Source organism: Protopterus annectens, chromosome 6.part0, assembly GCF_019279795.1.
Source record: "Protopterus annectens isolate FY-2018-M chromosome 6.part0, PAN1.0, whole genome shotgun sequence".
In the NCBI taxonomy this organism is placed as follows: Eukaryota; Metazoa; Chordata; order Ceratodontiformes; family Protopteridae; genus Protopterus; species Protopterus annectens.
Window position 1 is genome coordinate 1,890,024,918 of NC_056737.1, and position 72,089 is coordinate 1,890,097,006.

The window sequence follows — 72,089 nt, forward strand, 5'->3', positions numbered from 1 at the left end:
GATCCTTTGAACAACACTACAGATGTGTGACAGAGCAGGTTTACTCACCAATATTAGGGTATGTAGGACAATACAGACATCCACACACATATTTGTGTATATAACAGGGATGTAAATATAAATGTAGCTGTGTGTGTGTGTGTGTGTGTGTGTGTGTGTGTGTGTGTGTGTGTGTGTGTGTGTGTGTGTGTGTATGAAATGTATATCTGTTATGTAGATATATGGTGAGAGACTGAAATGTATGTTTTTATATATGTATATAACTATATATATATATATCTATTTAAAAAAATATATATATATATATACACACACACACACACACACACACACACACACACACACACACACAAATGCACTATGTATGCAAGAGAGAGAGAAAGATAGTGACAGATGGATATGTATCCATATAGGTATGTATGTATGTATAAACATATCTATACATAACAGGTCATTTTGATCAAGGGGCAACAGGATTGCGCTCAGTTTAAGTAAGTATATGGGCATGCCCAATGAGACTGCCAGTAATTATAAAGTGACTCCAGGCCACACCTACCTGCACTCCCGTCTGGAATTTTGTACGTTACGGACACTGACATCTGTCCCTATTTCTGTAGTACTGTACTTCTCTCAAAATGTCCATGGCATTTTCCAGCTGTCTGATATAATTAATATGTGACAGAGGTTCATAATGTTACCCCACACACAGACTAAGAGTCTGTGAAAACACCAACATCATAATACCTCACATGCAAAAGATGTGGATACCTCCAGATTTGGGCCATCAATGGCATCACCCATGCTAACCTCCCTAGTACATGAGGTACAGAAGCTGCCAGTCAGAAAGTAGTCATTCATCACACAATCAGCAGCATACATATGTACATTATTATTCCTGCTTTAAGTGTGACATACGATGTGTGCTCAATTTCTACATTACTGCCCTGGGTTTGCCTGGACTGCTGATATACCACTGCTAAAGTTATTATATGGGGAAACTGCAGTGTTGGGTGTGGGGGAACAACATCACATGTTCTGATTGAATAAACAGGAGTCCAACTATCATGTGACCTCACTGTTTAATATCTCCCTTGACTGATGTAGTGCATATTCCAACCATGAGACCTAGTGAATATTAAGGAACACATACTAGTGGACTGGGTAACTATAGTCCAATGTGGATGTTACTTGTGTCCAAATAGCCCACTTTATTTACTTGCATAAATGCAGCAAATCCATACATACAATGCCATATTAGAATAATCCTTACAAGTAGTGTGTAGGTTAGGGACTTACCTAGCAAATGCAGCTATTGACAGAACTGTAGTTTAGGGCTGACTCTGTTTGATGCAAGCAGTACACAGCCAATACATGATAAGGTATATGTTTTGTGGGTTGCCTGGCATTAATTTTACTATATGTATATGAGTAGGAGTAAGGTGTCAGTCCAGAGGGCCCCAGGTTGTCAGTGAATGTGCTATGTGTTGTCTCTTAGCCAAAGCCAGGGTGTACTGGCCATGTCTACATCTGCCTACAGGGACATCATCAGGGGGTTCCTCCTCCGAGTCCTCCTGCGACTGTGGGTGTGGTGACCTAGGCACTGGTGGGGGGCTGTTTATCCCTTCCTTTTACTGATCCTGCTGCAGCTGTTCCCAGAGGATCATATTGTGTAGCATAGCACATACTGTGAACATATGTTTACATGTGGCTGGAGAGTACTGCAGGGCGCCACCAGATATATCGAGGTACCAGAACCATGACTTCAGAAGCCCAAACACACACTCTATGATGTTCCTAGTTTGTGCGTGTGGTTCATTATGGCATTTTGGGGTGGGTGGGTGTGAATTTCTGATGGGTGTCATCATCCACAGTTCCAGTGCATAGCCAGAATCTCCAATAAATGGCTGTGTGGGATGTCCTCCCTAGCAGACATCTGGTACAACTGTGATGTGTGCCAGATGTGGGTGTTGTGATAACCGCCAGAGCTGCCAGCACACACATTCAAGATAATCCCCTGAGCATTGCACGGACCTGGTAGTTGATGGAGTGGTACCCCTGGCAGTTGACGTAGATTCTACCCTCTTCACCAGGTGGTGCCTTGATGTGTACATGAGTCAGTCTATGGCACCCAGTACTTTAGGGTAGTGTGCTACATGGTAGAAGTGTTGCATATTGCTGGCCCTCAACATTGAGGGGAAAAGAAATATGCTCACTGGCATGTGATAGCATGGCATCCAGGAACTGTTAGAGTACCCTGGATGCTGATGCCTGTGAGACCCCCATCATGTCCCCAGTTGGTCTTTGGAAAGTACCTGTAGCTAGTATCCTAAGGGCTACACATACCTTTGTTTCCACTGGGATGGGTTACTCTCTGTTGGCTCTCGGTTTGAGTTGAGGGAGGCAGGGCTCAGTGAGTTCTTATGTTCCTGTCCACCCTGTATCACTCTACAATCTCCAGCTCATGTAGCTCCTGGAAGATTCCCCTGGGCCTGAACATTCTTCTCCTTCTCTGTTTAGGCCTTTTGTCAGCAGCAGCAGCACTGACTTCAGCATCTAGCACATACAGGTGTAGCAGACCTGCAGCAGACCCTCACAGCTAAAATTCCCAAGTCTGTACTGCAATGATCCAGAGTACTGGGGGAAAAACAGAATGTAGAGTGCATGCATACTTTATAAAGCTCGACTGTAGGTGCAGAATGTGTGATTGGCTAAGTATGATGCATTCCACCTGCCTACAATATAATTAACACCATTTATTGGCCCTATTTTAGCTTAAACAAGGGTCAAAACTAATTAAATACATTTTTAAGACACACTCAGAGCAGCAGCACTCTGCACAAACAGCCTCACTGCAGAAAAGCTTAAAAGTGAGTAGACACCCCCCCCCCCCCTGAAAGGACAAACAGCCAGATAGAGCACCACAAAAACAGGTGCACCTAAGCTGAAATGAGCTTAGTAGTCAGTAGACATACCCTCCTGGTCTCAGCTATATCCTGTGTAAACATCAACATGGGTCTAAGCCTACACAAAGGGGATATGTAGATGTGATTACTCCTTTCTGCTATTCGATAACTCCACCTCATTTGCATAGATATCCGTGTTCACAGCCTGGAAACTACACACTTCATAGCCCAACTACGTTAGCAACAGAACCAATGCACCATTGTACTCCACGCACAGTCCTGTAATACATTTTTGTCACATAATATTAATATTTCTTTTCAATTCTTTTTATTTTCTGTAAAGCATGTTTGTGCACTACATGCCCAGGTTATTAAAAAAATTATTTTAACTTACTTCCTCTAATTCTTCTGACATACATGATAATACCTTCGTGCATATGTGTATGTGGTATGACATTTCTGTCCATATATCTCCATTTTTACAACCCCTTTTGCCTGTCTACACTCCTATACATGGAATTTTTCCACATACACTAAATACACTGACATGGGGTCTAAACAGATGCCTATCTGCTTGCTGGATTACTCTGCCTGCCTTATTTGCATGGGATCCACCTGCTTATGAGGTGATTTGAATGCCACTGAAGTTTTCATGTTAGAGATGCATGTGTGCTGCTCAGCAGTATTTACTGAATCTAAAATGTTTGTGCCCATGTAAGCAGTGCTGCACTATGCTTACATGGGAAAAAAAACATGTAGGCTTTATTAAATTCCCCCCAGATAGGTAGAGTAATCGATTGATAGATAGCTAGATATGCAAGCCATGAGCACATTAAATAAAAGAAATGGCTTTATTAAATATTTTGATGAAAAAAATAATAATCTGATCATCTGGTCACATAATGTCCAATGATAAAATATGCTTTCCTTGATGGATTTTAAAACCTCTGTGCATTACATTTTCAGTAGGGCAAATTTCTTACAACTTTTTCAGAGGAACAACTATCCTTTACAATCAAATGTATCTAGTGGGGGATAGGTGACCTATACATTTGCATCTCAAGATCTTCAAATCTGGTCTGTAAACTACATGTTATTGGGGTACCTGAATTGGGAAGCTTGGCTAAACCATGGGGACGGATATCTGCTTGGAAGCACTCAAACTAACACTGTTCATCTTGCAGTGATAGGCTACCATTTGGATGTCCAATGTTTATAACAATCACTAAACTGTTACCAATAGTAAGTTCAGAAGCAGTTACTTATTTTGGAAAACAACAACAGTATAGAGACAAGATTACATGAAAAACATAATCTTCATTGTATTAAGAAAATAATGTTAATAATAGTAATAATAGACCATATGACAGTTAGAATGGAGGATTAAGGCTAAGAGCTGTTAATATATTGCCTCCTATAGTGCTGAGTTGATGGCCTCAGCCTCCATTTTCCTATTGTGCAACTGTAGGAAGTATGCGGGGGCAGTTGGAAATTAGACTAGGATCCTTACTGGTTTCCTGCAGTTCTTGTCCAGTAACTGTTTAAGAACATATAAGCCTCAGAAAATCAGTTTTTGGGTTCATAGGTAAGTGTTAGGCAATTAGTTTACAGACCATTACAAGCCTAGTCAAAAAACACCCTATACAGAAGTTCTCTCTGGCCTCAAGGATTGCAAGACCAGACAGACCTGGGAGAATTTGAGACTGTCTATCCAATTATCCAGGTTTCTTTAAAGGTGATAAGGGTGTTATTCTGTTTGACATGTAGTTGAAGTTTGTTCAGGAGGTGGGGCATAAACTGGAATATGAATTTATCAGACCAACATGATTTTTGCATATGTTGGTGAAGGTTCTTCAACTGGGCATTTGGGGAATTATTTGTGATGTGAAAGAGGGTTGGATATTTCAAAAAGATAGACATAGATCATCATGGAAAGGTCTACAAGAGATTGAAAACAGACAAAGTGTAACCAGTTAATCTGGATAAATGAGGGACTTAAAACCACTGTTTTTTATTAGCTAGGTGTCTCTCAGGTTTCTCAAGCTTAGTGATATGCTTAAATGCACACATGCCAATAAGGATACTATATTCAATAATGGGTCTGATGAGAGATGAGTAAAGGGGAATAAATCATTAGAATAAAAACTTGTTTGGATCAAGTGTAGATGACTTTGGAAAATAAAAAGAAACAGATACAGTAGTTTACAAACTGCTATGGAGAAGTGATTGTCAGAAGATTAAGATTCATTATCATAACTACCAAGATCCCTTATGAAAGTGTTTGACTGGATGTGTGTCATCTGCACAGGATGATGTAGAAATGTTTTATTCAGCAAAATGAATTATAATGCACTTTTTGCATTAAGCTTGAGATCTATGTTGAAGCAATTCAAAGACAATGGAGGAGCAACAAACAGCACCTGCAGCTTAGATGACTACAGACTATGAGTGCTGGCTTCAAGGTCTGAGAATAGGTAGAAATTTCCATAGCCAAACAAGGTCATAAACTAGAAATCATAAGTATAAAGGAGGCCTAAACACCTGGTTCACAGTACTATGCACTAAGTGAAACTACACAGTACACCTGTGATCTAGGGATATTGAAAGTCAGTAACAGGTAAAATTTGTCTGTTTGTGTACAGGAACATATCAAAGTTTTGAATAGGAGATGTTTTAGCAAGGATTTGAAAGTATGTTTACTATTTAGACATCTAATGTCGGGGGGTAGAGAGTTCTAGGCCTTAGCAACTGCATAGGAATAAAGAGATTGGTATGTGCTATGTAAGGAATTGGTAACAGTCAGTAGGGCTGTATTGGAAGATCTTAATTGATGCCCAGTATTATGGAAGGTGAGCAGACCAGAGAGAGCAGGTATTTTGTTTGGCTGGTATAGCAGTTGATGGGTCAGGAGAAGCTGATTGTATTTTAGTATGTTAAGGAGTTCTAAACATCCTAATTGCCTTAGGGATAGGCAATGGTGAGAACGAAACTTAGCACTGGTTGCAAATTTTGAGATTTTATTGTAGCAGGTAGATAGTTTCAGAAGGTCAGATTTGTTTAGGTTAGTTAGAACTGGAGTTCTAAACATCCTAATTACCTTAAGGAGAGGCAATGGTGAGAACGAAACTTAGCATTGGTTGCAAATTTTGAGATTTTATTGTAGCAGGTAGATAGTTTCAGAAGGTCAGATTTATTTAGGTTAGATAGAACTGGTGAAGCATATAGTAAGGTGGAGAGTAGATGGGTACGAGAGATAGTGATTCAGGATTCCTGTGTGAGGAAGCTTTTGCAGTGGTAGAGTGAACCTAGCTTTTTATGAACTTTGGCAATTGTTAGTGCTATATGTTTGTCGAATTTTAGGTTTTGGTCAATAGTTACACCTAGTAGCTTGGCTTGAGTTACTGGTGTGATAAGGGTATTGTTAGAGGATGTTATTGAAAATGGGGAGGTGGGGTGATAGTTTTGGATGGGTAGAAGATCATGAGTTGGGTCTTAGATGGGTTTAGTATGAGTTGGAAGGAATTTAGCCATTTTTCTATAGTAGTGAAGGATTCCTGGATTCTATCTTGGAGTAATTGTAAAGAGGAGGCTGAGACAATAAGGGTGGTGTTATCAGCATACTGTACTATATTAGTTTGTTGGGTAGCCGAAGGGAGGTTATTGCTAAAGATGGAAAATAGTAAGGGACCAAGAATGGATACTTCCAGAACACCATGTTCAACTGGGAGGACAGCGGAGAGAGAGTCATGCCATTTAACAGCTTGTTGCTGGAGGGACAGATATTTTTTTAAACCACAGTAAAGAGAAGTTATCCAGACTGAGCTCAGAGAGAGTTGATAGTAATTTGCAATGGGATACCATGTTAAATGCCTTTGACAGGTCTAGGAAGACAACAAGTACTAAGTTACCAATATTTCTTTGTTGGCTGATGTGGGTAGTAAAGGATATAAGGGCAGAGGTGGCACTATGGTTTGACCGAAATCCATACTGGGAATTTGCTAGCACGTTATATGGAAGAAGATGATTTGGTAATTGGGTATATACACATTTTTCTAAGATTTTTGATAAGGGAGATAGTATAGCTATGGTGCGATAATTACTATGTTCTGTCAAGGAACAACCTTTGTGTAGGGGAACAGCATCATTAATTTTCCAGAGAGAGGGGATCTAATGATGAGTATGAAAGTAGGATAGGCAATGGCAGAGGCGGCAATCATGAGGTAATCAGCATGGAGTTTATCAGCAGCTTGAGAGGTGGGTTTCAGTTTGGCAAGGTGTTTACGAAGTAGGTCAGTTGGAACTGGTTTAAGAGAGATTTGGGTGTTGGTCTTATGGTGATAATTTTATATTTTGGGGGTATTTTTAATAGATGTGGGGAAATTGTTGAATAACTTTTGGATGGAGGAAGTGAAATAGCCATTAAACTGGGTGGCAATATCATTGTTAGCACCTTCAATGTTAGGGTTTGGGGAGGTGATTTTGCCTGGTTGGAGAATGTGCTTGATTGTGGACCAGAATTTTTGTGGATTGTTGTAGTGAGCTTTTTGTAGCTGGGTATAATAACTTTTTTTTGTCATTACATATTTGTTTTTTGTTTTTTGCTTTGTTTTTGAGCTCTAGGAAGTATTGTCGATTTGTACTTGTTTTGTTGGTACGCCAGGTAGCCCAAGCTATGTCTCATTGTTTGAGTAGGGATCTTGTGTCTTTTGAGATCCAGGGGGCTGGGTTGGTTTTAATGAGTTAAATGTTGTGGGGTCATAAGATTAAGGATACCTAAGAAGGTAGTATTACAGTACTCCATGGCTTCATCTAATGGTAGAGTTTTAAGAGGTGACCAATTTATTTTTTTTAAGGTGTTGATGAATTGGTCTGGTAGAAAAATTTTGGAACTACAGATAGAAAGTAGGATGGGGGGTTTTATGGGTTTTCTGTGCTGTCTTAGTATGAATGTGGGTAGGGGATCACTGAGGGAGTCGGGTAACGTATCAGATATATTGGCAAATGAAGGCTTCTTGGTTAGGATCCAGTCTAATATGGATTCCTTTTTGGTGGATTTATCTATACGGGTGGGGGTTTGGATAAGCTGTGTGAAGTTAAATTAGTTTAAGTGGTCCCTGGGAGGGGGCTGTGATACAGCACCAATCAATGTTGAAGTCCCCCAGGATAAGTGTCTTTTGAGGGAGGGCAGTGGAAGACCAATATCAAATGGACTCTAGAGTGGCAATATTGTTGCCTGGTGGTAAGTAGACACATATAATGTTGAGTTGCTTCTGCTGGTTTAATTTTATATTTGCAAACAGGGTTTCTGCATAGCCAAAAGTGGGGGTATATTTATATATTTGTTGGAGAGTAAGGTTGTGCCTGTAAAGTAGGGCAATGCCCCTGCCTCTTTTAGCTATTCGATCACATCTAAGGATGTTGTAGTCAGGAGGGGCTATGGTGGTATGTTTGATGTGGGGCTTGAGTCAATTCTCAATTAGGAGCACAATGTCAGGGTTATAGAAGGGTGTAGAGGCATGTAGTTCTTCAATTATATTCATGATGCTGCTGCGGATGTTTATACTGAGTCTTAGGAGGTCGGAGTTATTGTGATGTTTATTTTTGTATGTAGTGCACCAAGCTGGTTTGCTCTTTCCTTTCCATTTTTGTTTAGTTTTTTTAAGAACTGACAGCTTTAGACTGTTCTCTACATGAGCATAGAGTTTATCTGCATAAGTACTAGCTGCGCCTAAATTCTTGGGAGGGATAATACAGTTATTTTGTCCATATTGAGTTCAACATAGAATTGAAGGAAGTTTGCACATTTGTAATCTTTAAATATTGTTATATTTGCCTCATCTGATCCAAGCATTTAAAGACAGAACTAGTTAAGGGAATACTAGACCATAATTATATACCTTGTAAATGTTCAAAACCTTACAAGTTAAAAACTGTATGACTAAAGAGTCTGACCAAAGTGCTTCATATTTTGAACAAGAGAAGACAATTTGCTCCTGATCTGTATTAATGGTAAATGAAAATCAATAAAATAGATTTGTCCCAGGATTTAATAAAATCTGTGTAGGAACTGTATAGAGCCTACATGGAATGTGTCTGTGTACATGCCCCCCCCCAGCAATGCACCATGCATATTAATGATGGCATGCTGCCTAGGGAGAGAATAGGAACAGGGATATTGAATCGGTGTAGGGAGACGTGTAGTGGCTACCCGTGGTTGTGGATGCATACAGGGTGAGCCACCATGTACTGCTTCCCGTTACTGTTGAAATGCTGTGAAATGGTTCAAATGTGTTATATTTAATTTTAATTTCTTTTTTATCTCCAATTCTGTATGTTTGGGTAGCATGACACTGAGTGTAGCAATGCAAAGCTGTGCTCACATATAGACAGCTGATACCTGCCAGACATCTAAAAATAGAAACAATAATTATCATAATTACATATTTTTCTTATTTTAATTTTTTTTTTTTTAAATTGCTGTTTGTGCGGCACAGAGCGCTTCAGACAGAACTGAGCAGCACTCATACATACATAGGCAACAGTTGTAGATATCTAAAAATAGAAACCGGATGTAATTAATTATTTTTGTCTGGGTCTATTTAAGCACATTTGCATGGCACACCAAGGTGCTTAGCAACACTAACAGGTATACTAGTTTTCATAATATCCAAGTAGCTAAATAGGTAGAGATACTTAGTAGGTCCTGGTTTCAAATCTGTAGCAGTGATAAGATGTCTGTAATTTAATTTATTATATATGTTTAATTTTAAAAAAAAATTGTGAAATATGGCACTGCTGCACTGTGCTGAACACTGCTTAAACATGCTAATGGCTACTTCTGTGTGTGTGGTGCTAAGCTTAACTAAAACCATGGTTGTGTGAGTTTTCACACTAATTAGCTCTGCTTGGCTGGTTTGTGCACTGCTACGCAATGCAGTGCTTTTTTGACTGTTGCTCAATGATGTGTAAGGGTGGGAAAACATTCTATATTAGGCACAATGGGGGGGGGATTCTGCAAACGTCTTTGGAATCTGATCAACTGGTGATATGGCAGGCAGTGCTGGTGAAGGTGCATGCTTTCAGGAGCTATGATGGGGTATTCAGGAGTATGGGGTCTTATTGGGCTTCAGGTAAAAAATCATGAATCTATGAATCCAAGCTACTGCATGGTGGTTTCCAGGGCTTGGAGTGTAAGGCAGAGGACTGAGACTGGTTGGCCAGGGAACTCACCAGTGTTACTGGTATCCCCCACAAAGATGAGCAGTGTCATCACCATTATGATGACCTGAAGAGGGGAATGAAGGGAACCTTGGACACCTGGGTCCAAGAACCCAGAGTTGGGAATGCCCCATAAATATGTAAGTATGTTTTCCACTGTATAACCAATATCCAAGCTGAATGTCTGCACAACTGTTACGCATAATGGTGTGCTTCTATCCCAACAGCTGCAGCTGAGAGTGCTCACAATGTCAAGTCCCATGCTGGGCACCTGGCCAGGTTGCACCGTGAGTATGGTATGTACAAATTATTATGCTAACTGTAGTGCAATAAGCAAGAAATAGTAAAGCATTTACTCCAATAAAGTATACACAATAAAACTGTAGTGCAATAAATGGGCAAGTAGAGCTGTAGTGCAATAAACGAACAATAACAACTGTATTGCAATAAACAATACCAATAACAGTAAGCAAAAGGGTGTACAGCAGGAGTGTGTTCCCTGCTGGACAAGAGCAGCGGGTGTTGATTTGTCTAAACATGGGCTAAACTCTTGTCTAGGTTTATAAGGGCCTCAGGGCCAATAGCCTAGTAACCTCATATGATCCTATAACCATTGCAGTAGAGCTGTATGTATTGCTTGTCTATGGGAAGGTTACTGCAGTCAAGTGTAACACTGTAATAGCTGTAGAATACAAAACTAATGGCCTGCAACCTGTACTGTTTAACTCATAGTAAGATTCAAGGATGCCTCCAGGCCAATATTGGTCACATAATGCTCTCTGTTCCTCCTACTTCAGGTAATAAAGGTATATGGGTGAGGTAGCCCACTCTATGGGCAGATATTGTGAGGACTTCACAGACATTTATCAGCAATACCAATAAAGTATTAAGCAGCGTTGTTGATTCCTACAGAAATCTGTTTCAATAAATGCAGTATGGCTGTATGCCATGTATGTGTGTTCTACTGTCACTGCAGTCAAGTATAGCACTATAATAGTTTTAGAATGCAAAATTAATTCAGTCACATAATGCTGTCTTTTTCTCCCTCTCCAGGAACAAAAGATATGTGTGTGAGGTAGCCCATGTTATGAACGGATATGACTGTGGTTATATTTCACAGACATTTATCAGCTATACCAATAAAGTGTTAAGCAGCATTGTTGATTCCTAAAGAAATCTGTTTCAATAAATGCAGTACAGCTGTATGCCATACATGTGTGTTCTATTGTCACTGTAGTCAAGTATAGTACTGTAAAACTTCTAGAAGGCAAAAAGAATGCAGTCACATAATGCTCACTTTTTCCAGGAACAAATGCTATATGGTTGAAGTGCCCATGTTATGAGTAGCTATGATTATGCTAACATTTTACAGACACTTATCAGCAATACCAATAAAGTGTTGAGTAGCATTGCTGATTCCTAAATACATCTGTCTACATATTCCCAGAATGGCTATAGTCCTTGCATGTCTGTACTAAGCTGCTCTAGTCAGTGTTACATTTGATGCAGATGTCACCTGCAGTTAGAGGTATTGGGTTCTATTCCCATGCCTGCCCGCTAAGGCATGATGGATGTCTAGTTTATGTACTGTATACAAACATGCATCTCAAGTGTCATGATATCTCATAATGTAATTAAAACTGCCTAATCCATCTGTCACAGGATTACCAGAAAATTGATTACGTGGAATGCAATGGATTACCAAATCTGATTACAGAACAGCTTGGTAGTTATAGAAGTCCACATTATGTGAAGGTTTTCTGTGTAGTTCTGTACCTGCATTTGTTATTGCTTGGTCCATACTGACACATAATTGCTCAGTCCATAGTGGCCCATACTAACAGCTTAAGAGGTATGTACATGCTACATCAGCTATAGGAGAATTGTAGTCACTCCACTCAAAACTGACACTAGATGCCTGTAGAGTATTTATTATCAGAGATGTCAGGGATATAGTCTCCATTGTTAGTAATGAATTGTTTCTCTCTGTCTCTCTCTCTCCACTCCTTATCTTTATTTATTTATTATTGATATTTATTATTATGATTTAATATTAACATATTTTGTTAAACTAACTATATTTTTGCAAAATGTGAGGTATTATTGTTATGTGTTATTATGATGCAATATTAACATATTTTATTAAACTAACTGTTTTGTTGGCCTCATGGTTTACTCCGTACTGGCATGTTGTCAACATACTGACTGTTATGTTATTTACTGCTGTGTTATACATAATATACATTAATCTGTATTTGGATTAATTAAAATGATGTTCCATTCTGTTAATACTAACAATGGTTTGATTATAATTAACCTTAACTTATTGCTATACCTCATTTACCACAGTACATCAAGGTAGGCCGGTTCCGGCTGATCCATTTACCTTTCCTCAACCAGCCATTGCACCGGGTTCCAGCACATCTGGGACCCAGACTGGTGGTGCCCTCTCTGCTGCCCCTGCACTACCTGTGGCATCGGGCAGTACCGCCCCAAAGGACGGGAGCAGTGGTGGAGGAGGAGTTCTCACCCAGGATGAGCTGCTGGTATTGGTGTGCAGTATAGTCTACCATGGGTTTGACTGCTGCCTGCACCCGATTGAGGGCATGCTGGTTGACCTGGTGTAGCAGCCTTGCCCCGGTGCCCAGCCTCCAGCACTGCCAAACCGGTGCAGTGAAGGAGCACTGCCGACAGTCCCATGGGTGGGGATGTAAGTCACGCTGCTGCTGTCTGGAGGCACATGGGACTTGGATTCCACAACACTCATCATATCCAAGGTGTTCACCCCCTCATGTATCACATACCACCCTTGTCTGCTGTCTTGTCTGTCTGCAAATGCATCCTCACCTACCCAACTTACCTTCCCCACACATACCTATGTCTCTTCCCCAACATTATACTCTCACCTTAAAAAAAAAAACGGGCACCTGTCCCAAAAAAATCCCAGTAATGTGCAGCACAACGTATCAGAAAGGGGCCCTAATCTGCATGAAGACCTTATATATTGTACAGTGGTCGCATGTCATTGGCTGATGATAGTGCAAATCAGCTGTGTTGGCTGCAATTACAATTTCAGACCCACCACAGATTGGTTTAGAGGCAATCACCTGCTGATGAGAAGCATGTTTAAAAGGTAAGTAGTCAGCTATGGGGAACCATTTTGTATGAGACGTTTCTCACACAGAGCATGCCTTTGTGAAAATGTTGCTATCACCACATATCAACAGAGGAGTACTGCACTCCATCAGGTATGTAACTGATTTTGTGTACAACAGGATGGAAATGAATGAACAGACTTACAAGGAATGGGATTACAGCATTAAGACTGTCTTAGACCTGTGATAATGACATGCCATTGATCTTCTACTCTCTTACACCTACACAGGATGTACAGTACATCAAGGGTGCACTGTCATTTGTCATTGTGATACACTGGTCTCATTGGTATGTCCCTTTATAGTGATTTGTATGGCACTGTACTTATGACATATTACTGGGGGTTGTCCGTAGGGATCACACACCACAGTAGACTCGAGTGTTGGGTGTATGATCATATAGCAGTATCTGTCATGGCACATGTAGAAATACTTCACTATTGCTACTATTTGAGTTGTATCCTCACACATAGTATGTTTAAACACTGTGGAGTATGACATGTGTGAGCAAGCAGTGGATAGTGCCAGCCATTTTGTCCTTGCTGTATCTCTACATACTGTACTTCCAGGTATGTGATCCTGTAATGTGTTCTCCTTTTGTTGTCTTTCAGGAATCTTGTACCCTAGAAGCCATGCACCCTTCTGTGATGTGTAAAATGAAATGATACTGGGCGAACTAAGGCAATATCATCACATCCTACTATCCAGGGGGAGGCAAAACAGGGAACAGCAGGCTGCATTGTAGGCAGACCCTGTCCATGATGTGACATGATCAATGCTGCATGACAAAGGGAAGCAGATATAGCCAGGGATCATGCTGTTACTGGTGGAAGGCCTGCAGCAGAACAACCACTCTCAGCCACTGAGGAATTCCTGGTGTACCTAGACACACACGACAGCTCCCAGGCATCCATCACACCATACATCGTGGAGGTGGGTGCCACAGTTTCCACAGCAGAGGAGCTTGCAGGTAGGACTATTGTTATCAGCATTGTAATACTGTAGCAGTCAGTGTGTTAGGCTGTACATACTTTTATGTGGGTGTCAGGTCTTTGTTCTTTGAGGGGGATGGTTTAACTTCAGTTGGGCTGTCATACTCAGAATGTGACCAATACAGCAAATAACACAGTAATTACTATAAATGTGAGCTATATGGCTGTATTACCTTGTGCTGTAACATGCATTGGTAGTGACATTACCTCACCCTCAACTTTTCACAGATCCATCAGGTATTGGACAAGGCCATAGTCCTGCTTCTGGTAAGCATGACACTGTTTTTGTAAGGAACAGTTATATGCTATTAAAGTTAAGGGCCAAAATAATGCCCTAGTTAAGCATAATTTTGTGTGCAAACAGAGTAGAGTGTTTTTATTTTCCAGTCTGGAACAAGTACCTAAGGATCATGGAGAGGGTAACCACAGGAGTATAGTTGAACAAAATGAAACACTTTGGTAGTGACAGTTAATAGCAGATAAGCCTCCTGGTTTAAATGAGGCAATTACTCTAAATTACTCTAAAATGCTTTAAAAAAAAGTTGAAAGGAAAGTAAATTAGGTAGTAAAACATGTATTTCAATATATTTATTAAGATAGGTGCACTGGGTTTTTATGTGTTGTGTTATCAAGTATAGTTTCATATTGATTCATTAAAAGTAAATATTACTGGGCAAGTTTTACTTGATTTACTTGAAGTGATTGTCATAAAGGTCTTGAGTTGAATGTGTATTTTGTTTGGAGGAAGTCTTTTTTGGATGAAAGTGGAGAAGAAAATTGTTTGACCGCTATTCCAGTTTAGGTGTTTGTTATTATGACTATTGGTGCATTTTTCATACACAATAGTGCAGGTATTCATGTACTGCTTTTTTCTTTCTTATTACAGCTGACTGGGGGGTTGGTGTCTGTCCCCCACACAACCTGTGTCTCTTCAGACTCCGATGACGATGGTGGCAACAGTGAGGCACAGGTGGGGGTGTTGAGGGGCTGAATTTGTCCCAGTGGTAGACATCCCTCTTCTGCCTACATTGTCACTGCACACAGTCAGTATGCTCACACATACCCAGTCCCCGGAGGCCACAGATATTGGACAGTCAGAGGTTCAGGACATTGAACAGAAAAGTGTGGCAACTATGACTCCAGCGAGTGTAAACACTGGCCATAGCCAAAGAGCTGGCGAGTTTCCGAACAGGCAGATTGACAGGAGTGCTTGTAGGAGGTCTGTTGTCTGTCCACCACCTGTTGAAAGGGTCACATCACAGTTCACTTGGGTCATGTTTAGGGCCATCATGGAGACATAGGTACATTCCTAATGGAACACCAAACATATGCTTAGGATCATGGATGCAGCACATTCTGACATCTGTGACTGCTTCCACCACATTGGGGATGCCCTGGATCAGTTCACTGATGCAGTGAATAGAAGGTGGGCTAAGATAGTGTCAGTCTTGGACTGCACATTGTCTGTGCTGGAATGTGTGGTTGGAGTTGAGTGTCAGACTAATGGAAGTAGTTCAGCAACCCCATCTGCTGACAGTCCACATGGCTGTGCACAATCACGCTCCAGTAGTGGCAGTACATCCAGTGCTACAGAGGAGAGTGTGCTCACACCATGATGTGGAAGGCCATGTAGGACTAGAACTGAGCTGACTGTGTACATGTATGCACTCACACACCACTGTCAAATGCAGGACACCTACAGACACATAAGGCACCTTTCCATGGTCCATCTTACCTGCTTCCCTTTCTGGCTCACACACATGCTGTCAACTGTTCGGGTCAGTCTAGGCATCATCACCCCCACACAACACCCTGTGCAAGCGACGATACCTGTGCCACATCCTTGTCATCCTTGCCATTGATGCAGGGAAATGAAGCTATGCATCTGATGCAAAGGGTGACTATATTACTTAACATGTACTTACTTATGTAATGCAGTGTTATTTTGCCATGCCACTTGTAGAAGTTAATGACAGATACTGTATGCTGACATTTGTCATGATTACACCACATACTTTTGTGTACCTTATGTTGTATGATGTTGTAATGGCTGTATAGTTACACAATGACAGGTGTGTCATGGACCTGTTTATGTTTATGTTTCAGGAGTCTGTTGGGATAACCCATGGATACAAAACAGCAATAAAGCAGCACAGGATGCCATGTCAGCACAGAAGAAATATGTCTTCAGCAAAGTACAGCACTATAAATGCATGGCTCCACAGGTTCCTATCTGTATAACAGACTAACAAGGGCAATGGCAGCATTCAGTGTACTCTTGCATCCATGATCTGTGAACAGGTCTGCTACCCTTGATAAATGCCACCAGGGTTTTGGGAACTCACACATCTACAAGCTGTGGTGAGGAAGATGACCCTTCTACAAATATCCTGTGTCCAGTACAGACAATTGCCTGACACCAGTTATGATTGTCATGTTCTTTATCCCATTTTGTAACCTGCACATGCTGTGTCACAGCAGATGTGTGCTTCACATGCATAGGGGGCTTGTTTCATGTAGGGCGTACTGTCTGTGTTACATATCTGTAGCTCCAGCATGTACTTTGTATAACACAATGATGCTGTAGGCATGTAGAACAGGTGAGATGTGTTAGTCCTGTCATGGATATGCAGGAGGTATACAAAGAGATCCAACACCTCCCTGTAAGGAGCCATACACATCCCCTCCAAAGCATTTAAAAGGCAAACTACACATGTACGATCATGACACAGACTCATAGGACATGTTATCTGCACTGTGTATTGGTGTACCATGGAACCTGTGTGGCTGCTACAGTTGTACAATATGCCTGTGTAGTGACATAGCAAGGGTGCAATTGCACACAATAATAGGTGTGATGACTGTCACATTCAGTATAGCAGCAGCAGTCTGGGATTTACATCCCAAACTTGTCAGTATAGGTTGTACAACAGTGAATGCTTCCCCACATCTTACTCACCAGTGAGAGTCAAAGGCTACATTACTCTCTGTGTCCATAACTCCATGTGTAATGGCTCAACTATGTGAAGTGTGTGAACACTACAATATTTTGCAGGGGTGGATGATTTCCTTCAGGATAGTATTGTGCAGTCATTGGCAGTTAGTCTTTGTCAGTGGCTCAGAGTACAACTGACTGTGCCTTAGGCCATCTTGGATAACTATTGGTTCTGTGTGGGATTCTGTAAAGCTCATCTGTGTGGGATTCTGTGACAGCTCCCAGTATACAATCATCTACTAATGTACTCAGTCAGAGGTCACTGACAGTGGCTGTGACTGAAGAGATGGAATAGGTAGAAGGAGTATGCCAATAATGGAGGATGGTGAACTCCACTGGTGACTGGTGGCTGGTGGAATTGCAGCATATGTCTTCCAGTGCTATATTCTCAGAGTGTCACTGTCAGACATTTGCCTACCCACCAGCTGACATTGCACTCTATACATGACATACACAGTTTTCAGCAAGGCCTGCTGGCCTAATATTGTCATACACCTTGTCAGGCCATGGTTGGTGGAGTGAGACATACGTCCGACATCCATTTCATAGTGTAAAAGTTAATGGGGTCTGCTGGTTACAGTTGGTAGGCATGATATGGTCTTGAGCAAAAGTAACAGTGTTTGGTCCAGTGTCAGTAGGTGTATGACAGACAGTGCTCATATCCATGCTAATGCCTATCATGGCATTTCAGGTGGCATGACTCAGTAATCTGGGGATACTGCTTGGTACTACATGCTAGTTGTCATCTCTGCAAGTAAATATTGGAGTTACTTCTAGCATGTTGCAAGAAGAGATTCATGCAAGGTGTCTGTACAGAACACAAAGACATTAGGGAAGTGTAATATGTACACACTGTGTTGCTTAGAAAGGCTGCAACTCACTTGCCCAAAGGATGGTCCAGGTCCTTACCTACAATGCCCCGCAGAAGTGCCATGACATCCCCACATGAGGGACCAACATAGTGCATCATGTGTTTACCAATATGGGTAACCAGTACAGCCCCACCAATGTGAGGTCCTCCCTGGTGGGATCTGGCCACAGATCAGTCTCCTTAGAGCTACCAGTATGTGCCCCCCTTGCAAACAATACAGACATGTATGTCAAGACAGCCTTTTGTTACCTCCTCTGTGATTGTTGAAATAGCTCAACTGCACCTCCCCACTTCAGATGGGACAGGCAAGTATGCAGAGCTCTACACCCATACATTATGTCAGCAGCATTACAACTGCATGAACTTAGCTGTACTGACAGGAGGGACACAGGCTCATCATGGCTCAGCAATCCTGACTGGTGGACAGCTGCCATTAGCAGGCTGTACGATAACAGGTGGACAGTGCTGTGTGACAGTTGGGGTGAGGGTGGCTCCCTTAACATAGAGGCACTACCTCCTCGGCTGAAAGAAACACATAGTGTTGTTGTGATGTTGTATGGTAAATGACAAAGATAGCCACTCACACAAAGCCGAACCAATGCACAGTGTAGTTACATGTGTGACCTCAAAGGACAGGCCCAGATTGTCAGTGATCTCATACGTCATGATGCCACATATGATGGGTCTGTACTCATAACTAACCTGTACACCCACACTGTCTCCATCAACTACACTTCCTTGTTCCCTCCACATGTGACACATGACATTCCTACAACCTGCCCAATAACTTCCATATTTACAGAGCAGTTCATAACTGGCCTCTCATTGGAAGATACACAGCATCTACTGCAGGTGCTAAAATTCCAGACTGCATCCCACATGTGATTTGAGAAGGATAACTAACACCATTGAGAACCGTTGCAATCATACCGACACTACTTGCTACACAGCAGCTGAGTGGACAATGCCAACTGTTATACCCCTGCACAGAGGTGGTGTATCCACTGAACAACATAGCTATACCCCTCTTTGTCTGAGTATCCATATCTGTATGCCCATATGGGGCAATCATCATGGAGCTGATCAGCACGCATATATATGTTTTACATAGAGTTGACTGTACAGAGTTTGGATGTGTGACAGGGGGATCATGGCTGTTACACATGGCGGACATTTCTGAGGCAGTCACCATGGACCTGGGTGAGAGTGCATCAGGGAATACAACCCCCTAGACTCACCCAAGCCATCTGACTATATCCCCCAGTCAGGCAACATTTACAAAGCAGCCACTTAGGCATCCACAATACTGTCATTGTAGGGGGTCACTAAACAGCCCATTGCTAGCACACATACGCAACATAGGGACATCCACCTCCAATAGCTGATCTGTAAGCAGCAATGCTCAACAGGGCACAGTCCTGGGTCCTCTACTGCTTGGAGTCCATTCAACCACAATACATGTGACTACTGACTGAGTGTGGTTAACAATGTTGGCTGATGCCTACAAATTGTGAGCACTCATAGCATGTCTGTGGTATGTTACTATCCTGCAATAGGGCATTGCGAACACATGCCTGTTGACATACTAATGGCCATAAACTCCATGCAAACATATATGTAGTATGATTTCCATCATTTTGACCTACGTACCTGGTAAGTAGCACATCAGTCGCAACATGCGATGTACATACTCAGGGGTGAAAGACCTGGGAACACAGACATAGCCAAACAGGTTTACACCTAATGTGCCTCAGATCACCATGCCCCTACAGTGGTATGGCAGGAATCTTATGGCATAGCTGAGTACACAGTCACCTGTAAGTGACATACTCATAACCTCCGAGTGCTCTCCCTTCAGCATGCCAATATCTGGTGCAATGGCCATTTGATGATGTAACTTTCCAAGCAGTACTGGCAATTGCACACAGCAGTATGGTCCCTCACAAGGATACTACATGTCTTCAGTATGTGTTCAATGGGGATCATCTGCAATTGACACCTGTGGCATATAGACTACTCAGAGGTGATCTGTGCCTTGCATACAGGGCAATGCGTGATCCTGCTTGATTGCATATGCTGCCTATCTATGGGAGGCATAGTAGATGGATAACTCACTATAAGGACATTAACCTCGTATGTGACATAAGTACTACATGCTTGTGGGAGAGATTTGTCTAGTAGACTTACACACACCCTTGAAACAGAACCATGCCTAATGGCACACAGAGCACCTCAGTGCACATCATCATATGCCATCTGTATGACTGGCTGGGCGAATGTCATCTCAACACAGGGCATCTGCCTGTGCCCATCTTGGACTGGGGCAATATGTGCTGATCCTGTAACTATGGGTATAAAGATGTCTATGATTGTAATGGCTGTAAGGCCATTATGCTAGTGAAGTTCAAGCACCCTATGATTGCATAAAGTGATGCAAAATGCTCTAACAGGCTCACACACAAACATGGCTACGTTGAAGCTAGCACCACTTCCAATCACTGTGTATAGGACACGCCAAGGCATACATGTAGTGCAAGTTGGCTGTATGTATATGAGAATGCTTACCTATGTAATGATACACACTACAGATCACAGTACATGATGCCTGCAACACACCTCATGTCTACTAGTACTATCAGTTCAGGACATATTATGTTTGCTGACATCAGCAAGCATTGTTGTGGACAGTCCTTTGAGGGGCCACATCACATGCTACAAATAAAATACTGCAAAGTGCTACCCATTTCTAAGTTACCAAGGTGATCCTATTTATGCTATCTGAGTATATGCATGCACCAAGTCACCTAGAGTAAGATTAGAACCCCAGCATATCAAGTCTTGCACTCTATAGATCACAGTATTTATCACATACACCATGGCTTGAGTCTGACACTTTACATTCAGCAGGTATTCTTAAGGTGGATGGCATCATCAGGCCTTTTAGAAGAGGGCAGTTTTGAGGTGAGCAGCAACTTGCAGATCCAAAAAGTTCACAACCATTGGAGGTGGATAGCCCATGATGGCATGTCAGTTGTTCTGCAATGGAATACACACACTTACAGATGCACACCAAGTAGCATACAGTGAGATTAGAACCCCTACCTATCTAGTCTTATTCACTATAGATCATAGTAATTATTACATGCGCCACAGGTTGAGTCTGTTGGATTTATGATTGCAGGCACAGAACTTGTGCATTACACAAACTAGGCTTGTGTTGAACAGCATCCGTGGCCTGTAGAGTGATATTGCTTCATTCTGTTATCTACATCTAATATCCCAGCAGTGGGATAACTGTTATTTCCCTAGCTATGTGTGTACAGTTACCAGTATGGCCATATGTGGCTGCTTGAAGTTAGACAGGCAAACCTGTGGTCAAGAACAATGTGCCCTGTCCATGCGAGCATTGACAACATTATACATTACACCACCTGTTCGCCTTCATCTCTCTACCTGGTGACATCCAGCAGGCAAAGGGGTTATGTACTGTTGCACCCTTAGTTTTGATCCTTTGAGCAAAAGTATGGATGCATGATAGTGCATATTTACTCCCCATTATTAGGGTATGTAGGACAATACAGACATCTACACACATATTTATGTAACTAACAGGGATGTATATATAAATGTTGCTGTGTGTGTGTATGATATGTGTATGTGTCATGTAGCTATATGGGGAGAGTCTATGTATAACTGTGATATATAGCTATATATATATATATATATATATATATATATATATATATATAGGTCTACTTGAAAACACTGACATGCCAAAACACTGACGACGAGAACACCAAGACTGGAAGATCGACAACTGAGATGACCAACAGTTTAAAAGCCCAACACTGAGAACACCGACATGTTACGGTAAGTCAGCGATAGTGACAGACTTTAAGGTTAGGAGCGGGTTAAGTGAGTTAGGGTTAGGGTGCAGGTAAGGTAAGTGTGCGATAGTGACAGACTTTAGGGTTAGGGGCAGGTTTAGTGAGTTAGGGTTAGGGCACGGGTTAGATGAGTGTGCAATTGTGACGGACCTTAGGGTTAGGGTTTCAGTTAAGGTTACTGCATAGATAGTTGTGTATGTAAGGTTTAATGTAGGTTTGTAAGGTTTTTGGTGTGCTTGTGTTGTGTGTGCATTTTTTTGGAAAATGTATTTGTTTTGTTTTGTTGATTGTGGGGATTGTGGTTTGTCGGGCATGTGAAGTTTCATGCTTTTAAACTGTTGGCCATCTCAGTTGTTAATCTTCCGGTCTCGGTGTTCTCCTTGTCAGTGTTTTGGCGTGTCGGTGTTTTAAAGTAGACCTATATATATACATATATATATATATATATATATATATATCAGTATATATCTATGTGACACTACATTGCAAGAGATATACTATGTATGTGAGAGAGAGATAGTGAAAGATGGATATGTGTATATATATATATATATATATATATATATATATATATATATATATATATATACATGTCTGTATGTACAGACATATCTATACACAACAGGTCATTCTGATGATGGGGCAACAGAATTTCCCACATTTTGACTAAGTGTTTGTGCATGCACAGTGTGACTGTCACTACTTATAAAATGACTCCAGGCCACCTTTACTCCAGTCCAGGATTTTGTGTGTTACAGACCGTACCTCTCAACTGTTCAGAGTTTTGCAGAATGTCTAGAGTTTTGGCTCATAATTTTGATCTGTTCCTCAGAAATTTGTGGTTTTCTGGCAAACCACTTGGGTGAACTGAGGATTGAAGTCACTTAATAATGATATACATTTGATTTTCTGACTTCAAATACTTCAGAAAAAATGTCTGTTGAAGCAAACCATGTTATTCTAGCAACTTTTTAATTTTATAAGAGCAGTATTTGGCTTTGTCCAGATATCTTGCACTAAGAGGTTGAGAGGTATGTTACAGACATTGACATCTGTCCCTATTTCTGCAGAGCTATACTTCACTCAAAATGTCCACAGCATTCCCCAGCTGTCTGCTGTACTTAATATGTGACTGAGGTTCATAATGTTACACCACACACAGAATGACAGTATGTGAACACACTGACATAATAATACATCATGTGCAAAAGATATAAATACTTCCAGATTCAAACCTTCAGTGCTCCTAACTTCCATAATCCACTGAGCCACACAAGCTGCCAGACAGAGGGGAGTCATTTGTCACACAGTCAACAGCATAAATCTGTACATTGTTATTTCTGCTTTACATGGGACATACAATGTGTGTTAGATTTCTATGTTACAGCCCTGAAATTGCCTGGTCTGCTGCTATACCATTGCTGACTTACAGTGAAAGCAGTTATATAGGAACACTGCAGTGTCAGGGGTGGTGGAACAACAGCACATGATCTGCTGGGATAGACAGTAGTCCAAATACCATGTGACCCCACTGTTTAACATATATTTTGACTGATGTAGTGAATATTCCAAACATGTGGTCTACTGATTAGTAGGGGACACATACTTTTGGACTGGGTATCTGTAGTCCAATTTGGATGTCAAAGCTGTCCAAATAGCCCACTATATTTCCTTGCATAAATGCAGCAAATCCATATATACGATACTGTATTATATTAATCCTGACACGTAATGTGTAGGTTAGAGACTTACCTTGCAAATGCAGTAGTTGACAGAACTGTAGTTCAGGGCTGACTCTGTGTGATTCAAGCAGTACACAGCCATTACATGAATAGGTACAGGTTGTGTAGGTTGCCTGGCATCAACAATTTTACTATATGTATATGAATAGGAGTAAGATGTAAATCCCTAGGAACCTAGGTTGCCAGTGAATGTGCTATGCATTGTCTCTTAGCCAAAGCCAGGGCATACTGAGCATACCTACTTCTGCCTACAGGGACATCATCATGGAGTTCATCCTCTGAGTCCTCCTGTGAGTGTGGCTGTAGTGACCTAGTCACTGTTGGGGGGCTGTGTATCCCTTCTCTTTGCTGATCCTGCTACAGCTGTTTCTGCAGGATCAGATTGTGTAGCATGGCACATACTGTGAATATCTGTGCACGTGTGGCAGGAGTGTACTGCAGGGCTCCACCAGATATATTGAGGCACCGGAACCATGACTTCAGAATCCTAAACACATGCTCTATGATGTTCCTAGTTTGTGCATCTGCCTCATTATGGTGTTCTTCTATAAGTGTGTGCAGTTCTGATGGGTGTCATCATCCACGGTACCAGGGCGTAACCAGCATCCTCCAGTAAATGGCCATATAGGATGTCCCCCCTAGCAAACATCTGGTACAGCTGTGATACATGCCAGATATGGGAGTCATGATAACTGCCAGGGCTGCCAGCACACACATTCATGATAATATCCTAGGCATTGCACCCAAACTGTCAGTTGATGGAGTGGTACCCCTTGGAGTTGGTGTAGATTCTACTCTCCTCACCATGTGGTGACTTGATGTGTACATGAGTGCATTCTCTGGCACCCAGTACTTCAAGGTAGTGTGCTACATGGTAAAAGTGTTGCATATTGCTGGCTCTCGCCTTAGGGGTGAGGAAGAAAATAAATGTGCTCACTGGCATGTGGTAGCATGGCATCCAGGAACTGGTGGAATACCCTAGATGATGACGCCTGTGAGACCCCCATCATGTCCCCAGTTGGTCTTTGGAAGGTGCCTACACATACCTTTGTTTCCACTGCGATGGGTTCCCCTCTGTTGGCTCTGCATCTGAGTTGAATGCAACAGAGCTCAATGAGCTCTTGTTGTATGCCCCTGTCCACCCTATATCACTTTACAATCATCAGCTCATGTAGCCCCTGGAAGGTTACCCTGGGCCTGAACACTCTTTTCCTTCTGTGTCTAGACCTATTGTCAGCAGTAGCAGCATTGACGTCAGCATCTAGCACATACAGATATAGCAGACCTTTAGCAACCCCTAGCATTCTTTCAGTTAAAATTCCCAAATCTGTACTCCAATGGTGCAGAGTATGGGGGAATAATCAGATTGTAGGGTATATGCATACTTTATAGTGCTCTGCTGTAGGTGCTGACTCTGTGATTGGCTACATATGATGCATTGAACCTGTCTAGTATATCATTAACATCATTTAATGGCCCTAGTTTAAGTTAAACAGGGGGCAAAACTAATTAATATGTCATTCACTTTTAGATACAGTCAGCAGTGCGGCACGCCACCCAACCACACACCCCACAGGTAAACAAAGCTTAGCACTTAGTGCTCACCCCTCCACCCCAGATTTCCATGCTTAGCATAGTGGTGTACCATGCAAACATGTGGAAATATGCTCCCCTTATCTAAACAAAGCTTAGAAGTTAGTGCACACACCCAATTGAAAAGGCACGCCTAGCACGTCGGTGATCCTCACAAACAGGTGCCGCTAAGCTGAAATAAGCTTAGAAGTCATTGGACACACCCTCCCCTGATGTCAGCTACCTTTTCTGTAAACATCAACAAGTACTTTGCCTACACAGAGATAATATGAGGACACAATTACCCCTTTATGCTATTCAATAATAACTCCACTTTATTTGCATAGGGATCCATGCTTACAGCCTGGAAAGTACGCACTTCAAAGCCCTACCACATTAGCAACAGCACCAATGCACCATTGCAGATAATCCATGCAGGGTCCTGTAATATATTTCTGTCACATAATATTAATTTTGTTTTTTCTTGTTTTTTTTTTTTTTTTATAAAGCAAGTTTGTGCACTGTGGTAAGCTGCGCAAACATGGCCAGATTATTACTATATATATATATATATATATATATATATATATATATATATATATTTAATTTAACATATTTCCTTTAATTTTTCAGATACACAGAGGATAGTTTCACTCATATCTGTATGTGGTATGTCATTTCTGTCTATCTATCTACATTATTACTGCCCCTTTTGTCTGTGTACACTATGGATGCTGACACGGGATCTGCAGGACTGCCTATCTACTTACTGGATCAATGTACCTGCCTCATTTGCATGAGATTGACCTGCTTATGAGGTGATCTCCATGCCAAGGAACTTCCCATGTTGTCACGTGCATGAGTGCCGCCCAACAGTGTTTACTGAATCTTAAACCTGCTTATTTCCATGTAAGCAGCATGGCACAATGCCTACATAGTAAAAAATACCTTGTAGGCTTTATTAAATTTCCCCTTGATATATAAACATTTTAGTACTAGAGATTCAAATAATCATTTATGATTCAAATAATCACAGTACATTTTTAAACAGTATGCTTAATGCCCCTTAAAAGCAGCATACTAAGAAGAAAGGATCAACTCAAGAATGCCCTTTCACACATTTCAGTCATGTAATTCAAGACTTGCAGAATGTTGCATTTATAGTCAGACAAGCCACTATACACTCTGTGTGCAGTTTGACTATGAATTTGGTTATGTTCCTGAGGTCTAATACTTCAGTATACAAGTAGCATGACATAGGTTCTTGTGTTATTCCAGCCTATATAGTACAATCCGTTAGTTTCTAATAATGACAGACAACAGTTTGAATTCCTGGGATGACATCATTGTCCCCCCCACTCTATCTCTATAGTTTGCCAAAACCATCATTGTCTTTATGGAAGGGGTTGAGTAAATAAATTATTCTGTTGGCTAATAAAACTGAAATAAGTAGAAGTTGCTGTTTTGAAACTTTTTACATGTTATCAACAGGGTTTAAGTTTGTGAATTAACTTTCATGTAACACAACTACTATCCATGTAACTGCTGCACAAAACATCACCAAATAATTTGAACCCACTGTCAAACAGTGCCCATAACTGTCAGACCGTAATGTACACCTGACATGAATGGCAACATCCTGCATTATACACATCTAGTTTGATTCCATACCATATGCTTATATATAAAAGTATAGCTCAGGATAAGCAGTCATTTATATACTGACATATATGTCAACAGCAATTGTACAGTATGTAATGTGTCACAAAATGTGTAATAACTGGTGCATACCTTCGCAACAAGGCAGTATATGTAGATTCCTTTTTCCATGACAGTATTCCAGGGGCATGTAGTTAAACATGAGTTCATCTTCTGTTAGAAAAATATGTATTAATGTATATGTTTAGTGCTTATTAGAGGCTAAAAGGGTTAACACATTTCATTCTATTTTATGTACAGCTTAATTTTGTATGAGATTATACAATGCTTTTCAAATTGCAGTATGCTTTCTGAAATTGCAAGATGCTCTCTGACCTAGTATTTGGTAGCACAGCAAAATTCATGTTTATGCCTTTTGGAAATGTACTGGGAAGCAGGTGATTATCTGCTAGGTCAGGAAAATGAATGAATAGTGAATGAATAGAACAGTACTGTTTTCTATAATATGACTGAATATGAACAATCAGCCCTGTTCGTGTTATGAGAACATGCACAGCTGCGGAAAAGAAGAGATACATCAGACAAAAGACTGCTAGAAGAAATGAACTGTGATCTGTGCTTGCTTTGTGCTTGAATTAACCATAGTACCTTGAATGGTAACATTGCATAGCAAAAGCTGTAGTTGACTGGTGGTTGTCAAGGCCACCTTGTTTTTCTCAGGAAGTTTTTTTGTAAACTTGATATGCCAGCAGAAAATCATGGACAAACAGCTGCTGAGAAACAATATTGAAAAAAACTTGTGATTTATTACGTCAGCTTAGTAGGCAATAGCTTGTAAGAAATGTATAAAGACAGTCTCACTTCCTGATTTTAGTTAGACAAACTCTGTATTAGCACGTTTTTGTCTCCTTGCTGCAAGATTAAAGTGCCTTAACCTGAACCTGCCATGTGTTGATCATTTTGAAGTTATTTTTCCTTTGACAGATTGGTTCTTCGAGCCGGAACTCTCTCTATTCGCCTCAGGTCAGATGGGCCACGTGGCATGAAACTGTACGAGGAAGAGACCACATTGGTTCTTCTGCTTTGAAAGACCTCCGACTGAATTGTCGTTCAAAAGAGGCCAGACACTTTTCTGATCTGCGACTGGAGGACGAGTCGGTATACAAGACAGAGAGGATCAATCACTGAGGCTCAGGTAAGGTGAAATTTACCTTTTTTCTGTTTTACATCAGGGACTTGATTGAAAATATCTGTCAGGAGATTTGTATTGTACAAGTCAGGGACAGAAAGATTGCAGTCTTGTCATAGATCAGGGAAACAGAATAGGTAAGACAGTTATTCTAGATAAACTGTGAAATAAAAAATCGTGGTACCACGTGAGAATAAGAAGGGTTACGTAAAATTTTTTAACAGTCAGAACAATATGGGTAATAAGTGCACAAAAAGTTCACGAAACCCACCGCTAACCAAAGATGCAAAATATATGCAATCACAGCGTGCCGACAATATTAGATACTATACAAAATGGGTTAATAAATATGAATTTGATGGCAAATTAGAAAAATCCTCACTTATTAAACTTGTCAAACAGCTTAAAGCTGACGCAAAAGGTCAGGTAAAAAAGCAACGCCAATTGAGTTCCTCAGGCACACAGGTGGATTGAGGAAGCAAACCGTAGGGAACAAAAAAGTAATAATTCAAAAGCTATGTTTTTAGATAAAGAGGACAATAATTTAGTAATGGTATCAGCCCCTCCACCCCCTCCACTTCCTGCACCGGAATATGAAGTGAGTGGACAAGCTGGTCCACCTCCACTATACCTGGCTGTCACCGCGAAGCCAGGACCATATGTTAGATATCCCATCAAGACCAGGTCCCAAACACGTAACTTAAGAGGAGATATTAAGTTATATGAAATAAATAAAAATTCACGAGCTATGAGTGAAGAAGAGATATGTCCACTCATAGAAGTACCAAATCCGTAGGCAGGACAGGCAGGACAGGGCCCAACTCTTCTAGTATATAGACCGTGGACACCGGAAGACATCTGGAAAGCCACAGAGGGAATTCCCCATCCGAAAGTTAATTTTAGAAAATTCTTAGAAGACTTACAGGGCATAAGGTTAAGTTATCATTTGAATGGAGAAGAAGTAGAAAAAGTAGTCAGACAGATCGTAGGTCCAGATTGGCACATGATCAGTGGCAACTGGAATCCCCGTGACGCAGAACATAAGCCACTCCCACATAGCAACGCAGAAGTGGATAACAGAGTGAAAGGTCTAACAGACCGAATCTCTGAGGAAATGGAAGCCTAGGGCAGACTGGACTTGCATTAATCAATGCATCCAACAGGAAGGTGAAACTGTTGACAGATATTATGCTAGATTATTAGAGTGTTTTAATAACCATTGTGGAATGCAGGTACCTGAAGATCAAACACATGATTCCCCATATGAGCAGCAATTAAAGAATGCATTTTTGGAAGGCAGTATTTTGCCTATAAGCAGCTTTATTACAAAGCACATGGTAGACCATCGTACAAGTAGATTACAGTCACTACTTGAATATGCTAGGCATGCCGAAAGGCATTTTAACAGTAAAAAGAAAAAGAAAGCCCAAGTATTTGCCGTAGAAGATGGAGCAGAAGTTTATGTAGTACAGTCCGGAAAAAAGGGCAAGAAAAATGCCCAGGGAAACAAACAATCTGATAAACGATCAGAAGAGTTTGAAGAAAGAAAGAAAAGGGGTGAATGTTTTAAGTGCAGGAAAAAGGGACATTTAGCAAGGGATTGCAGGCAAAACAAGAAGGTAGCCATGGAAGAAAAGGAGGGTGAGGACTGACTATATGATAGTCAAGAATCGCTAGAAGGGAATAACCAAGAAAAGACAAATGCAAATGTGATAGAGGTAGTAGAGAATGTGATAGAAGAAATAGAGGAAGTACAAGAAATCACTGATGGTGAAGAAAGTGAAATTTTGGACTTAGCATTATTGAGCCTAGAGCTCTATTTAGCAGACACAAAACCGGAAGTTACACTTCTGGTAGTGGGGAGGGAAGTTAAATTCCTGTGTGACTCAGGGGCTTCACGGACCCTGATACATCCTTCCAAACTACCAGAAAATTCAGAATCACTTGATTACATATTAGTGAAAGCAGCTAATGGACAGCTGTATCGGGAGCCACTCTCCCACAACGTAGCAATAACTGACCCTGTTTCAGGGATGACCCAGAAAAGCAAAATTGTCATTTCTGCAAGATGTCCAGTAAACCTTTTGGGCAGAGATCTTATGCAGATATTTGGCATAGCAGTAGTACCGACTATGCAGGGTATGGAAGCACAGCGACAAGTGGATAATTTTGTGGTGCGACCGGAGGGTGAAACATTTTATTGGTACAGCCAGGACCTAGTTACAACTGGTCCAGGGGCAGTAACCGAAGAACTGATGAACATAGCTATCAGTAAATCCCCCTCCCTTGACAGTGATAAACAGCATTTGTTGCACTGTACTCTGTATTATTGTAGCACACCAGGACCTGATAAGGAATATGAGCAAGAACTGTTTAAAAACCATGCAAACAGATTAGTATTATGTAATCTGTACTGGGACACAGAAGGGAACAGTGTAGTCAGCTGTTCATTGCCCCAGGAATTCTTTGCACTCTATAAATCTAATTGATTACCACATGCTAGTTTAACAAGACAAGAATGTGAAATGGGCAGATCTTGGAGAAAAAGTCACAAAATGGGAAAAACAAACAGAGTTAGAATTGTCAGAACAGGGAATACAAACACAGAAATTAAATTGGATAACGCAGACACACCCAGCTGTACACTTGCAGTCTAGCGAGGACAGCTGATTAGCACTCTTACTAGAAGAGGAAGAAAAAGCTTTATGGAGCATACCAGAAACCCTCTGGTCAACAGGGAAATCAGATTTAGGATTAATCCGTAAAGCAGGACCAGTTACTATTACGCCAAAATCAGCATTCAGACCTCAAAAGAGACAGTATCCCTTAAGAAAGGATGCAGAAGTAGGAATCAAACCTATAATAGCAGCCTTACTTAAGGAAGGAGTACTAATAGAATCTCCCGATTCGCCATGTAATACACTCTTATTTCCTGTTAGGAAAGCAAATGGGGAATGGCGAATGGTTCAAGACTTACAAGCTGTAAATGATGCAGTAATACCTAGAGCACCTACGGTGCCAGATCCACACACCCTATTTAATGATTTGAAGCCTCAACAGAAGTATTTTTCTATGGTAGATATTAGCAATGCATTTTTCTCGATACCGATACACCCTGACAGCCAACATTGGTTTGCATTCACATTTCAGGGGAAAAGGTATACATACACGCGACTACCACAGGGGTATTGTGAAAGCCCAACAATATTTGCACAAGAGATGGCAAGCAACTTGGCAGGATTTAGCCCACCAAGAGGCAGCCAAATTTTACTTTATGTAGATGACATCCTGCTGGCAGCCCCCACCCAGCAAGAATGTAAAGAAGATACCATAGCATTGCTACAATTTTTAGCCAAACAAGGACATAAAGTAAACAAAAACAAATTGCTGCTTTGGAGAAAGCAGGTTAAATACCTGGGATATGTAATATCCAAAGAAGGTAGAACATTAGATGAAGATAGAAAAATAGCAATTTTGCAAGTGCCCAAAGCGACTACCAAGAAGGAAATGATGTCCTTCCTGGGCACTACTAATTTCTGTCGGAGTTGGATTCCAAACTATGCCTTCGAGTCTGCTCCACTGACCAACTTGATATACAATAAGCCTATGGCAGCACAAGATTTATTACAATGGACACCAGAAGCAGAATCAGTTTTTTGCAAATTGAAACAACTAACAGCATCTTCATTACTTTTAGGATTACCGAACTATCATAAACGTTTTTTCCAAACTGTAGATTGTAAACAAGGTTACATGACATCAGTGTTAACACAGCAGCATGGGGATAAGCAATGTCCCATAGCTTATTATTCATCACAGCTGGACCCAGTGGCGCGATACCTGCCCCACTGTGTACAAGCAGTAGTTGCAGCTGCAATGGCAGTACAGGCTTCGGCCTCAGTAGTGTTGTTCCACCCTCTCACATTGAGAGTGCCTCATGCAGTCACAATTATTTTACTGCAAGAAAAAGTAGCATATCTTTCTCCTGCTAGACATCTTTCTTGTATGACTATACTCCTGAGCCAACCTCATATGACAATTGAACGATGTACAACTTTAAACCCATCTAACTTGCTCCCGACCCCTGCGGATGGCACACCACACAGCTGCCTGCAGGAAATTGAGCAAAAGACACTGCCTAGAAAAGATCTAATGGATGTTCCCTTGGATGATGCCGAGGTGACATATTACGTGGACGGCTCATGCAGAAGGGGTCCTACAGGACAGAATCTAGTAGGGTATGCAGTAGTTTCTGATACTGAGATTTTAGAAGCAAAGTCTTTACCACACAACTTATCTGCACAAGCAGCAGAACTGATTGCTTTGACAAGGGCATGTACCTTGACAAAGGGTAAATGTGTGAACATTTTTACTGACAGCCAGTACGCTTTTTCTACTGTACATGTTTTTGCGCAGCAGTGGAAAAATAGAGGAATGATAACATCTACTGGTAAACCGATTAATCATGCGCAATTTATTTTAGATTTGTTAGAATCTATTCAGATACCACAGAAAGTAGCTATTTGTAAATGCGTAGCTCATACCAAGCAACAGGATAGGATTTCAAAAGGTAATGCGAGAGCTGATATAGCTGCAAAACAGGCAGCTTCAGCTTCAGAAGTATTTCTTTTGAGTGAGGAATTACAACCTTCTGAGATTTTAGATTTAGAAATGTTAAAAACAATGCAAACACTTACTACAAATGTAGAAAAACAGAAATGGATAAAACGAGGAGCAATTCTTGAGAAAGGGCTGTCCATCTCCAAAGAAAGAAAACCAATTCTGCTGTCTAACTTGTTTAGATATGCAGCTTTGTTGAGCCATGGGCAGTGCCATGTCTCAACAGGGGGGGTGGTACAGTTAGTGAACCGTGTGTTCACTGCATATGGTTTACAAACTACACAAAAAATTTTTGTGCAGCATGCCATGTTTGTAACAGGCATCATGCACAAGGGGCATTAAAGCCTAAGCAAGGGAGTTTCCCGACACCACTGTACCCGTTCCATACTATCTGTATGGATTTCATAGAACTAAACAAATGTGAAAATAAGAAATATTGTCTTGTCATTATAGATATGTTTTCCAAATGGGTGGAAGCTTTTCCGACCAAAAATCCAGATGCAGCTACCATTGCAAAAGTCCTTGTTAAAGAAATTATTCCTAGATTTGGCATACCGGAAAAGATCTACAGTGACAATGGCACACACTTTGTAAATCAAACCATACAACAGCTGAGCCGATATTTCGGAATTTCCTTAAAGAACCATTGTGCATACCACCCCCAATCTGCAGGATTAGTAGAGAGGCATAATAGGGTTTTGAAAAACAAACTTAGGAAATTGATTAGTGAGACACAGAAGAACTTGGTGCACTGCCTGCCTCTGGTACTGTTGAGCATGAGAACTTTTCCAAATGCAAAGGGGTTAACTCCTTTTGAAATACTGTTTGGGAGGGCATATTATATACCTCAGTGGAAACCTCTCATGCCTGCAGACCAGGAGGCTAACAGTTCACTTGCAGAATACATGAGATGTCTTCTAAGTAATAAACAACTTCTGCAGTTGAATTCTGTTTCAGATAAAGAACAAACCAAAACGTCAGAAGCAACAGTAGTCCCAGGCACGTGGGTCTGGGTGAAAGTTATCAAGAAAAGAAACTGGACCACACCAAAGTGGGATGGGCCGTACCAAGTGCTACTGTCAACGCCCACTGCAGTCAAGATTGCAGAGCAAGCATCCTGGATTCATCTGACACACTGTAAATTGGTTAAAAACTTTGAACTGGACAAAAAACTTGTTACTGTTACACAAGAACAAAATGACCAGATACAGAGCAAGTAGAAATGCTGAACAACCTCAGAAGTATTGCATGATCATTCTGTTGGCCATACTGATAACATTAATCTTTTTGTAGTGGCCTTTCCTTTTTCCAGCCACATGAGCTGAACTGAATAAACGTGAATCATTCATAGACTGGCATCCAAACTTTAACACTTACCAAGCAATTAAATATGTGTATGCTGAAACTTTTAATGTTTTGAATTGCTGGATCTGCACAGCTATACCGACAGCATACAGGGGGTTATTGATGACTGCTGTCCTCCTAGGGGTCAATGAGACCTGGGAAAATTTGCTTTTTGATACTACAACTGTAAAATCACAAGACAAAATAGCATTGTACCTACCTGTTACACAAAAAAAAAAGAATTGTATGTTTTTACAAAAATGATACTGTTCAGGTAGGTTGTAGTAATTGTAATGTGACTGTTCCTTACAAATGTTATACCAAAGCTAATAAAGCAGGTTATATTTGTGATACAAACTATGACTCATATCTTGAGTCAATTCATATGACTATTGATGACATACAACATAATCCTGTTCTTTTAAAACAACTATCTATTATTGATAAGAAAATGTTTCATGCAGGGCAAGTATATATTAATACTAAAGTAGAGAACTGTTATTTTGTTTGTGGGAAAAAGGCATACAAATGGTTACCTGAGAACTGGTCCGGCAGTTGTTTTTTGGGTTACCTGGTTCCGGCCATACGGCACACTGCGGTTTTGCCTCAGGGAAGAATTCAAAATGTCAGAGAGGTCACCAAGAAAACCGGAAATCCAATCAAAAGGCCTGAAAATCCAGTGGGACGAATAGAAGCAGGCTGGAGAAACCATAATTCCATAAAAAACAAAGATAAACTGACACATATGGACTTGAGTGACACTATTATATCGTGGGCAGGTATAGCCCCTGCATATGGCGCAGTGAAATTGATTTGGGAGCTGAGAAAACTGTCCAAACTTCTTGAAGTAATGAGTAATGCAACTTTTTCCTGCTCTCGAGTTAATGACTGATGAACTGAATGCTATGAGTACTGTGGTGCTTCAAAACCGCATGGCTCTTGACTTCACCCTAGTGGCGAAAGGTGGTACGTGCTCTTTAATAAAAGAGGAGTGCTGTTTGTATATTCCTGACAACCAGCATGAGATAAATGATCATCTTGAGGTGATTCAGCAAGTGTCAACCATGACCAAACCAGGCCCAAACCCACTGACGGACTTTTTCCAGTATTTGTTTGGGGGGGTGGGGTAGCATCCTAATGAACATCCTGATTGCCATTTGTGTGAGATTACTCCTATTAGGAGTGTGTGTTTGTTGTGGTATTCCCTGCATGAAAAGATTGATCAAAGATTTTGTAGACATGTCAGTTTCTGAGACTTTATATCAAAGTACTGAAATTGAAGAACTGCTGAAAAATGAAACACTTTCATAAGTTTAAACTAAATGACTCTCTTAACTGCAAATTCTGAACCGAAAGAGGTTAGGAGAAGAAGCAATTGTTTATGCTTTTGAAAATAGAATAAAAAGTATTAATGGGGGGAAATGTTACAAAAATATGTATTAATGTATATGTTTAGTGCTTATTAGAGGCTAAAAGGGTTAACAGATTCCATTCTATTTTATGTACAGCTTAATTTTGTATGAGATTATAAGATGCTTTTCAAACTGCAGTATGCTTTCTGAAATTGCAAGATGCTCTCTGACCTAGTATTTGGTAGCACAGCAAAATTCATGTTTATGCCTTTTGGAAATGTACTGGGAAGCAGGTGATTATCTGCTAGGTCAGGAAAATGAATGAATAGTGAATGAATAGAACAATACTGTTTTCTATAATATGATTGAATATGAACAATCAGCCCTGTTCATGTTATGAGAACATGCACAGCTGTGGAAAAGAAGAGATACATCAGACAAAAGACTGCTTGAAGAAATGAACTGTGATCTGTACTTGCTTTGTGCTTGAATTAGCCATAGTACCTTGAATGGTAACATTGCCTAGCAAAAGCTGTATCTGACCGGTGGTCGTCAAGGCCACCTTGTTTTTCTCAGGAAGTTTTTTTGTAAACTTGATATGCCAGCAGAAAATCATGGACAGACAGCTGCTGAGAAACAATATTGAAAGAACTTGTGATTTATTACGTCAGCTTAGTAGACAATACCTTGCAAGAAATGTATAAAGACAGTCTCACTTCCTGATTTTAGTTAAACAAACTCTGTATTAGCACGTTTTTGTCTCCTTGCTACAAGATTAAAGTGCCTTAACCTGAACCTGCCATGTGTTGATCATTTTGAAGTTATTTTTCCTTTGACATCTTCCATCAATGAAACTCTAGCCAGTCTGCAATACATTAGGCAGCAATCTGTAGTCATTGTAGTTATGACAGATCACCTAAAATACTTCCCCAATACTTCCCCAGCATCAAGGAAAACAATGTGGACAAAGCCAATATAACATACGTGGGATTTCAGTTAATGCAATTAAATTTCAACATTACTAGACTAACATGTTTTGTGTTACTGTGCCTATTCTGAAGAATATGTATTCTGCAACTCAACTGTCTCAGTATTTAGTGCATTACTGTTCAACAATTCATCGGAAATGCATTCATTGCTTGTTGGACTGTAAACATACATCAGGACAGTCCCCAAATATCTGCATTGCTGTGAGTTCTACATTCATAGCTGGGCTTTGGCAGTAGTTCATGAATAACAACATTAAAACACTGTGTCAATATGTTGGTAGTCTGCATACAGCTGAACAGTAGAGGATTATAGTTCCTGGGTGAGTTACATGCAGCAACTTACTTAGAAAAAGATCACCCCAAGCAGGACTATGCAACTGGATGTGTTCCCACCTTGACTGTCACCCTAAGTGACTCGGCTATGCTAATGTGGCAATGACATCACATATACATTATCAGGGAAAGCCTCCTACCCCTGTGTAGCAAACCTGTGTAGACTTAGGAAGAACAAGCAGACTTTACACATAAGGTATCCCAAATGACACTCAAAGAGAAGAACCTCTTGTAATGGGGTAGCTGCATTATGAAACTCATTCTCAGCTCACAGTCTTAATCTGTTGAGCTATGCTTTCATATTAGTAAATATAACGTTTGCTGGGAAACAAAGCTGTACAATGTCCCAAGATATCCAGCAGTAGAAAGGCCTTGATTATATTATGCTTTTTAAGTTGATTTTTCAGAAAATGATTTGGAATGCAAAGAGGTGAGCAGGTTACTATAACAGGTGCAACATCCCACATCACATAGGTCTAAATGAGTTAAACAAAACATAGCAACAACTTCTTCAATGTAAAAAGGCCACCATGTACTTGAACTATGCTGCCAGTTACATAACTTATATCACTTTTCCACATAGAGTACTGCACCTAATCTGCAGTTCATGTCTTGTGGGTAGATTCTCATTAATACACAAACCAGCAATCCAGTTTCAATAAGACAGAATGTATTGATAACAAGGTTTGCTGACAAGTGCTGACATGTTTCAAAAGGTAGCCAGTCTTTGGATGAAGTGATGTTACCAGGCATGATCATACTACCCTTTACAGTTACAGTTACAGTCAGCTGTATTACAACTGGAGTTTTCTCATTTCCTACATTAAAACAGCAGTTAATATTAAAAAAAGTACAGCTGTGTAAAATCTTATCATAACATTAGATGTCCTTGCCTTCACCACTGCAGTATTCCTAATGAATGAGATTCCCTGCTGTGAAGCCCTCCTTCCGGCCAGTTTACAAAAGTCTACTGTTGCTTTAAGGTACGCTGAATATCTCCTGTGCACTCTTTGCATATGGTAGGGCATAAAGGTTACATTCAGGCATGCCATTCTCAGAACTGTTTGTTCCAGTAGGAACAGCAATCGAAGAAAAAACAAGGAGAATCTGCACAGCCAGGAAGGGAAAAAGACCAGGGAGATGGAGGGAGGGAGTGAATACTGCAGCAGTGAAGACAAGGACATCTACCATTATGGTAAGATCTTACACAACTGTACTATGGCCTTACATTCACTGATGCAGTATTCCTAACAAATATGAGAGTTCCAAAGCTCAAGAAGAAACTTGGCAGGAGGAAGCATGAGAGCCCTCCAAGAAGCCATGAAGAATGACAGCAGCAAAACCAGCTCTAGTTCTGGAGATACCATCCAACAGGTAATGTTTGGTAAAGGTATGCACAGAAGTCCAGGTAGCAGCTTCAAGAATAGAATTAGTGTTTAAGCCTTTGAAAAAAGCAGCAGAAGAAGGCACAGCTTTAGTGAATGAGACTTTACAGCAGAAGGAAGGCTCTCACCATGAAAAGTGCAACAAAAGGAAAAAGCCTTTGAAATCCAAGTAGAAATAGTTTCCTTGAAAACAGCCAGACCTAAAGACCTAGGATGAAAGGAAACAAATAACTGGTCAGACTTTCTGATAGCTTTAGTTTTATCCAAATAAAATCTGAGCTGTCTATGCACATCTAAGGTATGCAGCACCCTCTCACTGTCATTTTGCGGACAGGGAAAAAAAGTAGGCAAATTAATAGACTGATTAAGTGACAACTCATTAACCACCTTGGTATGAAAGAAGGATTAGTATGGAAGGACACCCTGTCCTCATGAAATATCAAAAAAGGTGGACAAGCCATAAGGGCTTGCAACTCAGAAACCCATCTGGCAGAAGTAAGAGCTAACAAAAGAATTGTCTTCCAAGAACAATGTTGCAAGGAAGCTGAAACAGCAGGCTCAAAAGGAGCCTGAGTCAATTTTTCCAGAACAAAATTAAGATCCCAGGGACGAGGAACAGGCTTCCCGGTAGGTCAGGGGAAAAAAAGTAGACAAGTTAATAGACTGATTAAATTGGAACTCATTAAACACCTTGGGCATGAAAGAAGGATGAGTACGCAAGGACACTCTGTCCTCATGAAATATCAAAAAAGGTGGGCAAACCATTAGGGCTTTCACACCCATCTGGCAGAAGTAAAAAGCTAACAAAAGAATTATCTTCCAAGAACAATGTTGCAAGGAAGCTGAAACAGCAGGCTCAAAAGGAGCCTGAGTCAATTTTTCCAGAAAAATGTTGAGATCACAGGGAGGAGGAACAGGCTTCCTAGGAGGTCTAATATTAAGGATGCCTTTAAGAAATTGCTTAGCCTCAAATATAGAAGCTAATGGGGGAGATAAAGGCAAACAAGCAGAAAAAACTGATAAGTGGGCCTTAACTCATTACAGCCGAGTGCACCTCCAGGCATTTCTGCAGTTACCGCCTACTGCGCCTCTAGGAGACAAATATTGCTTGTTCAAATTTTCATTAATAATTCCAAAACCATGCTACATACAAGGTATCAGAATATTTGTATCTTGAAGCACACATGATGGGATATACAACTGTATTGATATTTGACCTCTGTCAATGAGTATTTGCTAGAACTGTAAGGTGAAAACTTAATTTTTAAAAGGCTCAAGCCACACCCACTAGGAGTTAAAGGTACACACTCAAAAGAGCTGTACTGGAAGGAATGAGTTAATAAAAGAATAGGCCAAACAAGCATTGAGCAACTCACACAAATAAGAAAGAACCAAAGGAACATCCACAGAAAGTGGGTCCAGGTCACAAGAAAGACACCAAATAGCAATTTATAAGTAGGATTTCCTGACCTCCTGCAGGACCTGCAGCACGTCCTCAGAAAAAAAGTGCCTATGTGGAACCAAAACCCTATCACTCACAGTGTCAGTTGGAGCGTGGACAGGTGGGGATGGATGAGAGACCCATCGTCTTGTGTGAGGATATCCACCCTGTGAGGTAACTTGTGATGATTGCCCCTAGCTAGATGCAGAAGTAGAGGGAACCAGTGCTGTTACGGCCAAAAGGGAGTCACCAAAAGATTTTGGGAGCATCCTGTTAAATCTTGAACAGGACTCTTGGAATGAGAGGAAGGGGAAGGAATGCATAAAGAAACATTCCCTTCCAAGAAAATGAGAGGGAGCCCACCTTCCATACTAGAGGACGTGAGACTCTGGCACAAAACAGAGGAAGTTGCCTGTTCAGAGGGGAGGCAAAGAGATCTACTTGAGGAGTACCACATTGGTGAGCAATGTCCAGAAACACACCCCTGTGAAGCATCCATTCACAGGATTGAGTAAAGGACCTGCTCAGATTGTCTGCCACAATGTTCCGATCTGAAAGAATTTAAGCTGCCTGAAGAGTCACCCAATATTGGATAGTCAGATCCCATACCAGAAGTGCCAGCTAGCAAAGATGGTAGGATCTCGTACCCCCTGTTTGTTTATATACCACATGACTGTGGTACTGTCTGTGAATACCTTGAGAGGCCCTGCAGAGCAGAGACAATGGAAGGCTGGAAGAGCCAGCATAAGAGCCCTTATTTCTTTGATGATGATGTGCTCCTTCTGCTGAACCCTCTGGGAGCCAAACCCCCACCATCCTACATCTGAAGTATCTGTGAACAGATCCTGAGATGGAAGGGGAGGCTGAAAAGGGATCCTGGATTCAGAGACAACTGCAGAATCCACCACAGAAGTTCTTTCTTGAGACACAGGAGAAGAGAAACAGGAAAGTCTAGAGGATGAACATGCTGAAGTCACACTGACTTAAGAAACTCCTGGAACTTCCTCATGTGGAGTTTGGCCAGAGGGAGCATCAGAATGGTGGAAGCCATAAACCCCAGAGCCCTCAGAAACTCCCTGGCTGTAATGGAGGCCAGCGGAAGAATAGTTTGAAAGAAATGAGAGTTAATGCTTTTGGAGGAGGCAGGGTTGCCAGCATTGGCACCATTTGAAACCTACAGCCCATAAAGACATGATCCTGAGAAGGAGTCAGGGAAGACTTTTTGAAGTTTATTGTGAACCCCAGGCTTTGAAGAAGAGAAATGGTAAAAATGAAAATTTTGCAAAAGGACCTCTGGAGAAGTCTCCTGAATCAGCAGGTCATCCAAATAAGGAAAGATTTGGATCCCTTGACACCTGCAAAAGGCAATCACAGGAGTGAGGCATTTGGTGAAAACCCTTGGGGCAGTAGAAAGGTCAAAAAGCAAAGCACAGAAATGAAAAAATGACAGAAAGCAACAGAGAAATGCAAAAATCACATGAAAAGAGGATGGATAGGACTATGGTAATAAACATCCTTGAGGTCCAGAGACACCAGAAAGGCCTGAGGGAGCAAGAGAGGAAAAAGAGACTGAAGGGACAACATCCAAAAGGAAGACACCTTCTGAAAGGTGTTCAGATGGGAGAGTTCTGTAATAGGTCTCCAAGTACCTTCTTTTCTGGGCACTAGAAATATTCTTGAATAAAACCCTTTCCCCCTTTGGGACACAGGCACCTTTTGAATAGTATCCTGAGACAAGAGGTCTCAAAAAACCTCTGGGGAAAAAAGGAAGCTGTTCCCAAGGAGGCTGAGGAATGCCCATAAAAGGAGGGTGGAAAATCCAGACAATGAAGTAGCCTTGATGAATGACTGACAAAACCCAAGAATCCTGGGTGATTCCAAGCCAAACAGGAAGAGAAAGAGAAAGGAGAAGAGAAAGAGGAATGTGGATGGGAATGGGTGAATAGTCAGACAGCACCTGATTTGTCAGTTAAAAAAGGCTTATGAATCCCTACAGTCTGAGTCATCTTAGCAGGAGGAGTCAGTTTACTACCCTTTTTACCTTTAGAATGAGAGTGAGACTTCCTACAAACAAAGGCTGGCTTAGAAGGGTAGTTTCACTGAAATTTAGACACAGGAGAAACAAAGACATGCTTAAGCTCCTGTAAAGCCTTCCTCCTTGCCTGAAGAGACTTAAATAAACCAGCAGCCAGTTCTCCAAACAAAAGAGTATTATCCAGAGGAGCATCCAACATCTTAGCCTTAATATCATTGGGCAAAGGTTGAAGCTGAAGCCATGAATATTTCCTCAGAACTGAACCAGAAGCAGCAGCCCTAGAAGTGGCATCCACTGGATCATAACTACATTTGATAGAATGATGAACTACCTGAGAGGGAGTCCCAAGCAAGGAAAGAGCAGAAGATTTATTCTCATAATCTGGAAGATCAGAAAGAATCTGACAAGCCAGAGAAAGAAGAGCCAAGACATACCTAGAGATATGGGTTCGATAATTAATAGCCTTAAAAGCTAGGGTAGCTGAATTATAAACCTTCTTACCCAGCCCATCCATGGTTCTACTGTCCTTGTCAGAAGGCAGTAACTTGGATGAAGAAAGCAATTTAGATGGCTTATCAGAGGCTACAGACACCACAGAGGGGTCAGCAGCAAGACACTTAAACAAAAAGGAACAGTCCTCAGGCACCCTATAAAACCTATCAGACTTCCTGGGAGCAGGGAGCAGAGAATCCGGCACTTTAGAGGCAGTGGAAAAAACATCTAATAAAACAGGCAAGACAGGAGGAATGGTCACAGGTTTAGGAGATTCTATCTGCAGTAACTCATTGTACATCTTATGGATATCCAAAACCTTTGCACAATCCCACTAAAAAAATTCTATCATCCTAGAGACCGTGTCCCCAAAGGAAATTTCCTCAGAAGGATTATCTAGAGTATAAGAGTCCAACTTCTCAGACCCGTAGTCTAAAGGAGAAGGATTCTGGGTAGAATAAGCAAGGAAGTCATCATCAGAATCCACCTCAGAAGAATGCAATTCTCTGGGCATTTTAGGGGAAGAAGAGGACTAAGGAGGAGCAGGAACTGAAACCCCTTGAGGAAGCCACAATGACAGTAAAGCATTAAATAACCCCTGAGTAAAGGCCTGCTGCTCACTTTGTAGATCTCTATGTGCAGAAGAAACATGGTTAGTTTTCTGTTTCCTTTTTAAGAGGACAGCCATCCTAGAAATCTGAGAAGGCCCAGACTCAGGATGGCATTCAACAACTGCAGTAGGAACATCTTCCCTGAAGAGAAACTGCAGAACCCCTCCAGACTCCTTGGAAACAGTCAACAATGGTTTCCTCTGAACACCCAAAATGGATGTCTGCAAAGCTCCATCAGACATGTTGCCCACCAGATCCTCACCGGCCTCCAACCCAGATGCAGTAGAAAAATCTGACAAAACAACTAGATGAGCCTCCAGGTACATAATAACCTCAGGAGAAACTTCCAGAGGCTAGATAGCAGAAGATTCTGGTCTTACCTTATGCACCTTCTTCTTCCCAGATGGTTAACCCTTTGGGCAGGAAGTTCCATCCATAGTACCTGCAGCAAGAAGCTTAAGTCACTGGTTCTCAAGGTACAAGAAAAGGGAAGAAAGCCCACTATGAAGAGTTTTAGGGAGAAATGCCTGACAAATTGAACAAGATGTATGTTCGTGAGCAGCACCTAGGCAAAAAAGACACTTATTGTGGCAGACTTTATGAGGAATCAGCCTCTCACACTGGTATTTACCCTTCCTGCATGACATAAACCCCAAACAGCATAAAACAAACAGGAAAAGTAACCAAAAACCCAACTGGGTACTTATCTGCAACTGTGAGGACCCCAGCAAACAGGAGTAAGCACAGAAATGCCAACAAACAGAAAAACAGTAAAAAGATGGATGGAGGTAACAGACCGACAGTTAAAACAGCATTCGGACTGGCAGCAAAGAAGATCTGAAGATGGTACATCTGAACATCATGTTTATAGGTTCATAGGTTCATAGGTAGGTACTAGGCTATCTGCCTGATGGCATTTATAAGTCTAGCCAGAGTGTGTTGGCTTTCACCACTCCATTGATTAATTAACTGATCCTCTATTAAGCAGAGTCATTGAAGTGATCCCAGGGGTGTATTTCTGTTACTCATCAAGGTTTCTCTTGAAGAATGTTAGTGAAGGGCTTTGCATGATGTAATTTGGCATTTTGTTCCAAAGCATGGGGAGTCTCTGTGACAGGAATCTATCCCTCCAGCATGTTCTATTTAGTGTTGTGGAGAGGTTTAGCTCACTAGAGTGCATGGCCCGCAGTGACTTGGATTTCTTTAGGTGGAGCGTGTCCATCAATTCTAAGTCGGACATGGCTTTGTAAGTCAGGCAGAGATCACCTCTGAGTAAGCGATATGCCACTGAGTACAGCCGGAGTTTTTTCAGTTGGGCTGCATAGGACATATGTGTGAGACCAGTAATCCTCTTGCTGAGGTACTTTTGTGGTCTTTCCAGCTGTTGGAAGTGTCTTGTGAGGTACATCCCAAATGGGGCATTGCACTCTATGATAGGTCTAATGAGTGATGAGTAGAGGCCACTATAACCTCTTTATTTCTGGATGTGAACCATTAAGTAACTAGATGGGCCACATAGAAGGATTTCCTAACTACCTTGGCAATATGATTGTCAAAGGAGAGATTACTATCTACCTGGGTCCCCAGATCTCTTATTACCTCTTCTGTATTAAGGGGGCTGCCACCTATGTGGTAATTCGTGGGTGTTTTGTTTTTCCCTAAAGGGATGACTATGCATTTTTTGGCATTTAGCTTGAGGCCATGACTTTGACACCAGGTGTCCGTCTCAGTAAGGCCTTTTTGGAGGATGTCCGTGTCAGCCGGAAAGTCAATAATGGCTCCCAGTTTGCAATAATTGGCAAACTTGGTTAGCCATAGTCCTCTTGTGTTTGCCTGTACTTCTGAGATGTATATGCCGAACCGTAGGGGTCCCAGGCCCGAGCCTTGTGGGACACCACTTGTGACTGGTTTAGAGTCGGACCTGGAGCCTGCTATTCTTACCGTGTAAGTTCTGTCTGTAAGTCAGTTGGCAACCCATCTTGTGACGTAGGGGTTTATGTTCAGGCCGGTGAGTTTTTCTGTAATACCCGAGTGAAGAATGGTGTCAAAAGCCTTGGTGAGGTCAAGGTAGGCTGTGTGAACCACCTTTCATTCATCTATGGCCTTGGTGACTGTCTCGAAGAAGTCAACCAGGTTTAGTAGACATGGTCTGCCCTTAACAAAGCCGAACTGTGTTGGGTCAAGTGTTTGGAGATTCCCAATGTATTTGTTAATGAGTTCCATGATGATGCCCTACCCTACACAAGGAGTGCACAGGTGAAGTTTAGCGTACCTTAAAGCAATGGTAGACTTTTGTAAACTGGTCAGATGGAGGGCTTCATGGCAGGGAATCCCATCTGTTAGGAATACTGCAGCTGTAAATGTAACAACATCAAGGGTTCTACCTTATACCCCTCCCAACTCCTGCATTGCTGTTCTCTGGGTAAAGCACTTTCATCCATTGATTCAGTAATCTGAATATGGGGATGTCTGTTGACAGCAAAGCATTTAACTGCATAGTTATATTTTTTAAAGTTTTATTTGTTATATATGTTATTTTGCAGTTGGTATTGTGTCTTCTTGTGTAGAGATGTACACTTTATGTCACAATGTTTTGAATATTTATAAAGAACTTGGGTTGTTGACATCAGATGATGGGGTAGGGACTGGGTGGGGTTTACTACTGTGTATCCAGGGATGATCTATCTTGATTTAAGCCCAAGTAGTTGCCATTAAGTCACTGCACTTCCCTTGGTGACTCCCTGCACCTTGAAGCTCAATGATATAATTTTCCCTTTGCTCTGTTCCACACCTGCTGTGTGGTGCCTGGCCCATAATTCTGAAATTTGAAACGATAGTTTCTGTATTCTTGTGTCTGCTGGTCCTCACCTTTTGTCCCCCTTTCTTGTTGACTTCAACCTTTTCTTCCTTGCTGTATTTTGCTTCTTTGTCTTTCTGTTGTTCCTCTTCTGCTCCTCAATCATCCATTCTTCTATCTTCCATTCCTCGACCTTTCATTCCCTTCCTACAGGTCCTCATCATCTCCTTTCTTCATCCTTCCACTCTTTGAATTTTTAACTTCTCTTCTCCCTTCAACTTTTCAGTTCACCTGCCAATAAGTTGTCCAACTTCATGTGCACTTCCATCTGGTGTATGTCTGCATTCATTGTCTATAACAAGTGTTACTGGTTATTTTGTGATATTTACAAATGTTTTTCTCTTCATGCCATTATAGAAATAAAAAATAAGTTAAAATTATTTAGAATGGAAAAAGTGCTCTGCCCATTCCTGATGAAGCTTTGGCCCATAAGGTTTTATCAGAGCTAATGCTGTTGACCACTAGGACAAACTTACTTCTGACTCTTGGTATAAAATGAAGTAGAAACGAAAGTCATCTAAGACATGGTGGCTGACTTTTCCATGTTCTCATCCTAAAAGACTACATTTGATGATATTGCTTCTAATGGCAAAATTTTATATATGCCTGACATCTTTGACTGATACAGAAGTATTCCACAGTATGGCTGTAGATCACAGACAGCAAGACTGAAGTCCATATTTATCTCTCCAGAATCCAGTTATGACAAATTTATGGAGGCCTTCAATAAAACATAGTAAAAGATGTCTGCTGACTCTACCCCTTCTGCCTACAAGGTGGAAATAGATCTTTGTTTATCCTTGTCTTTTTCTGCATGATTGTCATAGTTCTGCATTTCTCCCACCATGATCTTGGCAACAGTCCTGGTAGCCTTGTACAAAGAAATACCAATGCAAATATCATGAGAACTGCTGACACTGTGACCAAAACCTTGACTTCACAGCCTTCGATACTGACAAATGTGAAGTTACATTTTTTAAGTGATTAAAGCGGTAGTTGTTTCAAAGTCCGGCTTTCCTGGCGTTTTTCAAAAACATGACGTTAAATTTCCCACAGTTTTGATGGGACTATTGGCCTCAGTTCTAAGATCAGGTCCTTAAGATCAAGTTTAACTCTGATACTACGAACCACTTCACCAAACAAACAAGCAAACAACTGTTAAAACGAACCAGGAACAATGAGAGAAGTTCTTTTGTATATTGAAAAATCCAAGTATTTATTATACTGTTAAAATGTTAGCGTTCGATTTAAAAATGTATATAAGATATACGCTTTCAGCAAAATAAGTATCTCGCCTTCCTCAGACAAACAGAATACTAGTTACTATTCTAGCATTTATACATGGTTTAAAAATTGATAACTAATTAGCATGTAGTGCATTTCCTAATTAAGTTTTCACCATGACAACCTTAAACAAGAAAATGCTTTTACCAGTCTTACTCAACTTGACACAAATTTAAAGCACAAAAGCACATAGTTTCTTATGCTTATGCTGTTGTTTAACAGTGATCTTGTATAAAGTGCAGATACTAATATCATCTAAAAATACGAATAAAAAATAAATAATGAATAATAAATAATGCATGATGATAAAAAATGAATGAATAATAAATAAATAAAGATAAAAAGAAATGTTGAATGTGGTACATATTACCCTTCCTTACTGCAGACTAGATGAGTGGTTACCTATTAAGAGCCAGCCACTTCAAAATACACTTAATTGATGTAACATCATTTATACCAGGAAAGATGTGTGCCCTCGTTTTGATTTGCCATGAAAGCTCATCCATCTCCAGGAGGATTTGCCAGGCTCCACCTCTAATGTCAGGTTCCCTATGTTCTAATATTATGTAACTGAAGGAGTGATCACCATACTCCATAATATGCCTAGCTAAGGCATTAGTACTATCCTTCCTACTAATGGCATACTGATGCTCGTAGATTCTAGATTTGAATCTACGCTCAGTCTTGCCTATGTAGAAGGCTTTACAGAAATTACACATAGCAGCATAAATGATGCCTTTAGTTTGGCAATTGTAATGGTTGTTAATCTTATAAACGATGTTAAGACTAATGTGGCTACAGACCTTGACATGTCGGCACTGGGCACATGTACCACATTTGAACATGCCATGTGGTCTGTTAGAATGCTGCTTCTTTATCTTGTTTTGTAAAATACTTTTCAAGTTATTTCCTCTCCTATATGTTATTTTTGGGCCATTATTTAAACGTCTAGCTATACACTGATCTGTTCTAATTAAGTCCCAGTTTTTAAATAACACTTCCTTGATTAGCTGGTGATCTAAAGAGAAAGTGTGTAGGAAACTGATAGTATATTCTGATTTAGTCCCTAGAACAGTATCCAGTGTGTCAGTTGTTTCTAGGTTATCTTCCTGGGAGGTAGTTATCTGCCCTGAAGAATGATCCCCTAAAAGGGGAATGAAGTAACCTTGCTCTCGCTTACTAGTGACCTCATTTATGAGTTTAAAAATTAGGCTAGATGGGTACCCTCTATGAACGAACATGCTCATGAGTGTTAAACATTCAGAATGGAAATCATGTAAATCTGTGATCATACGAGCAGCCCTAACCAACTGTCCTTTAATTACCGCTTTCTTTTGATGAAAGGGATGGCTGCTGGTAAAATGAAGAAAAGAGTTCGAGTATGTGGGCTTCCTGTAAATTAGGCTCTTATACCTACTGTTATTACTATCCTTGATCATTATTCCTAGAAGATTCCATTGATATGGATACCCATAAATATTTATCAATGGCAGCACCTAGAATTCCAGCCTTTTTTGGCACTCCTAAACTGCATAAAAGGCTGCATGCCCCACCATTTAGACCTATAGTGGATGGGAGAGGATCGATCACATATGCATGTGCCAAATATATTGATTCTGTTCTCAAACCATTAATTATAAGTGAGGCCCAAATATGTAAGGACTCATGGAGCTTCCTGGATAGTTTAAGTAAGCAAGATTTTTCAAAGGATGTCCTTTTCTTGACAATCGATGTCAAAGATCTGTATACAGTCATCCCCCAAACTACAGGGGTGAATTGGGTGAGAGAATTTATGTTAAGAAAAGGAAGTAATCATAACAGCATAAACTTAATAGAGACACTACTTGAGCTTGTTTTGGCCAATAACATTTTTAAGTTTGAGAACCAATTTTTTGTACAAACTTCAGGTGTGGCAATGGGTTCTCCATGCGGAGGCTCATTTGCCAATGCAGTTATGGCATTTTGGGAGACAAACATGCTCTTTAAAGATGAGTGGTTTCAAAAATATGTCACTTGGTAGACTAGGTACCAGGATGACATATTTTGTATGTGGACAGGTAATAGGGAACTTATTCCTACATTTATCAACAGAATTTCACAATACACTGACTTTTTAGAGTTTACATATAGTATAGGTGACATTCAAGTAAATTATTTGGATGTATTATCGATCAAGGATAGTAATAACAGTAGGTATAAGAGCCTAATTTACAGGAAGCCCACTTACTCAAACTCTTTTCTTCATTTTACCAGCAGCCATCCCTTTCATCAAAAGAAAGCGGTAATTAAAGGACAGTTGGTTAGGGCTGCCCGTATGATCACAGACTTACACGATTTCCATTCTGAATGTTTAACACTCATGAGCATGTTCATTCATAGAGGGTACCCATCTAGCCTAATTTTTAAACTCATAAATGAGGTCACTAGTAAGCGAGAGCAAGGTTACTTCATTCCCCTTTTAGGGGATCCTTCTTCAGGGCAGATAACTACCTCCCAAGAAGATAACCTAGAAACAACTGACACGCTGGATACTGTTCTAGGGATTAAATCAGAATATACTATCAGTTTCCTACACACTTTCTCTTTAGATCACCAGCTAATCAAGAAAGTGTTATTTAAAAACTGGGACTTAATTAGAACAGATCAGTGTATAGCTAGACATTTAAATAATGGCCCAAAAATAACATATAGGAGAGGAAATAACTTGAAAAGTATTTTACAAAACAAGATAAAGAAGCAACATTCTAACAGACCACATGGCATGTTCTAATGTGGTACATGTGCCCAGTGCCGACATGTCAAGGTCTGTAGCCACATTAGTCTTAACAACATTGTTTATAAGATTAACAACCATTACAATTGCTAAACTAAAGGCATCATTTATGCTGCTATGTGTAATTTCTGTAAAGCCTTCTACATAGGCAAGACTGAGCGTAGATTCAAATCTAGAATCTACGAGCATCAGTATGCCATTAGTAGGAAGGATAGTACTAATGCCTTAGCTAGGCATATTATGGAGTATGGTGATCACTCCTTCAGTTACATAATATTAGAACATAGGGAACCTGACATTAGAGGTGGAGCCTGGCAAATCCTTCTGGAGATGGATGAGCTTTCATGGCAAATCAAAACGAGGGCACACATCTTTCCTGGTATAAATGATGTTACATCAATTAAGTGTATTTTGAAGTGGCTGGCTCTTAATAGGTAACCACTCATCTAGTCTGCAGTAAGGAAGGGTAATATGTACCACATTCAACATTTCTTTTTATCTTTATTTATTTATTATTCATTCATTTTTTATCATCATGCATTATTTATTATTCATTATTTATTTTTTATTCGTATTTTTAGATGATATTAGTATCTGCACTTAATACAAGTTCACTGTTAAACAACAGCATAAGCATAAGAAACTATGTGCTTTTGTGCTTTAAATTTGTGTCAAGTTGAGTAAGACTGGTAAAAGCATTTTCTTGTTTAAGGTTGTCATGGTGAAAACTTAATTAGGAAATGCACTACATGCTGATTGGTTATCAGTTTTTAAAGCATGTATAAATGCTAGAATAGTAACTAGTATTCTGTTTGTCTGAGGAAGGCAAGATACTTATTTTGCTGAAAGCGTATATCTTATATACATTTTTAAATCGAACGCTAATGTTTTAACAGTATAATAAATACTTGGATTTTTCAACATACAGAAGAACTTCTCTCATTGTTCCTGGTTCTTTTTAACAGTTTTTAACTCTGATACTGATGTCTTTGCCAGCCTCTAATGGGTAAGCCTTCAGGTCCTCAGGTTTGAGACTCTTGACATCAAGGCTGAGGTCAGTGGATATCCCAATTCCAAAGTTAGAGGCTGACTCTTCACATTCAAAATCAGTAGTATATTTGTTGGTACTGATACTATCTTCAGACAAAAATAGGATTTCAACAGCTGGGGACACTACTCTCACCTTGATCATTACATTTGAACTGATGTTGATTCAACAGATGTAGACAATTTTAATTTCACAACTTTTTGTACCCGTACCCATGATGTCATTCTCAGTCCACCTATCAGATGACTCTTTTCTACAGCCTCTACCTGTCCACTTCTTGGAAACACCATAGAGTACCAAGGTGCCTTATGGAGAGTCATTCAATGATATTGGGGCATGTTTGAGTTTCCCCAATTTTCTTGCACCTATTGCCTCTGAAGCCTGCAAGGAATCACGCATGCATGACAAAGCATATAGAATGTTCTGTAGAAATCCCAACTCTAGATGCTGAAGATGAAGAAGAAGAAAATGCATCCCCACCTGCCCTGCCCCCAAATTTGGGGAAGTTTTAAAAATTATGAACCAATGAGGGAGATGTTCCAAAGATCCATTGTATCCCCACAGAAGGCTCTGTAGGACGCCTTGTGAAACCCCTTGTCATCTTTTTGAGTGGTCCTACCTATAGACGAAGTGGTAAAACTGGCAGTGATGACAGCATGGGATAATAGTGCTGTTGTAGCGCCTGTTGGCACTGAAACCTGACAAGATCTTCCAGTCTCCTAAATACTGAAATTGTTGGACAAACACTCACAAACCTGATTCTACTTTAGGTGCAGCTGCAATTATAAAGTCTCTCCACAGTGCACCACTGTTTATTCATCTGATAAGTAATCTAGTGCCATAGACAGATTTGGGAAATGTGTCTACATGTCCTCCACTTTCTGATTGAGGATTATGAACTATTTGCATTAACTGTCTCAGATATTTAACACAAGTTTCTGTTTTTTTACTCTATTACGGAACATTCTCCAGTTTTCTTTAGAGCTATAACTCATCTTTCTCAGCATCTTTAAAAATCTACAAGAACTTTTTAAAAGGCACATTCCTCATCAACCTTTTTTTCAAGGATCCTGTTCTTCTGAAGAGTTTATACTTTATGCTGTAAAAGCTCATCATTCCACCTTCTGAAGAACCTTTATCTACAGAATTATTTTTTTTCTGTCATGTAATCTTTCTTGTAGCTGTTACTTCAAATAAAAGAGAGGCTGCATTACAAGCCATACCTATGCATCCTCCATACCTTCTTTTTAATAAACATAGAACTTATTTACACAAACCTTATTTTTCATAAGAAGAAAACTCTTTTGCACAAAATCATTCATCTACACCTAAGTTACCTACTTTGACAAGCATTAGTCCATCATTTTACTTACCTGAAATTTTCCCCATCTGCTCCAACAGATGAGAATACTTATTAAATTGTATGTTCATCCATAGTCATCTTATATTTTATGTGACTAGTACCAAAGCAGTAATAAATGATTGCTGGTCCTCTGTCTTGCATTCTAGTTAAAGAAGACTTGGTTCTGAGTTTGTCAAGTGACATTAGTTAATCTGAGTTTGTCAAGTGACATTAGTTAAATCTTGTCTTATTACATAAAGTTTTGATATGACAAATATAATAAGAACCTACGTCCTACTAAGGTAGTGCAGTGGAAACCCCTCTGGCTTTCTTTTGCAGTGCAGCCTTGGATGATATCTGTGTAACCACTACTCTGTATACTTTTATATGGTCTATAAGCTGCATGAGATGCCTAAGTACAGGTCTTTCTTTGAGGGTAACTGTGATCATAGGTATGTTGTGATTTTTTTATTGTTATCTAAAGTGAGGTTGTCAGTGTTTTACTTTGTTCTGATGACGTCTTGCTTACTGAAGAGATGAAAGGCCTCAACATGATTAAGTTTTAGTGTGGTCCATGTGATCCTGTGCTTCCTTGGAGTTTTATAAGATCATAGATATGTTCCTATAAGGGACACCACCCGAGAAGCTATATACTTATCATAGTAGATAGATTTATATGAGCAGGGTCATTCTCATCAACATCCCTGCCTACCCCCACCTTGCAGTCTTAAGTTAGAGATTGTGAATGTCTGGTTTGTGTTTCATTTTGCGCAGCACACGAGGTCTGAGCAGGAAGCTCTGCATGAAAATCATTATAAGTTAAAGGTTAGGCGCTATCAGCCTGGAAAAGTCTCGGATGGCAAGCAAACATCTGATGCCTTTAGTCCTGCTGCCTGAGAGTGGATCTCCTTATCCAGATCTAGAATTATAGTGAATGCATTACTTCTATTTGCTTATGTAAAGCAATATAATGTTTTTATGATGGGTTAAATCTAAGTACAGGGTAATGCATGTTTCAACTTAAACATTGTTTAAGAGTAAAATATGTGTCTGTATTTGGAAATATAGAAGTGTAATTTGTATTGGAATATGGCTCAAATTCATGCTTCAGGAATCATTTCACCAAAGGAAACTTAAATGAAAACTGGAAGCTTTTGATCTAGAAACCAAATGTATTTCTAATTTTAAGCAAATTGGCTAAAAACTTCTGAGGAGCCCCAGTTTACTATATCCCTGCATATTGCTGAGAAAAAAGCCACAAAGGTAGTTTGTTTTAATTTAAAAAAAAAAAAAAAAAAAAAAAAAAAAAACCTAAATATCAGCATTTAGAGAAACATTTAATAATTATTGTATAGCTCAGTTTGGTCTAAAGGGTAGATGGATGAAACTCTTGCTTTTACCTGTAAGACATGGGTTCAAATATTGACTCAGGTGCTGGAGAACCTAATGATAAAGAAATAGGAACATGCCTTCTCATGTCTGTTAGGAAGAAGGGTAGGATGACTTACAACAGGTAACCATTTTAAATGTTCAGACCTGCTAGAGCGAGTCCCAAAATACAGAGACTAAATGGCCAAAAGATTGGACTTAGTATATACGAAGTCCAACATACCATTTCTCAGAATATTCCCTTTTCTCCAAGGTTTGGAGATCTCAGAGTTGGTATATATCAGTAATGGGGGTGGTGGTTTGCAAAGAGAAGTTTTAAGGAGAAGAGCAATTTTCAAGCTTCATTCTTCTCCTGTATTTTCAGTCTTTTTTTTGGACACTTGGCATTTCAAGTACCAAAATTTCAATATGGAGCCCATGTAATAACGGGTCTATATCACACCGTTGAACTTGTATAAGTTCAAACGATGTAATATCAAACCCAAAAGTCCGAAACCACACAATAACGAACACACAGAACAGTGATTTTTTTTCCTAGGGAAATAATCGCTGTCACCTAACAAAAAAAAAAAAAAACATAAACCTTAAACTAAAACTAAACGTGGGGGGCTGTGCCCCCCCACCCCCTACTTAAATATACAAACTCCAAGACTGCACCACAGTGAAGGAAATAGCAAAGCCCTGAAAATGGCCCACTGATTTTTTTTCCCTGGGAAGAACATTGATGTGCCGTGGCTTCGCTGTTTTTGTGTTTCAGACTTTTGGGTTCGATATTTTATTTGTTTAACGTTTGTTGACCAGGAAAGTCCGACTAGGTTCCACAGATCATGTTTTCAGTGGAGGCCCAAGGAGAAATGCCCCAGAAGCATGTCTTTAGAATGTGGGAGGAAACCGGAGTAAACCCACGTGAACACAGGGAGAACATGCAAACTCCACACAAAAGGCACCCCAGCCAAGAATCAAACCGGAGAACCTTTTGCTGTGAGGCAACAGCATTAACCGTGACAGCATTAACCGCTGCACCACTGCGCTGCCATCGTTCGAACTTATACAAGTTCAATGATGTGATATAGACCCTATAATAACAAACATAATGTTGTGATTATACCATCCCACATGGATCAGTATTAGATTGGCTCTTATTCAGCATTTCTATAAACAAGCTACATACTGCCATCCATCTCATTAGCATAGCTCAAAATAGTGACAACTCAGTCTTTATGTGTACAGCCCCATACCTACAATATCACAAAAAATGCTTTCATTGCTATTAAAATGTATCTAAGAGATGCAAATCAACTTTTATATCCTAACAAAAAAATTATGCTCTTCTGTCTAAACAATACAAAAATTAAACACAATCTTTCAAAATAACTTCATCTAAAACCGCAAAAATTTAAACCATAATCCAGATAAAACTTCAGGATGTCTTAATATTGGCTTACTGGCTCTAATTGACAATATCCTTGAATTTCACCAACAAACATTGCAAGCCATTATAAAAGAACACCTGAAACTCAGCTCCCTGTATAGAACAATGCACTACCTGAGAGAAGATGCAAAATAAACAGTAGCATCTACCTACCTTTTACCTACCATCTTCCATCTCATCTGTATGCTTCATCTCTTTTTAAAAAACAAAATACTACACTTACAGCTAAATTCTACACCTGTTACAATAAAGTAGCAGAATTTGCTGCCAGTCTTACATAAAGGATTCATCATTGTATAGCCCTGAAAGACCTGAACTGGCTTGAGCTACCTATCTATTTGACATTCTCGAGACTTATTACTGCACACACTCACACACTCTTATACAACCGAAAAATGTCCAGCACTGAAGGTTATTTTACTGCACTACTCTCCAGGGAGAGACCTTTGCATAGGTAATACAATCTTAGCAAATACAACAAAATATAATAACTCAGCAGGTGACTCACTATACTCCCATTATGTATCTTAAGCCTGGAACATCATCCCAACATACCTAAAACAGACCAGGAAAAAAGAGGTCATTGTTCCCCTCTACTCATCACTCATTAAACCCATTATAAAGTACAACGCCCCTTTTGGTATGTACCTCACAAGACATCTAAAACAACTGGAAAGGCCACAGAAATACCTCACAAAGAGGATTAACGGCCACAAACAGAAGCCCTACAGAGACCGTCTCAAAAAACTCCAGCTTTACTCTGTTGCATATCACCTACTCAGAGGTGATCTCTGCCTAGCATGCAAAGCTATGTCAAACCCAGAGCTGTTGGACATGCTCCACTTAAAGAAATCCCAATCCCTCTGAGCTACATGCTCTAGGGATCTAAACCTTGTCACCACAATAAACATAACATACTGGAGGGATAGATTGCTGCCCTACAGACTTCACATACTCTGAAACAAACTACTTGTCTATATCAAACAAAGCTCCTCATTGGCACTCTTCAAGAAAAATCTTGATGATTGGATGGGAGATACGAAATTCACCCTGGGGATCACTTCTGTGGCTCTGCTTGACAGGGGCACAGGAAAATAATTTTCTTGGGTGGCAAAAGCCAGGGTACCATTTGGCTAAGCTGATATAGGCCCTAGGCTAATAGCCTAGTTCCTACCTATGAACCTATGATGCTTCCCGCCTTTCAGCCTTTACTAAAACAACACGTAAATCATACATGTTTTTCCAATATTCCCTCATAACCCCTAACCCTTTATAATCTCTAACCCCTTCTACCAAGGAAGCTGTTCTGCCATTCCTCCTCAGTTACTGTCCTTTCTTAATCATCACTTTACATTTTAATTTCTTTCTGGCCTTCCCACTTTATACATCTCCTTCAAATACTTCCACCACTATCTTATAACCAGGTTCTGTGTTAGTACATACCCTACTAATCTTACCCACACTATCTTTGACTCATCAACTGTACAATGCATTACCCTCCTTCCAAGTTTAACTATCTGCCTATCAGCTATTTCTTCACACTCCTTACCTCAGTTTTATTCATTCCTAACATCTATTGTATATCCCTCTTTACAGTTGTCTTAGAAGTCATATCTAATGTCTGCTTTTCATACTTACTGCACATAAACTGTTTGCATACTAAATGTTTTATGATTTGAATTTAATATCATGTATACTATCACCACAGATGAAATACCCATTCTAACTTTGTAAAGTGTGTTTGTATCTTGATGTCATATGACCTATATTTGTAATGTGCCTTTGTAAATAATTTGTTCTGTTATGAGTATCTAAAATGGATTTCCTGGTGTCTTAATCACTGGTCCTCTGCTAAAAATGTATTTTGCCAAGTCAGACTTTTATGGTCAACAAAGAGAAAGAAATAATATGATTAAAAATAAATCCTGTCAGAAATCAGGATACATTGACTGAGGTGGCAGCCATCCCAGTAGGTGGAGGGTACTGAGAAGTATTTCAGTGTACAGATAGGGCATGCCTCATCATTTTTGCTGCATGTCACTTATTGAGACCTCATCCAGCAAGCTGTGGGAGGCTGAGCTTAAACATAAATATCTCAATGGCATATATTATCATGACAGACCTAGTTTGGTAATATTCCACCTCAGGGAATGTGACAGTTTGCCAAGCTGTTGAACCTAGTGGGTTTCCATGGAAAGATAGCCCCTGTCAGTGTGGGTCACAATGGAAGGACATCGCATGAGTGGGAACCACAGAAGATGGAATAAAACTAGGGAGATAACAAGAAGTGCTTTATGATGGTGGTGGCTGGTAACAGCAAACTGCGACAAAACACTACCTCTAAAGTGAAATTGAATAGATCCAATAAATGATTATTTGGTAAGCTGCTTTGTTCATTGTTAACGGGCAGAATAGTCAGAATAATATGCTGTATATAACTGATGAAACAAGGGGTGAGCTTTATAGTGTAACAAACTGCCCATTATCAAAACCTGTGGATGCATAACGAGCACTGAAGTTATGGGTGCGCAGATAAAATAATGAACTGAGAAAATACATGGCTTTAAAATAAATGTGAGGCAAATAAAGAGCAGGAATAAGAAATAAATGGAAGATGTACTGTAAAATCAATAAGTACTGAATAAGATAGCTATACGAGGATCCACAATGGACATTGAATTGATCATATCACTGAAAGCTTTAAAGCTTTAATTAAAGTTTGTTTTAGGCTGTTGCTATAACCATGAAAGCAATCATTTTCCTACAGTAATTATTCTGCAGAGTCTACACTGCAAAAAGGTATTCTGAGAGAAGTAGAAATAGAAGAAAGTATGGTCTGAAGAATGTGCATGGTGTTAAACAGAAGTATAAGCATGAACTATTTATTGGTAATGCAGAAATGAAAAGACTTGATAGTGTAAAATTTGAAAAATTATTTGAAACTTTGAGACAAGCCTGTAGGTTAGATTGATGGAAAGAAATGCAAAAAAAAAAAGCTAAATGAACAAAATGTAGAATTTAAACATACCACCTGCACAGAGTATAATAACTTGCTCAAATACTTTTAAAACATAATTGCTAGATGCCTTAAAAGAGAGAGCTATGCATACACTGTTAAACTATTCTGGTCACATCAGATAAAAAAACTGCTGAGATGTGAACACAGAACTAAGACATTCAAGTTTCTCAATAAATGTGTTTAAAAAAATAATAAAATAAAGGTAACTAATGAGTACCTAACACAAGCTTTCCTTCCTATACAAAAGGGTACAGAATTTGGTCAAGGAGAGGATCATGACTTGCATTAGTGACAAGCAGTTTCACATTTGAAAACTGCAGATCAGGGCAAAAGCATATATAAGCATCAGACAATATAACGGCTAATGCAGGGGACTTAAGGGTTTCATATCAGAATCCAAGTCTTTTTTACAGATGACGCTGCTACTGTAAACGTCCAACCCTCATCACATGGGGAATGAATGGGTTGTAGGCTGTCATATCTGGGGAAAAGAAAAAGTCAGTAATGGAGTCTGAATTAGGCAAGAAATTAAAGCTTCTTTTTCAAATATGGTACATAAAATAAAAATAAAATTAAAAATAAATCGTTAGCAGTTGAAAAGCATATATTGTACTTGCTTAAAAGCAGTCTAAGAGCCCAACAGGCATTTTAGTCATTCTACAAAGTTATAACATTTGCATCCCACAAATAACACTATGTCACACTAAGAGGCTTAATAAATAACACACAAAAGCAGTAGATGTGGCATAATGTTCATGAGGTCTGTATTCCATCTAATGTTTCTGTTTCTTTTAATTTCTCCAAATCTTTTGGGTTTCTATTACTATGACAGGAATGGAGCTCTTTTCTAAGTCAAAGTACGATTAAAGTTCATGAAATTAGTATTGTTTCAGTCTTTGATGTCAGCCAGAAGTGCTCTTTGCAGCACCCGCAGTGTGCCCAGTAATGACTCCTTCTGCAATTCGTAAGGGGTTACATGTATTGGTAACATGTCTAAATACAATTGTAAATTATTTTTTATAATACCCATTGATCCTACTACTTACTATTGGAACTGTCTGAATTTCTTTCTTCCACATTTCACTTGTTTCTGCCTACAAATCCTGATATTTTATGACTTTGTGTCTCTCTGTACGCAAGACATTGTAGTCACTGGGTGTGGAGAATTTCAATGATCAATGCTACTTTTATCTTCTTTTCATAGACCACTATATTTGTTTTTCTAGCATCTATCTTTTGAACTTTTGGTAATGGGTAATCCCCTGTGATGTAGATGGATCTATATTAGATAATCAAACGTTTGAAAGTTCAACTGTCATATGGTCGACACCATATGATCGAACTTTCAAAAGTTTAAATATCTAATTTAAAAAAATAAACTACACAAAACACCTACCTAAATGATTTAAGCAGAGGGGCAAGACCCCCTGCACCACCCACATGGGGGGCTGCACCCCCAAACCCCTTCACTCTTTAAATATACCAACTCCAAGATCGCACTACAGCGCAGAAATGGGAAATCTTCCAATTCTGCACTGTATGGAGATCTCCGTTACAACATTCGAACATTCAAAAATCCAATCATATGGTGTCAACCATATGAGACTCGAAATTTTGAATGTTTGAACATTCAATATAGACCCGATGTAGACTTCATCATTTTCTATGATGCTTTGTGGTTCATACTTCCAGTATTTCCAGCTATTTCAATACCATAATGTTTGCACAATCCCCAGTGCAACAGTCTTGACCTTCTGCCATTAGTATGTCACAACCAGCAACGAGGTGTGCAACTGTTTCCAATTCGGTTTTACAAAACCTACATTTGTGTGTTTCTCCCACATGTTCAATGGACTTTGTAAACCAGCATGTATGTAGCCCACTATCTTGGATTTCCAATATTAACCTTTCATTTCTTGATTTGAATTCGCCTCTCCTTAACCATTCTTGCATTCATTCCTGATCAACATGAGGTTCTTCCAGAAGTATTTTATACCTGCAACTATATTTATGAATTTTCCACATTTCTTGCCTTCTCATCTAATCCTTCACTTTATATTCTTTCTTTTGTTTTTGGCACATTCAGTCTCTGCCTGATTTTTATCTACTTCTAGTTTGTTTCCATTCCTGCTTTATGCCAATATGCTTCTGCTAGATTAAGTAGAGACGTCATCTTAGATTTAGTCTCCTCATGCTTCCAAACTTCCACTACATTTGGGTCTTGTGAGGTCAGCAGATATGTATGGAGTACCACAGTTACAGATCTATACATGTAATCAGTTTCAAGGAGGACCATCCTTCTTTTTGAAATGGGGAATATATAATCTTGGTATGCACTGATTTTTATAAATAATTTGGTGAGCATGATGCATCCTTGTTGTTTTCCTATCTAATCTATCCAACACATTTTTTGGTACCTGTCAATCACTCCAAAACTGTAAGGACAGGAAGAGCAAATTGGTTTATAGCTTGGATTTTGTTCCTTGATGTCAACACTTTTCAGGATTAATTTAGGTCTTTTAAATTATTCCTTACTAAGTTTTATTCCAATTTGTTCATGTTTTATTGTTGATCCTTCATCAATTCCCAACTATTTATACATTCCCTCTTACTCAAGTTCTTTTGTATCACATTCTTGTCCCAAAATGACATTTTCCTGATGCTGCAGTTTTCCTGCTTTAAAGGTTGCTTTTGCACATTTACCAAAAACAAAATGACATTCTTACATCATCTGACAAAGATTTGACAACTTGAAATTGTGCTTTCAGTTCCTCATCTGATGAGCTACACAGTTTTAAATCATTAACAAAGAGAAGAAGAGAAGACTTTACACTGTGTTGTTTTCTAGGAGCCAAATTATAGCCATGGCCTAAGCTGTTAAGTCGACAGCTTAATGGGATAAGGGCAAGACAGAATAACAGAGGTGACAGAGAGTCACCCAGAAATATCCTCCTTTGAATTTTTATCCCTGGAATAATAATTTGTCCTTTATCATGGCTTAATTGCAAAGTGGTCTGCCACTGTTTCATGGTCACAGTAATGTAGTCAGCAATTCAGTTCCCTCTTTCTCTCTTTCTCTCTGTCTCTCTCTCTCTCTCTCTCTCTCACTCCCTGTTTATGCTCTTCAGCAATAGCACATATTCTAAAATGGCTGACACAGAAAATTAATAGGTGGGGGTTGGCCTGCTGATAGAAAAATATGTTCCTTTGTCAGCTTTTCTGTTATTCACCCTGTTAGTATTGATAATGTCATTAAGTGACTAATATGCATGTGTGCTGTTAGCTAGATGGTCTGGCTGTTGGTCTGGTTTATATAATGCACTGTCACTCCATTGAAGCTTCAGAGAGTTTAATTTCACCCTACATAACTCCAGGAATAAAATTTGGGTTCATATTATAACACCAAATGCTGAAAACAGTGAACGGTGTTTCATCGACACATGTTCAGCGAATGCTGAAAATGTCGAAACCACAGAACAGTGATTTCTTTCCTAGGGAAAAAATCATTTTTCCAACCCCCCCCCAAAAAAAAACACTTCCAAACACATACCCTAACCCTAATTATACCCACCCAAAAAACAGTAAACAACATAATACACAAATGCACGTAACCCAACCATACATCTAACAAAAAAAAAAACAGTAAACATTTTAAAACATATGAACTTACCTTAACCCACACTCTAACCCTAAGGTCAGTAACTCTCGCACATTTACATAAACAGTTACAAACACAAACACACTTACCTTAACCCTAATCCTACCCCCCCAAAACAAAAGTAAACAGCTGAAAACACACACACACGTAACTCAACCATACATCTAATGCAAAATAAAAAAACAGTAAACACTTTCATACATATGCATTTACTTTAACCCGCACCCTAACCCTAAGGTCAGTAACTGTTGCACAATCATGCTCGGGAGCTATACTGGATAAGGGACTACACTACACTCTAGAACAGGCAAAGCAACAAAGTGGTTAAATGACTTCTTTCCCAGGGAAAGAATTCGCTGAACAGCCGCTTCGCTGTTTTGCCTGTTCGCCCTACATGTGTAGATGAAAACGCATTTGACAAAATATGTTTTCGTCGTTCTAATATGAACTCTAAAATTTGACATACATCAATCCAACCATCATGCCTTTATGAATCCCTCCTACTAAAATTACTGCCACACTTTTAGAGCAGAGTAAAAAGCTAATCAGGCAAACTAAACTTGACACAAGTGTCTGCCGTAAATAGCAATCAGCTTTGATGATGTGAAATAAACAACCTTCCTGGAATAATTAAGCAAAGCATGGATATTACTGTTAAATAACCATATCTAGAGACATGACTTGCTCCCTTGCAGTATGGTGGTGTAAGACAGAGGCTGTCTGTCTTAATGAGTTCTTGTAATTACCTTCCAAAATTTCTGGGGTGATTTGAAGCCCCGGTGATAAATGTAGATAAATTAATGATCCTGAGATTGAGTTATTTCAGATTGCCTCTAATGATTTTTTTTATTTCATAAGCTGAAGATTATGTCAGATGAAAAAGAGGACTACATTGAAATAAATATGAAAATATTTGATGCTGTCAGATGAAAGAATACTAAGATGTTATTTACATAAAGCTATTAACAATAAATATCATGTTACTATTTGTTGGGCGGCCGCGGTGGTGCAGTGGTTAGCATTGCCACCTCATAGCAAGAGGTTCTCTGGTTCGATTCTCAGCTGGGGTGCCTTCTGTGTGGAGTTTGCATGTCCTCACTGTGGTGGCATGGGTTTCCTTTGGGTGCTCCAGTTTCCTCCCACATTCCAAAGACATGCAATAGGGAGATTGGACACTCTAAATTGGCCCTAGGTGTGAGTGTGTGCACGTGTGTGTGCCTTCTGTAGAAGGTTGGGCATCGGGCTGGCAACTCGACACCATAAAACTACACTGTCAATCATGAGCAGACAGATGATCCTCTGTGGCGACCCCTAACCGGAAAAAGCCAAAAGCAGAAGAAGATCATGTTACTATTTGTTAAATAGACACACTGGAAAGCATTCTCTCTACAAGAAGTAAAAAAAGAATTATAAACTGTATATTAATTATAGCCTACTTAACCCTTAACTAAACTATATTCAGTGAGATAATGATGAAACAACTAAGTAACAATGTACTGTATTTTTCTTTTTATAGGGAATAACCAAACTCCTTGTCATTTTCTCTCTATTTTCAATCAGATGGAATTTTTGTCATGAGTCAGTTTCTTTTAATTCTCCTTGATAAACATCTGTTTAATTAGAATAAATTTTATTAATGCATATTATAATTAACAGATTCTGAGAAACAGTCCTTGGTGTCTTTGAAACAATGTGTTTTTGTCCAACAGTTTCACTTCCATATTCAAGGAAGTCTAGAATTAGCAGAATTGTTCTGTCTGAAGTGAAAATACATACAAAACATAATTTAAAAAGACGGATGAACATTATATAGTCATGCAAAACAATAACCAGTTCATCTGTATGACTTCATAGAATCCATTTCTATGTTGTTGCTGTCTTTCGGCTTTTCCCAGTTAGGGGTCGCCACAGCGGAACTCCGGTCCGCTAATGACTGGCAGTAGATTTTCATGAACGCCGAGGTGCCAGCTCGAGTTCAACCTTCAACGAAGACACTCCCATTTATGCATGTCTTTCGAACGCCCACCCAACCGCGGGGAGGACATGCAGAATCCACACAGAAGGCACTCCCCATACTCCAGCCGAGAATCCAATGGGAGAACCTCTTGCTGTGAGGCAACAATGCTACCGCTGCACCACCATGGATAATAGGACCCATTTCTATAGGAATGTCTAATTTTAAAGTAGAGAAAATATAGATCAGGTTAGACATTTAAGAACATTTAGGAAAAACAATAGAACAACCAACTGTACACTGAGAAACAGACCTCCATAGAAAGACAGTAGAATAGAGAGAAAAAAAAACAGTGCTTTAACGATCAGGAGCCTTGAATGAGGCTTTGAATAATGACATAAAGTAGGCTATACAATACAAGACAATACAATATAAACTCAGGCTTAAGCTGAATGCCATTTCAGGCTGTCCTGCCATATAACACCCATTTTTGTGTAATCTGTCAATTGTTGTTTTAAATATTCTTAGTTCTTTGTTGTCTTTAATGTCACCTGGTAATTTATTGCAGTGTGTTCCTACCCTCTTTGAAAACTAATTGATTATTCTGTTGTTTCACCTTTTCCTAAAAGCCTAACCTGATTCATATTGTATTCCCATTAAAAAAATAAACATTCACATAGAAACATGTCTTGTTTAGTTTTATTGACCTGTATCAGATTCCTCAGAGTGCCTATATGCACTAATAGAACAAGTTTCACTGTCCATTCCTCATATGTTTTCAAAGTTATTAACATTTTTATGAACTGGCTCTATATGTTTTCCAGACAAGTGTTTTTTTTTTTTTTTTTTTTTTTTTTTTTGTGAAGAAAAATTCCGCTTTCAGGCTTCGAGCTCAGTATGACAATTAATCTGGTTTTCATCATTTTCATATCTTTCAATTTTATAAATCTTCTACAGCAGAGATGAACAGATGGTGTATGGAGGAGGAAGTATTCACTGTAAATGTAAACACATGATCTATCCTGTATAGTTAAAAGTAAAGGCAGGTGCCAAGAAGTGGATGTTTAATATAAAGTGAGTGTGTTTTGTTGTTCTTCTGAAGATAAATGTCAAAATGGCACTTCCATATACAGCAGACTGCATGGAATGGCATGGTTTGCCTTAAACAATAATGGCCTATAAAGATCAGGAGAATGGCTGTAAGAAGAAGAGCGCACAGAAAGTATTGGTACTGGATAATATGCAAGGGCAACAGTTGTTTTGGACTGGAGAAACTTAAAATGTTTTATAAATGACCAATCGCTTTGATCGGGAGTTGAATGAAAATGATTTTTCAAATGTATAGCATAATTTAGCCCTAAATAGGCTCATAATAAGTGCTAATAAAGGCTACACTAAAAAGACAGGAGTACAATTTTGGGGCAAAGAATATTCAAATGAGAGCGAAGATAATTATAGGAACATTACAGGTCTGTGCTAATAAGAAAGAACAATTCATACTGTATTAATGATCATAGGGAGATACAGGAAAATAAACTGATGGGAGTCAGTGCCTTTTTTTGTTGTTGAATGTCATGTAGTAAACCTAAGTGGTTTACAAAGAATCTAATCAAGCTAGTGTTAACACCAAACAGGTTGATGTTTATTTGTATTTAATTACCAAACAATGTGGAATTTGTTATATTTTATCAGTTATCTTAGCTAAAAATAATGCATAAAGTCCAGTAGCTCACTTGAAAAGAACAACTTGGATATAGCATCTGGTGCACCAAAACTTTGTGCAAAAGATAACAAAAATATCTGCACGCATGAAAATATTTATTACTAACAACTGCGATTTGAATGGAATATGCTGAACAGCTATAAAAAGGCAAATATGGGAGGAACAATGTTTAGTTTCTTTGTATGAACAGACAGTATATTCATGGAAACTAACTAGAATAAACAAGCAATAATGCCTGACAGGGTGTGTGTTAATGTGTAATTAATGCCTGCCTGGGGTGTTATGAGGCCCCACGCTGCAGGCATACATTTGAGTTTCAGACTATTATTTTCTTCAGAAAATTCATACTAACATAATTCCTTTTAATTAAGCAAGTTTGCCGTGTTATAAGAGCAGTAATTACAATCTGTTCCTATTTCTGAGATGTTGTTTCTTTTTATTTTTAGGCATTATCCAGATTTCTTCAGTTGAAAGGTCCAGAGGTATGCAAATATCTTTACTGTCACTCTCACTCAGTCTCTAATGCACACCTCTGTTTCAGAAAATGCATGCTAATACAAATCCTAATAATCAAGTAAAACACATTCCAGTTTGAGCCGTTGTCCCCAGTTTATTTTGGGTTTATCAAAATATATTGAGCTAAGAGTCGTGGCTTTCAACTGTCCAGATTTTTGCAGAATGTCCAGAAATTTGGCTCATATGTTTAGTCTCATCCTCATAAAATGTATAGTTTTCTGGCAAATCACTGGAGATTGAAGTAATTAAATAATGACATACATTTGAGTTTCGGGCTTCATATCCTTCATATAATACAAGCTAACGAAAGCCCTGCTGTTCTTACAACTTTCTAAGTTTATAAGAACAATATTTAAAAATCTGCCTGAACTAATTCTTGACTAGAAATGTTAAACCTAAAAGAATATGTAGTGGTCAGTGTATAAAAACAGGTCATGACTTATCCACAGGAGATATAGAGTTTAGTGAAATACAAGATATAATGGCTTTTAGGAAAGGGCTATGGACAGAAATGACTGAGATGTGTTACTACTAAAATATAAAGAGCAAAGAAGGAATGGTTGCAGAGACAAGCTGTGTTAAACACAGGGAGGATAGGAAAGGAGATAAAGGTAATGTGGACAAGGAAAGGTAACATTGCAAACCATTAACAAAATAAATGAGTCTGCAGGTAGGATGGAGCTGAACTTGGGTGTTTTATCTAAGATAAGGTGTCAAGCTCAATGAAATAAACTTAGAAATGCTTAAGTGGATCATCCATAGAGGACACCTGAGGATAAAGAAGAAGGGATCGACCTAGTATCACAGAATATTGGGGAGACCTCATGTCCTATAAAGTGGGAGGAAGTTTTAGAAAGTGTTAGATAGAAAATAATTATCTAGTATTACTCCAGGATCTAAACTGGAAATAAAAGACAAAAAGCATTTGCTAAATAAGGAAAACAATCTTTTGGTGACAAACTACCAATCTATGAGAGATTTAAGGGGGTAACCATAATGTTACGGAATGGTTTAGTAGTGGTCATTGAGCAGACTGAGGAAAGCAGTAAAGTGAGCTGCATTTTTTGGAAGGGAAAATAACAGATAGAGTATGGAAAGTTAAAATAACCTATATCCATAGATGATGAGATATTTGTTCATCAGTTCACTCAGATGTAGGGGAGGTTGGTAGGTAAACAGATTTTGAGATCATTGCAAAAAGCCATAATAAATCAATAGACCAAGTGAAAAATAAGTTGTGCTGAAACAGAGTGGTATGCCTGAAAAGGTAAGGCATGGAAGGAAAATTAGATGATGCCGATTTGGTGACTGTACATGTTGCAACAGAAATAAAAGAGGAAAGAGTTTATTTTTATGATAAATTCAAGTCAGAAGAGACACAAATACATGGCAAGGTGAAACTTTGAGACATGGGTAAAGATTGTGGCAATGAAGGATCAGCGTATATTAAGCAATATCTTCATGGTATGGAAATGAGGGATCCATATGACTATAAGAGACTAGTCAGGAGTAGTAGGACAGTATATAAGTGGAAGGAAAAACAAGATCTTGTAGTATGCAAATGCTTTGTCAATCATGTAATAAGTGAAAGAGAAAACACAAAAACGTTGGGTAGTGAAGGATGTAAGAGTAATGAGACAACTATCAGAGTCAGAGTCATCATAACAGAAAAGATTAGAAACCAAGTAAAGGGAAGGCATATAGAGACATATGAAAGCTAATACTGAAAGTGAAAGAGGACTACAGGAAGATGGGATGGAACTATGTATGGAAATAAAGAGAGTGGAGGCACTTCAACTTCAGTGTGAGCTAGAAGGCTTAATAATGACAGATCTTGATGATGAGAATAGATGTTATCCACTGGGAATCATTGGTGATTACAGGGGAAAAGTTGGAGAAGTATCTTGTTTAATAGTTTTGATGAAAGAAGAAAACATAAGAAAGATGAAGCTGTTATACGGGACAATTGCACAAAAGAAAAACATAGATCATTAGGAGGTGTTTGGCAATCTGCAGACTCAATGTCAAATTCAGTTCTTCAAGAAAAAAAGAAAAACTGTAGTTTATTTTTTTAATCTTATTTATTTTTTATTTTATTTTACATTTGTTTACTGGGAAAGTCCAACTGGAACAAGGTCCATTTACAGCGGAGGCCCGGGGAGAAAAGCTCCATAACATAACAGTACAAATACAACAAATGACAAAAAAATTTCTGTACAGAGGCATATATACAATCAGAGCACCATTTCTTTATATGACAACACATAATCCACGAATGACAGAAAATTTCTATACAGTGGCATATATTCAATCAAGGAGATTTTTTTGTACCTTAGTTTGATTTGAGCAAGCTTGGTATATAGATAGCATAACTTTCAATTCCCTATTGGTAGTACAAAGCATAAAAATGAAGGAATGGAATCTGGAAAATAATGCTATTTGGGAGATATGTCATAGCGTGAGAAATAGTTTGTAGGATAGTAGTTCCTGATAGGGAGTATTTGAGTAGTACAGAATAGTTGATGTTAGCAGTGAGGAGATGAGGTGTGGTAAGTTAGGAGGAGAGCAGAAAAGATTTTAATAAAGTAAAAAAATATCCATACCTAATAGAAATTAATGTGTTCTGGATAATAACTCTTAGGAAGATATTGGGTGCCCAGAAACATAAGAGTTAAGGATGAAATGTCCTGTCTAGTAATAACATATATATACTACAACAAGCTTTATGGAAACCTTTGTTTAACTCTTTTACATGCTACAGCTCTCATCAGTTCACTTCTCTATATGTGTCCTAAGTTGTATAACAAATCATTCCACAGCATTATCAAATGTGGATCTCTAATCTTCCATCAGTAAATAACCTTTACAAAAACCTCATCTTCATCAAAACAATTTTAAAAACATAATCTTAAATATATATCTAAATTGAACTCCACATATATCATTTCTTCTGCAGTACTCTCCTGTTTTACCTCCCTCAAATTTGTTATAGTCATAATAAAAATATTTTAAATCATAGTTAACAAATATGCTTTTTCTTTAGCAAGATTTGTCCATACAATTTCCATTTCAACAAAGTAATATTTTTTCTTTAAAATTCACACTTCTTCCTGGAACAAGTTCACTAACTCTTTTTTTACCATCTAATGTATTAATTGTACAATTCCACAACTAAATCATCAGAAACAGGCACTTCCCACTCTCAAGCTCCCTTGTAGGAATCACCATTGTTTCTCTAACTTTTAATCTTGTCCTTACTTCTTTCCATATTGACTGTTTCCCACCTACCATGTCTGATCCTACTAGTTCCAAGACATATTTTGTTACTCTTTCGACCATATCTTTTTTGTCATGGCCTACATCCTTTACTCATCCAACACACTGTTAATCTTCTTTCTGTGTCCACACATTTCTTAAAGGTACACACTTTTTCCAGCTTACCTTCAATTCTATACATCTTTGTAAGATTCAGCTCATATTTTACTGTGTATCAATACTTCCAAAGTCTTATTTTTAAATTATTTTAATACTACCTCACTCTCATCAACATCTTCTTCTTAAACCTGTTCTGTCCTTTGTATACACTTTATACTCATTCACTGCTTTCTTATGTCCATTTCTGTTTTCTTTCTGTAATACCTTCCCTCATTCTAATTTCATTGACACATGTATATGGTGCCACAGTACACAAAACTGATGCAAAATGTGATATATTTTTTATTTCTTGCTTCATGCTATTGAAATCTTTGTAAGTCATGTTTCAGCTCTGTTTAATTTGCAGTATATGTGAGCCTTGTGTCATGAGAATGTGTGACCTTTTCTTCATAAAGGAAAAGAAAAATGAGATGAAAGGAAAAAAAAATTACAGACAGTAAATCAAAATAACCCTCAGAAGTTTTGGGCAGGTTTAAATAATCTACTACATCCTGGACAAACTTCAACCCCAATCCCTGCTACTACTATTGATAAAACCCCTGAAGATGTTTCTGATAGTTTTAACCAATTCTTTAGAGTCAATTCAAGCCCTAGCTAGCCGACTACCTCCTAGCTCCCCTGGTCCTGAAAGTAGCACCCCTAGAAACCTACTTGCGTTCAGTTTCCAACCAGTCGGCACTTCACTTATCAGTACCTTGATGAAAAAATTAAAACCCACTACACTTTCTGCTGATCAACTCCCTGCCAAGTACCTACAAAAATCAGCTGATGCTATTGCTTACCCTGTCTCAATACTAATCAATTGAACCATAGTAGAAGCTAAAATTCCCACCATCTGGAAAATATCCTATGTAATCCCACTTCACAAAGGAGGCAGCTCTACTGAATTCTCCAATTATAGGCCAATAGCTATACTCTCTCCACTTGCAAAGATTATGGAAAAATGTATTCATAGACAACTCATGCACCACCTAATCCAGAATCACCTTATGGCAGACACTCAGCATGGCTTCCGTCCTCATCACAGCACTACTTCAGCCCTCCTAGCCTTTACCAACACAATAAACTATAATCACAATAATAATTATATATCCTCAGCCCTCTTTTTGGATCTTTCGAAGGCATTCGATATGGTTGATCACCAACTTTTAATCCACACCCTGCAAACATTCTGTCTAGATAGTGGAGCACTTCAATGGTTTCAATCCTACCTGAATGGTCGACAGCAGGCTGTCCTATGGCAGAACAAACTCTCTAACCTTCTACCTAACACCCTTGGAGTACCACAAGGCTCTATACTAGGGCCCTTGCTGTTCTCCATCTTCATTAACAACCTTTATACTGGCATCCCAAAAGTCAGCTGTATCCAATATGCTGATGACTCTACTCTGATTTGCTCAGCCACATCTCCAGTAGAGTTATGGTCAGCTACCCAGACCACTTTTAATACCATAGAAAACTGGCTTTATGAACATCGTCTGATCCTAAATCCCAAAAAAACTAAAATGCTGTTATTTTCACCAACACGTAGGTCTACCGCTTTCACCTTTACCATAAAATCAAATGATGGCACAATAATCTCCCCGGACCCATCTACAAAACTATTAGGTGTCATCATAGACAATAATCTAAAATTTGACCTACATGTTAACCAGACTACAAAACCATCAATAAAAAACTAGGGTCACTTTACAAAATAAAAGCCTTCCTAAACCCTCCAGCTAAAATTGCCATAGCTTGCTCTCACCTTCTTTCAACCGTTCTGTATGCATCCCCTCTACTCTCGAATTTAAACAAGACTGTCCTTAACACACTCTCAATTTGCTACAACCACATTGCCAGGTTTGCCACTGGGCTGCCTTTTAGGACACATCATTGCATCAATCTAAATTGGCTTGGGTGGCTTGAACTACCCAGCCTAATCCAGTATAACCAACTGATTATGGCCTGTAAAATCCTCTATAATCCAGACAATACTCCGGCACTTAAAAATATTATCACCCCCTATAACAATCCTAGACCGCTTTGATCCTCTAACAACTACTAATTCAGACTAGCAAAATTAATAACACAACCGGTGATTCTTTCTTTGCCAGCTCTGTAAGTAGATCCTGGAACTCTCTTCCAGCTGATATTACCTTACTTTCCACCTTAGGTCAATTTAAAACTAGACTCAAACAACATCTGTCACTTAACTGGCTATGTCAATGTATCAAGCTTGGCTAACTCTCTCTAGAATTTTTAAAAATATGTTAACCAGTTTACTGTGTAATTTAATTTAATCCTGACTTGCGCTCAGGATTAACTGTAACCTGCGGAACTTGTTTAACTTGCTTACTTATGTAATCTCTGTAAATAGTCTGGTTGTAATATGTAATGCTGTATCTGCTTACCCTTGGAGCTTTCCTCCCCGGGCCTCCGCTGAAAATGGACATGCATCCATTCAGACTATCCCGGTCAACAAATGTAAAATAAAATAAAAATAAAATAAATAAAAATAAAATATGCAAAACTAGTAATTGAAATATCAAGTGTAATGTTTTTGTAGTTTCTTTGGACGGATTAATCATTTGAATATAGTTAAGTCACTCAAGGGTTTACAGTCAAGAAGAAAAAAAGCATAAAATGCAATTACAAGACTCTTCAAATGAAGCAATCATTTCTAGCCAACTAAAAATATGGTCAAATATACGTGGAAGTCTGAAGAAGAAAAATCTAATTTTATTTGAAAAAAAGTGGTATCATTTGACATTATCTCCCAACCTAGCTTCCTGTGGAGACAGAAAATATGAGCTAAGATGTATGTGTTTAGGGCTGAAAGAGAAGTTAATTTAAACTTGTGGGGAAATTGTAGTGATCATATCTATGAAGGTT